The sequence below is a fragment of the Callithrix jacchus genome, chromosome X (assembly GCF_049354715.1).
Source record: "Callithrix jacchus isolate 240 chromosome X, calJac240_pri, whole genome shotgun sequence".
NCBI classification, from domain to species: domain Eukaryota; kingdom Metazoa; phylum Chordata; class Mammalia; order Primates; family Cebidae; genus Callithrix; species Callithrix jacchus.
The window spans coordinates 52598509-52661700 of NC_133524.1; the positions used below are offsets into that span (position 1 = coordinate 52598509).

Genomic DNA, 63192 nt, shown 5'->3' on the forward strand with positions numbered 1-63192 from the left:
CTCATGTTGCAACATCCCCACCAACACTTGATGACAATCCTATTTAGAATATCCCACCTAAAGAGGGAACAGTCAGGAGTAGGATGAGAATATTGAGGGATGGGGGCGGGATGTGGGTACCTCACCACATAGACTCTGTTTGAAAAAAGAGGAGCGCCATCATGCTGTGGGCTCCCTATACTTCCTGATCTTTCCACTTCGTAGTTGCTATGTGATTTTTTTTCCCCCTTTATTTACAAAGGTGGTGATGAGCCCATGTGTAATTAATCCTGAAGGAATGAATTCCTCACACAGTACGCTAACAGAGTGTAATTGCAATGACCACATTTTAAGGTCTTTTTTCATAGTACCCTACTATCAGCAATCACAAATGAAACCTGTTGGCGTATATGATATTGACAAGGTCTTATTTTCATGTAGATTAACAACTAGGCTTTTAAGGATTAGGCCTAAAAGTATAAAAGCTGATACTATCCTAGAATCCAAAGAACTGTCCCTGAGGACATACAAAATTTGGGGATATCAATTATTAAGAGGCTACATTAAACTAGAAGTGCTCCCAGAAATTTTCATCGTGTAGGCAGAAAAATTCAACAGATCATCCCCAGAGAGTAAAGATACCTCCCTGACTGCTGTGGGTGATGAGCTTTCCATTCAAAGCAGAGACATGAAGCCTGAGGTGTTTCAAAGGCACCTCAAGTGCTCCACACCTTGAAAATGACTGTCACAAAGCTGGAACACCATCTGTATCTGAAGGATCAGGTCACGACCATGTCTTTGAGATACTAGGGAGTCAGGCCTCAGATGAGATGAGGACAATGATTTCAAGTGTAAAATGCCTAAAACATCATCTTTAGGTAGCTATTTAGAGGCCTGTCCACTAAATGGGTTGGTGAAAATGGCCCACCAGACAGACACATATCTGAGAAATGGGGTTTTGTCCTCTGCTCTTAGCATCTCCTGGGTAAACCAGTAATTTCCCTCCCTCACTCCTCAACGTTCACGTCCCTTAAAAAGGTGATGGTGAGGGTGACCCTTCCAGGAAACCAGAGCCCATGTCAACCCTGTAAATCTTGGAAGTTGTGCGTGTGCCCAGCTGGCAGATTTCTCCTGAAAGCGGCTGAATAAGGACTCTGGCCGAAGTGAGCAGTGGGCTGCAGCACAGTGGACAGACCCTGGGGCCTCTGGCCAGCTCCACAGCAGCTTAAGAAAGCAGCTGCGTCCCTAGGCTGGAGTAGGTGCAAGGTTCTGGAAAGACCCAGGGAGTGGTGGAGAGGAAACCGAGCTCAGCCATGAGAGGTGGGGTGAGCACCACATTGTCCAGTTTGGGCAAATGCAAGTTGTGCTTCACAGTGTCACTTCCTCCTCACTGTCAAGCCCAGACCCGCCTCTCATGGCCCTCTCCTGACTCACTTCCCATAGTCAGGAGGTGGCATGTGTTCAGTAGCCAGCATCATTCTTCTGTACAGTTAAATTCTTATTGACTATTGTCACCCAGTTGTGCTATCAAATAGTACGTCTTATTCATTCTTTCTAAGTATGTTTTTGGTAACCATCAACCATGCCCACATCTCCCAAGACCCCCACTACCATTCCCAGCCTTTGGTAACCATCCTTCTACTCTCTATGTCCATTAGTTAAATTGTTTGAATTTTTAGATCCACAAATAAGTGAGAACATTTGATGTTTGTCTTTCTGTGCTGGGATTATTTCACTTAACATATTGATCTCCATTTCCATTCATGGTTGTGCAAATGACTGGCTCTCATTCTTTTTCATGGCTGAATAGTACTCCATTGTATATATGTACCACATTTTCTTCATCCATTCATCTGTTGCTGGATGCTTAGGTTGCTTTGAGATCTTAGCTATTGTGAACAGTGCTGCAACAGACATGGGAGTGCAGATATCTCTTCAATATACTGATTTCCTTTTGGGGGGTATATACCCAGCAATAGGATTGCTTGATCATATGGAAGCTCTATTTTTAGCATTTAGAGGAACCTCCAAATTGTTCTCCATAGCAGTTGTATGTTACATTCCCACTGACAGTGTATGAGGGTGCCTTTTACTCCACATTGTCGCCAGCTTTTGTTATTTCCTGACTGTTGGTTAAAAGCCATTTTAACTGGGGTGAGATGATATCTCATTGTGGTTTTGATTTGCATTTCTCCAAAGATCAGCAATGCTGAACGCCTTTTCATATGCCTGTTTTCCACGTGTATGTCTCCCTTTGAGAAATGTCCACTCAAATCTTTGGGCCATTTCTTGATCAGATATTAGAGTATTTCCTATAGAATTGTTTGAGCTTCTTGTATGTACTCGTGATTCATCCTTTGTGAGATGGGTAGTTTGCCAATATTTTGTCCCGTTCTGCGTGTTGTCTCAATGTGTTGATTGTATCCTCTGCTGTGCAGAAGCTCTTTAACTTGTGATCTCATTTGCCTGTGTTTGCTTTGGATGTCTGTGCTTGTGGGGCATTGCTCAAGAAATTTTTGCCCAGGGAAATGTAAAATCTAAATGTTTCGTACATTTTCCTTAACACTTGATTGTAGTAGTTTCATAGTTTGAAATGTTAGGTTTCACTAATCCAATCTTATTTGATTTTTGTGTATGGTGAGAGATAGGGGCGTAGATTCATTCTGCATATGGATATCCAGGTTTCTCAGCACCATTTATTAAAGAGACTGTCTTTCTTCAGTGTATGTTCTTGGCACCTTTGTGGAAAGTGACTTCATTGTTGGTGTGTGGGTTTCTTTCTGGTTTCTCTATTCTGTTCAGTGGATCTATATGTCTATTTAAATGCCAGTAACATGTTGTTTGCATTCCTATCTCACTGTAGTGTGATTTGAAATCAGGTAAAGGGATTCCTTCAGATTTGCTCTTTTTGTTTAGAATAGCTTGGCTATTCTGGGTCGTTTGTGGTTTCATGTGAATTTTGTGATTGCTTTTTCTATTTCTGTGAGAAATGTAACTGACACTTTTTTTAGGGATTACGTTGAATCTGTAGATTGCTTCCATGTTTATATTTTAGAGTGAGTTTTGCTAGCGTCCTTCAAATAATTTTTCATTCAATATAAATATAAGTTTTAGGATATTTCTTATAAAGTAACATCTGAAGGATCTGTATTGAAGTACTGAACCTCTGGGTTTACTTCTAATAGTTTGTAGAAGATAATTTGTAGTCTCTGTGTCACCCTTTCTCTCATCAGTCTGGATAAAGTTTTATTAATTTGACTTCTCAAAGAAACAATTTCTGGTTTCACTGATGTTTTCTATAGATTTTGTCAATTCTCTTTAATTCATTTTCCCTCATGTCTTTTAAATGTTCTCCTTCTTTCCCTCTCCCCGCCACCACTTTTTTTTAACAGAATCTTGCTCTGTCACCCAGGCTGGAGAGCAAATGGCATGATCTCGGCTCACTGCAACCTCTGTCTCCCAGGTTCAAGCAGTTCTTCTGCCTTAGCCTCCCGAGTAGCTGGGACTATAGGCATGCACCACCATGCCCAGCTAAATTTTCATATTTTTAGTAGAGATGGGGTTTCACCATGTTGGCCATGCTGGTCTCCAACTCCAGACTTCAGGGAAATGCCCGCCTCAGCCTCCCAGAGTGCTGGGATTACAGGCGTCAGCCACTGCGCCTGGCCTATAATTTTTCCTTCTTGCTTTGCAGATAATTGGATTTTATTTTTCTAGTTCCTTAATGTTGAATCTCAGATAACTGATTTAAGACTTTTTCTTCCTCTCTGACATAAGTATTGAAGGGTATATATTTCCCTCTGTGCTTTAGTTTCATCATGTGAAGTTTGATAAGTTGTATTTTCGTTTTAAAATTTCTCCTGTAGTTTCTTCTTTGATCTTTGATCTTTGATTTACTTAAATGTGATGTTTAATTTCCAAGATTTCATGAATTGCAGACATCTTTCTACAACTAACTTTCATTTCAATAATTTTTGGTCATAGAATATGTTTTGTAACATTTCATTCCTTTTGAATTTGTTGAGATCTGTTTTTTGACCCACGATATAGTCTATCTTGGTGAACATTCCATGAGCACTAGAGAAGAATGTGCATGCTGCTGTTGGTCTAAGAATATCAAGTAGGCCATGTTGTTTGATAGTGTTGTTCAAGCCTTCTGCATTTATACGTCCTGATTGTTTTGTACACTTTTTCTACCACTTGCTGGGAGTAGTCTTCTCCTAAATGCACCTATGCTTATTTCTTCTTTGTGGTGTATCAGTTTTCCCTCCTGTATTTTGAAGGTGCATACATATTCATGTTGTTTCTCTTTCCTGAATCAATGCACCTGTCTGTGATTCTTATGTAATATCCCACTTTGTCTCCACTACAAAGTGTGCTTTGTGAAGTATTAATTTGACACGTTGAGTTTATGTGATTCACATATGTAGGATATAGCTTCTTTCATCATTTACTTGCAACTTATTTATTTTTACAATGAGGTTCTTTTTTTTCTAGGTATAGATTACTGATAAACATATTGTGAAAATCACGTTGAGCTCAGGAGTTTGAGACCAGATGGGGCAACAGAGTAACACTGTCTCTCTACAAAAATAAAATAGTGAATGCATGAATGTATGCACGTATGTATACAGCTGTAGTCCCAGCTACTCTAGAGCCTAAGATTGGAGGATGCCTTGAGCCTAGGAGGTCCAGGATGAGGTAAAATTTTTTTTTAGATAGAGACTCTATTAAAAAAGTTAAGTATCATTTTTGAAATTCTCTATTGTGATTGAGCTGGTATGCACAAATGTGATATTGTGAAGTACATATTTGGTCCTAGACCCTGCTTCCTGTCATGCAACTCCTACAATTGTTAGAATCTCCACAACGTGGTGTCTTCTTGTACTCTAGTGAGTTGACTGATGCCTGGCAGCACCTAGGTAGGTCTATGTTGGTGAATATGAGTGTTGGGACTTTCGCTCTGACCCCCACCTTCAGGAAGGGAGAGGGGTGGAAGGTTAAGTTGATTCCAAATGGCAGGACAAGAGTTCTTTTTTGTTTTGTTTTGTTTTGTTTTGTTTTGTTTTGTTTTGTTGAGACCGAGTCTCACTCTGTCACCCAGACTGGAGTGCAATGGTGGGATCTTGGCTCACTGCAACCTCCGCCTCCTGAGTTGAAGCAATTCTCCTGCCTCAGCCTCCTGAATAGCTGGGACTACTGGCACATGCCACCACACTCAGCTAATTTTCTGTATTTTTAGTAGAAACAGGGTTTCACTGTATTAGCCAGGATGGTCTCGATCTCCTGACCTCGTGATCCATCCGCCTTGGCCACTGAAAGTGCTAGGATTACAGGCGTAAGCCACTGTGCCGGCCAGATAACAGTTTAATCAGTCAAGCCAACGTAATGAAATCCTCCTTCAAACCACAAAAGGACAGGATTCACAGAGCTTCTGGCTAGCTGAACATATGGAGGGCAGCATGCTTATAGTGGGCACAGAAGCTCTCTGCCACTTCCCCCATACCTTGCCCTATCTGTCTTCTAATCTGCTTTCTTTCTTCGAGTATCCCCTTTGCCACAAACATGTGAGAAGTTTCTGGGATATAGAACTGGATGAAAGAGTTAGGGCCTAGGAAGAAGAAAGGTGCAGGCAACCAGGGCAACTTGCGGAAGCAAGATGAGTAAGGCCCTGCCTACCTACACTGTCTCTTTACAGGGCATGGCACGAAATAGCCATGGGTTTCCATCCTGCCTCTCCAACACTGCCCATGATATGGTGGGCAAGATACTTATATCCATTGGGACCGCTTTTCCATTTCTAAAGTAGAAATTACAATATTTACACTAAATACTTGCTATGAATAAAGGAAATAATATAAGTAGGCTTTACATTGCAAATAAATTTAGTTTACTACTTAGATTTCCCTTTTTCCTTCTGAGTTCAAATTTTTTCATTTTTCCTTACCACTTCATTTCTAGTGTGTGATAACCTGCTTTTGAATTTCAAGTAGGAATGTCAAGTTAACTTTTAAAATACATTTGAATTCAGAAAATTATTTGATTTAAATCTGTTAATTTAATAGCAGTGTAGCTGGTGTCACATATGGCATAGATTCTGAAGCTGATTTGTAAATAAGTGAAGTGTGACAAGGCCAACCCCATGTCAGCAGTATGTGCTGAAAACTTATTTGCTGTGCGTGATGCCATGAAGAATAAACCAGTATTCTGGGGATGCAACACCACGAAACTCAATACAGCAGTGTGTCAATTGCTCAAGCAGTCCCTAAGCAGCCCTGTGGTAGCTAACAGGGCCATGAGGATCACCAGCATAGTCGTAACTTTTCCTTTTCACATATTCATAAATTTGGCCAATATGGAGACAAGGAGCCCAAACGGCTCCGAGTGGTTGACTGCTTGCAGACACAGCAAAAGCAATATCAGCATTGTGTAGGCCCCGTGTCCCTAGTCCCATAGAGTGACAGTGAATCGGAGGTACTCAGTGATGGACAGCACCGATGGTGTGTCTTTCTGCCCGTGAGGAGCCCACACCTGTGCCCTAAGGCAGTGAGCAATGTCATACTCCACAACTGTACCCTAAGATGAAGAAAGGCGGTGCTTACCTGCAACTAGGGAGGTGGATGAAGAATGGTTTTGCGTCAGCCTCCAGGCAGCTAGGGAGCTGGTATGAAAATTCCTGTGGCAGCTCCCACCATGCTGCCTATCTTTCCTTGTTTCAAGGGCATTCAAGATATCCTTCTCAGACTCAGGTTAGCCTGCATTCTAGCTTTGCCTACTTGCCCTGTGTGGTGACCTGTAAGAGCTGCAGAGCACCGTGGCAGAGCCATTACCCTAGAGTGTCCAGCACAGAACCAAAGAACATATGTAAGATGCCTAGAAACCTAACATCGCCAATAATTACTCCTAAACACAGGAGATGCTTTTCTGGTATGATCATCACAAAAGGTGAATTCATCAATTCAGTAGATATGCATTAATGGCCTGCCACATTACAAGTACTTGTGATGCTGGAAATTGGAAGAACAACCAGCAACACGTGGTACTTGCTGTTGGGCTGTCACACTGTGGTGGGGCAGAGAGACCCTTAAACAGAAGAGCAGCTGAACTGCAAAGGGGAAACACAGTGAAGGGACCCAGGGGAATAAAAAGCAATCAGTGTAGTGGCCCAGGGGCAGAAGGAAAACAACACTGTTTCACAAAAAGACAGTCTTTCTCCATTGTCTTTACACCTTTTTGAAGATCAGTATATTACATCTGTGAGTCTATTGCTGGACTCCACTCTGATTTGTTGATCTTTCCAAATGACCACATTCTCTTGATTACTATAGAATCAACCTCACTCTTAATATTAGGTAGTGTGAGTTCCCCACAGTTGTAGTTCAGCATTGTTTTAACTGTTCTGGTTCATTTTCCTTTCCAGATAATTTTGGAAAATGACTCCAATGAAGTGGGTTGTATATGTCAAGGCAGTTTTGCTTTGAAGGGCAGCAGATAAATGTATTAGTAGCTACAGAAGGACATGGGGAAGAAAGTGAGTTCCCCCTCAGCTTCTGGAGTGAGGAATGATCATTGCAGCAGCAATGCCCCTGGGGAAGTGGGAGTTATGGGACCCTGAGCTGAGGTGAGCGGCTGGCTTCCCTTAGGAGCACTGTATGCAGAAGGGTGGTAGAGAATGCCAGGACTGGCAGGGGTAGATTGGGTTTGGGACACTCAGAATTCTTAGCAGATCACTCCTGTCTTCTGAATGAATGATTAGGGGAGGTCATTCAAATGGAGGAGGGTTCCTAGAGATTTGTGAGAGTGTTGTAGTAGTGAAAGTAGGATGAGCGTGAAAGGGTGAAGCAATTTTCTCGTGGTCATGGACTTAAGGTAAAATAATTCCCAAGGTTTTGAAGTTTTCTCATCACTGCTCAGTAGCTCAGATACAGGCATCATGATGTGGTCATTCTATTAGCAGGGGGAGCAGGAGTGCTAGCTCATAAAGCAGACATGATAATGCTCACCTCCTGAGGGGCACTGAAACGATTTCTACTCATTTCTTTAAGACTGCCATCAAAAACTACCACTGACTGGGTAGTTTAAGCAACAGAAATGTATTCTCACAATTTTGGAGGCTACACGTTTGAGATCAAGGTGTCAGCAGAGTTGGTTTTCCTAAGGCCTCCCTCCTTGCCTCATAGTCGGCTGTTTTCTCCCTATGTCTGCCTCAGTCCTCCCTCTGTACACGTCTGTGTCCCCATTTCCTCTTCTTATAAGGACACCAGGCACATTGCCTTAGGCCCCACTCTAATGATACCATTTCACTTAATTACCTCTTTAAAGACCCCACCTATGTCACGTACAGTTTCATTCTGAAGCGCTAGGGGTTAAGACTTGACCATAGGAATGCTGAGCAGACACGACTCAGCCCATAACAGTATGACTATTAGTTTTATATTAATACTATTTCTGATTCCAGGTCTCATTGGGTGACCCTGGCTGGAGTGCACTGACTTTAGCATGGCTTACTACTGCCTGGACCTCCTTGCTCAAGGGATCCTGCCATGTCATCTAACTAGTAGCTGGCAGTACAAACGTGTGACACGACACTGGACTCAATTTTTTAAACCTGTTTGTAGACAGGTGCGGGGGGTTGCACCATATTCCTCACGCTGGTTTGGAACTCCTGCGCTCAAGGCCCCCTCCTGCCTCAGCCTTCCAAAGTGCTGGCATTAAAAGGGTGAGCCTCTGAGCCTAGCCGTCTTTTAATACTATTTTTACTAGTATTATCACTATCATTTATTTCATTCTCGCAAGTACTCTGCAAAGTAGGATGTAGTCACTGAAGCTTAGAAAGCTAATCTCTTGCTGAGCCTTACCAGGAATGGAATTACTAGTCAAACACACAAAACTCACGTGTTTTTGAGTGGAGTATAACTGTGTTTTTGAGTGGAGTATAACTGAGAAAGTCAGATTAGTTATATTTCTTATCATGAATTCACGTGTTATTAAACAATATGCATTCAGCATCAGTAAAGAAAATAGTAATGAAGAATTACTATTTTCTCACAAAACCTGCAGACATAATGGAAATCATGCTAGATTTGGAGTCCACTGAAATATACCTGGTAGTCAGGCAACTGGAGTAAACCTCTAACAAATGTCTCTGCCTCCTGAAATCCTGAGGCAGTTGATTAGTAGGGGAATCCTGTGGCCATAACACTCACTCACACACTCATCATTCACACCTGCAGGAACATTCGCACCTTCACCATTCACACCTGCCAGAACATTCAGCGTCCGCCATTCACACCTGCCCAAACACTCCACAGTCACAATTCATACCAGCCCAAACATTCCACAATCACCATGCACACCTGACTAAACATTCCACATTCACCATGCTCACCTGCAACTATTTTTGGTAGAACTAAAAAATAACTTCTACTTCCCAAATCTCATAATAGGGCATATTATTAGCAACACCTGGTAAACTGTGGCACACAACCCTCTGCAAGGTTTTCCAGGACGACAGTTATCAACATTTCATCAGTAGCAATACAGAGAAGAGCAGAGGAGATGGGAGTGGCTGTTGTTCAAATGCTTCTGGAGACTAAAGCTGTCAAGAGCTTTCTATAATCTTTGTTGTGAAAGAAGCTTCTTGGGCAGTGAGGTTCACGTGGAGATGTTTCCAGAGGTGCCCTTGAAGTAATTTACTGCACAGGAAACAGTTAAGCATTTTTTACTGTGGCAAAATATACAGTTTATTTTGCGTTTCCTGAAAAAATCGTATGTTGATGTCCTAACCCCGTGTACCTCAAAATGTGACCTTATTTAGAAATAGGGTTATTGCAAATATAATTAATTTCAGATGAGGTCATAATGAGGCTGGGTGGGCCCCTAATCTATCATGACTGTCGTTGTTATAAGAGCGGGAAATTTGTACACAGACATTGTTGTGGCTTAGGTATGGTTGGTTTGTCTCCAAGAGGACTCATGTTGAAATTTGACCCCCATTGCCCAGGTGCAGTGGCTCACACCTGTAATCCCAGCATTTTGGGAGGCCAAAGCAGTAAGGCGGATCACCTGAAGTCAGAAGTTCAAAATCAGTTTGGCCAGCATGGTGAAACCCTGTCTCTAATTTAAAAAGACAAAAATTAGCCAGAAGTGGTTGCATGCACGTGTAGTCCCAGCTACTTGGGAGGCTGAGGCAGGAGAATCACTTGAACCCGGGATGCACAGGACGCATTGAGCCAAGATTGCATCATTGCACTCTAGACTGGGCAACAGAGTGAGACTGTCTCAAAAAAAAAAAAAAAAAGAGAGAGAGAGAGAAAGAAAAGATATTTGATACTCACTTTGGCAGTGTTGGGAGGCGGGGCCTAGTAGGATGAGTTTGGGTTATGGGTGTGGGTCCCTCATGAATGGCTTATGCTCTTCTCTTGGTGAAATAGAAAGTGAGTACTCACTTTCACAAGGCTGGAGTACCTCTTGAGGAAATGGATTCATTTCTTTTAAAGTGAGTTGTTGTAAAGCCAGGACACCCCTCAGGTTTTCCCCTCTTCACAAATTTCCTTCCCCTTTGGCCTTCTCCACCATGTTGTGATGTGGAACAAAATCCCCCACCAAAAGCCAGAGGCCATGCATTCCCTTGAATTTCTGAGTTTGCAGAACTGTGAGCTAAATAAATGTCTTTTCTTTATAAATTACCCAGCCCTAGGGATTCTTTTATAGCAACACACGATGGATGGACTCAAATGTGTACACAGGGAAAACACCATGTGAGCATGAAGGCAGAGATGGGGGTGATGCATCTACTGGTCAAGGAATGTCAAGGACTGCCAGCACACCAACAGAAACTATGAGAAAAGCATGGGACAGATTCTTCCTCCCAGCCCTCAGAAGGAGTCAACTCTGCCCACACCTTGATTTCACACTTGTAGCCTCCAGAACTGTGATACAATAAAAGTCTGTTGTTGAAGCCAGTGAGTTTGCAGTAATTTGTAACTTCAGCCCTAGAGAACTCTCAGAGACTATGGCACCAGGAAACAAAGTGCTGTGCTGCTGTAACAAATACCTAACAATGTGAAAGTAGCTTTGGAATTGGGTCATGGAGAGATGTTGGAAGAATTTTGAGGTGCATGACAGAAAAAGCCTATACTTCCTTGAAGGGGCAGACATATGGACATTAAGAGAAATTCTGGCAAGTGCTCAGAAAGAAACAGCAGAGCTATAGGAAAGTTTCTGTCATCTAAGAGAATATGTCCATCATCAAGAACAGGATGTTGCTAGAAAAATGAATGTTAACAGTACTTCTGGTGAGGTCTCAGACAGGGGACTCTGAACACCTCTGCTCCTTCCATGAGGGCAAGGAAATGTTGTGCACCCAGATTCCCACCTCAAAGTGGTTCCCACAGCACTCAATCATTGGGACAACAGTGCACAGGAGACCCCCAGGCAAGGGACCCTGCTGCCCACAGTGCCTGGCTTTGCCACCACAGGATTCTATCTCCTCCAGAAGGATCCAGCTTCCCTCCTCTGCACAGGAGGCAGGGCACGTCCCTGCAGGGCACAGAAACCATGCCCTGCCTGAGAGGGAACATCCCACGGGAGGGGCTGGGGCTCAGGGTCAGCATCCTGTGCATGCTGGGCCAGGACTCATCTTGGGAGAGCTCTTTTCTTCTATTATGAAATCTCATTTTATTTTATTTTATTGGGTTTTTTTTGAGTCAGAGTCTCACTCTGCTGTCGAGGCTGGAGTACTGTGGCACAATTAGTGAATAGTGTAAGTCCAACTTCTCAGGCTCAACAGAACCTCCTGTCTCAGCCTCCAAAGTAGCTGAGCCTACAGGTGCATGCCACTGCCAAGGCTAATTTTTTTTTTTCCTTTATTTTTTGGTTGGTTGGTTGGTTGAGTTTTTTTTTTTTTTTTTTTTTTGCTTGTTTGTTTTTTGCATGTGTTTTGTTGCTGTTGTTGTTGTTGTTTTGTTTTTGGTTGAGACAAGATTTCTCAATGTTGCCCAGGCTGGTCTTCAACTCAAGGGATTTGCCCCACTCAGCCTCCCAAAATTTTGAGATTAGTCATGAGCAACCACTCCTGGCCCAATGTCTTACTTTAAATTACGACCTAAGGAGAAATCACACTACACCTAAATTTCCAGTACTTTACCATTGTGCATTATGAAGAGAAAGTATGGACTATCTATGAAATCTGAACACAGCTGCATGAATACCATTTCAATCATAAATAAAATGTAATTTTCTGAAGAATTAGATCAATATATTGGCAGGCCTGTGACAAAGCTCACAGTTATGGCACCCATCCAACTTGGAAATTTCTTGGATAGTTATGCCATGACTAGGTCCGAGAATGCTATATGTAACTTTACATAAATGAACCCCATTTAGAAAAATGTACCAGAAATAACAGGAAAATCACTGTCTTGCGGTGAGAGTATGAAAAGTGATTGCAAAGAAATCAATGGGCACTGTTGACAGTCATATCTGGAAACATCTTAACGGTGAATTGCTAAAATAATCGATGGCCCAAATTCTGTCAATATTCAGCGTGAAAATGCTAACTGTTGAGGATACATTTTCTGTTTTGGGATAATCTTATCCTACTTTGAGTTTTTTTAATTATGAAAGTATTTAAACAACTGCTAAATCCCCTTTAAATATCATACTAATATAGCTCCCTGTGTGCCAGTGTCCTGGATTATCCAACTTTTATCAAACATACTGCCAAAAAGGTCGATCAAATGAAATAGTGGCTGCCATTCATTGGACTCTTTTCTGGAGTTACCATCCTGCTTCACTGAACTGTTTTGTCCTGAGCCAATACTGAAGTACTTTACAGTAGTACAGACACAAACACGTGTTATACATCTTAAGCAAACCACTCACTTTCTATTATTACAACATGGATTGTAGGAAGAACACAAACCTTGGAACGCAATATGAATTCCTTCTCCATGAGTCAAGTGTTCTTTGTAAGCCTCAATCTCTGAGCCTCGGTTTTCTTATTTATAAAATGGGGCTAACATCCCTTTGCAATTCAGGGTATTATAAGGTCAGTGACTTGGCACTCTACACGCTGTTAAATGGTACTTACAACACTGTGGACACCACGGCTGAGAAGATCATACAGCAACATTCTAAGAAGATCAAATTAAACTAGTGCAATAATATACATTTTTATTAACCAAATTAAATGGTTTCATGTGATTTAGTAAGGACTGTATTTTCAAGCATACAAAATCCATCTTGAAAAAACAGAGAAGATTCATTATATCCAGAAAATGCATGAACCTGCAAACTATACTCTCCCCTTTCCAGCCAACTTTTAGCAAATGTTTGCTATCTTTTCCTAATGTTTTCTTTCCTCCTGTTACTGTTCATGGTATAAGGTGTGATACACACATAGACCTCCTCCCCCATAGACATTCTTCCTTTCCCTTCCCAGCACCCTGAATCTCAGCTGCACCCCGATCTTCTTCTCTCTCCTGGTCAGGCGTAGGATCCCAGCTTTCAGCTAGTGGCTCTCCTTCTTGAGGCTCTTCATTACTGGACTCCTGGTACCGGGTGTATGTCTGTGTGCAGGTAAAAAGTTTTGTTATTAATACATGTCAATATTATAAATACACAGAATACATAGATACTTCTTATAAGTATGTCTAGAGACATTTCTCCAACACTACCCCATATCCTTATTCTTCATAACGTTATTCCTTCCTCAGAGAGGTTGCTCTAAGGCAGTTATCCTCAAGGACTTTGGAAGACAGTTTAATCTTTATGGGGATAAACGTGTGTAATCTAATATGAATGAGGAGGAAATTGTGGACAAAATCTGGGAACACATGATCATCTATCCACACAAAACCCAAATATAATCCTCTGGACCAGTCTTTCCTTAATGAGATGCCATGCTCATTTTTATCAGTATGAGAGACCATTATCAGTGTATCTATACTAGTCCAACAACACTGTCAGAAAAATTACTTTCTGCTAACAGACAACATTGAATGGTAAGACATTCACAAGCAGAGGCACAATGAGCTCAGGAGGTTGCAAATTTCTTCTTGGTATAGGCCTATATCTTGATCTTCTTACTAAGACACATTTCACTCTGCAAACAGAATACGGTGATTGGGAAAATACAGTTGGCAGGACAACTAAATTTGACCACTTTCATGATCATATGTTAACTTGGTCATTTTTTTAAAACTTAGAAATACTCTGAAAGTCCCTGGGCAAGTACAAATGTGTGTGACTTTTGAATTGGATGTTTGCAAAGCCATTGAAGTTGATCCAGCTAGATGATCAATGTCTTAAGGTTCCTGGCAAAAGACACAGGGTATTTCCCATGAGATTGGTTTCACAACTGGACACTCCATTGGGGAGACAAGTAGGAAAACACAGCTAGAGAATTAAAACTGAAGGGACCACGGATTTTGTCACACACTCATTTGCTAGGCCCATTTCCCCCAGAAACCATGTTTTTAGGAACTCAGGGTATCACCCATTCAAATCTCCACAGTGGAGTTGACAAGCTGCCACACAGCAGTGGGCACTCCTCACACGACACCTATGCCAGGCACTCTACAGACCTCGGGGCTGTGTTCACCAGCCCGCAGCATTCCCCTTCTCCAGGTCCCTTCCATAACACTCACTCCGGTCCCCTCTGGGCAGTCTAGCATCTGTCTTCTGTCAGGGTTCCAGGTACTTCTCGGACTCAGATACCTCCAAGAGCACCCTAGCATCGCCCCAGCTTCACCTGGGCCCCTTCACTCCTCGACCCTTCTTCCTCCCTAGTTATGGCCCAGACAAGACAGTAAAGTCCATGGCCATGGGGCCGCATGAGAAGGACGACAACTTCCAGACTCTTCTCACTTGGAGTCATCGATCACACTGCCCAACCCTCCAGAAGCCCACTGGCTCCTCCTTACCCTCACTCACACTTTAACCCCCAGTTGGATGGGCCTGTGGACCTACCGGCTGCATCTCAGTAGGGGAAAAAGAATTCGGACCTCAGGGACAGCTGACAGCTCTGTAGCTTTCACCATGTGAGCAAAGGGACTGAGGACATCTAAACATGCACATTGTGGCAGGCACCCCAGGAGCATGCACACTGAGATCCTTGCCTGCCTTGTGGGCTGCAGTTTCCTCCTTCTCCCACCCCACCCTGTCCTGTGCACCTCCCCAGGTCCCCAGTAACGACTTTGGAATCCTTCCTTTCTGTGTTTGGGTTTTTCTTTTTTGCCCCCAGGATTCAAGTACTTCAAATAATGTCACCCTGCCTGCAAAACTCACTCCATGTTAACCTCACCCTCCTCCTGTGTATGGGGTCCTCCTTCCTCCCATGCCCAGGACCCCACAACAGCAAGGCCATGGCAGTATCACTGACTTTTAGTAGGATGACAACCTCAGAGGCCGTGGACCAAGTGGCCCAACCCACAGGAAGCCCGCCCTCTCCCCCTCACACGCATTCACGCTTCAGCTTCTTTGAGGACTGATCTAAAGACCTACTGGCTACATTGTAGTCAGCAAGAAAGAAGGAAGTCACGACATCTCCTTTTATAGCTGTGCAGGGACAGAAGGCAGACAGCAAGGCGCATGGGCAGCAAGGACCATGCACAGAAAGCGACATGCACAGTGAGCCAGGGACTTCGCACATCAGGGTGGGGTTTTCCACTGACCCCAGACCAGCATACACAGGGCGTTTGTAGCAGAAAAAAAAAAGACACTTGAGAGCTATTGTTTCTCTTTGTCCCGTCTCATGCATTCAGACACGTTGGGAACAGACAGTCCCTTAGTGGAGGATGTGTCTCAGAAAGACCTTTTGTGGAAGAAATAAATTCTTTTCATGTCTTTATTTATAAATCTCTTTTTTTTTTCAGACAGGGTGTCACTCTGTTGCTCAGGCTGGAGGGCAGTGGCGTGACCATACCTCACTGAAGGCTCCATCTCCTGGGCTCAAACAATCCTCCCGATGAAGCCTCCCCAGTCCCCCCCACTACTACAGGTGCAGACACCACATCTGGGTAACTGGTTTATTTATTTTTAGATAGTGGTCTCATTACGTTGCCCATGCTGGTCTCAATTTTCTGGGCTGAAGGGATCCTCCTACCTTGGCCAATTTTATAAATGCTTTCATTAATCCCTTTGTTCTCTGGTTCTGGGTTTTCTGCCATGCTTCTAATGAATGTAATTGAATAATTTCTTCTGCAGACTAAATGCATTCAAACCAGTTTTTTTTTTTTTTTTTTTTTTTTTTAGGTTGTGTTACTTCACATATAAGTCTCTGGACTGGTAACCAATTTGCCTGAATATACCTGTATGTCATTCAGACAGTGTGTGTTTCAGAAACGCCCGTAGATCCTGATCGTAGGCTGTAGGCTCAGTTATGACCAGAAAACAAGTCCTGCCAGTCTACTACCTCAAATATATGTTTGCATATTCACCTGATCTCTGGGACAAGTTTCCCAGACTGAAACCATGGTATCATAAAGCTGGACGCTTTCCTGAGGGGGTAGAGTAACATCCATATTTTCAATCCATGAATAATTCAATTAATTAATAAATAAAAATGTATGCAATGACGCAAAGCAGAATAATAGGCATTAGATTAATATGGAGTCACCAAATTTTGTTTTAACGGGCCTGATCATAAATATTTCAGTCTGTATGAGTCACATAGTTTCTGTGGCATATTGCTGTGGTGTTTAGAAATAATACTTTTAAATGGGAAAAAAAAAATACCTTCTCTCATTGGCTATGCCAAACAAGCCATGGGCTATATTTAGATCTCAAGCTATAGTCATCTAGCCCCTGGATTATCATTTACTTCAAATATTTGAATTCTGTATTTTGTACCATTAGTCAAAGTAGTAACAAAGGAGAGTTCTACCACCAGGTGAGACTTAGAAAGCCTCAAGCAAAGTCACTTTAGCCCTGAAAATGAGAAAAAGCTTAATAATCTATAAAGTTATCTTTTGTTTTGTTTAGTTTTGTTTTTAGATCATGAGAGACTTGAGGTAACAAGGCAGCCTTGGAGACTGATACAGAAGGGTGACTAGTCCCTCTGAGGTGAGATGAGACACACAAACTGCATCACCTCTGGCAGAGCATGTGTGGAAGAAGTGACAGTTATAAGAGGAGGTTAGAAGGAAACCACTGAAAATGTTGCAAATTTAGAAAGTTTAAATACAGGGAATTGAGAGAGCTGGAAGCTCAGGAAGTCTCAGACACAAGTGGATTTACATTTGCAGACAGAAGGGGATACTGTCTCAAAAACCATAGTGTCTATAAGACTGGATAAAAAGCAAGAACAAAAATAGCAGATGCTGGTGAGTTTGTGTAGAAGAGGCAACACTTGCACCTTGTTGGTTGGAATATAAATTGGTTCAACCATAGTGGAAAGGGTGTGGTGATTCCTCAGAGACCTAAGAACAGAAATACCATTTGACCCAGCAATCCCATTGCTGGGACTATACACAAAGGTATATAAATCTTTCTATTATAAAGACACATGCACAGGTATGGTCATTGCAGCTCTATTCACAATAGCAAAGACGTGTAATCAACCTAAATGCCCATCAATAGTAGACTGGATTTTTAAAAATGCGGTACATACACCCCATGGAATACCACGCAGCCATAAAAAAGAGGGAGATCATGTGCTTCACAGGAACATGGATGGAGCTGGAGGCCATTATCCTTAGCAAACTAATGCAGCAACAGAAAACCAAATACCACATGAAATCCCTTATCAGTGGGAGCTAATTGAGAACACACGGACCCCTAGAGAGGGCCAACACACTGGGGGCCATCAGAGGGTGGAGGCTGAGAGGAGGGAGTGGATCAGGAAAAGTAACTAATGGGTACTGGCCTTAATACCAGGGTGGTGAAATAATATATACAAGAAACTCTGTGACATGAGTTTACCTTTTTTTTTTTGAGACAAAGTCTCACTCTGTCTCCCAGGCCAGAGTGCAGTGGTGCAGTTTCAGCTCACTGCAACCTCCGACTCTTGGGTTCAAGGGATTCTCCTGCCTCAGCCTCCTGAGTAGCTGGAATTACAGGAGCCTGCCACCACGCCTGGCTAATTTTTTTGTATTTTTAGTAGAGACGGGGTTTCACCATGTTGGCCATGCTGGTCTCGAACTCCTGACCTCGTAATCTGCCCGCCTCGGCCTCCCAAAGCGTTGGGATTACAGGCATGAGCCACTGCACCCCAGCCAAGTTTAAGTATATTACAAACGTGCACATGCACCCCTGAACCCAAAATAAAAGGGAAACTCACAAAAAAACTTGCGAATTATTCAGATCTTTCAACTTAAAATATATCAGTTCATTTCATCTTATAAAAATAAGGAAAAAAAGAAGGGAGGAAAGGAGAGACCGAGAGAGGGAGGGAGGAGAGAAGGAAAAGAAGGAGGGAGGGAGGGAGGGAGGCAGGGAGGCAGGCAGGCAAGAAAATAGGGCTGAACAAATGTTTCTGTCTCTAGCCAAACAGCTCTTGATGGGAAGGCACTTTTAGAAACTTGAGTGAGAAGTAACATAAATCAGAGGATTTTAATCATGTCCACTTACAGCCTTTCAAAAATTATTCTGGCTGTTGTTTCTGAGTGATTCAAACCTGCCTTGGGCTCTGTTGAAACCACGTATTCTCCAGAAGGACAACTCTTACCTGGATTAACAGTCCAGCTGAGGACCAACACAGACTGGTTAGTTTAGGAAGAAAAAGAAAAGGAAAATGCAGCAGACCAACATTTCCTCCCCTATGAAACTGTTTTTACTTTTCCTCCACAGTGTACAAAAGGATGTCTGAATCCCCAAATTTCAAAGATGCGAGGGCTCTGAGAGATTATCCTATATAGTTGTTTTTCAAGGAAGTTTTAGAAACAGAACACTTTTGTGAAATGAATTGTATCCACCCCCTAGTGTTGAAAATGGAGAGATAAAAACATAATTTTCATATAAATATATCACTTTAGTGTCAAGATATCTTTCTATGAAGGTTGTCAAAGAGTTTGATTGTGGTTCTTTTGAAAAACCTAGCAAGTTATTCTGTGGATTTCTGCATAACACTTTAGTTCTATATTAACTTGTGCATCTAATTTTTTGATATTTTTATTGCTGTTGTTGCACAGTTGAAAGAATATCTTGATCTTCACAATATGTTTATCAGTAATCTGTATCTTGAAAGAAAAAGAACCACGCTTAAAAATAAATAAGTTACAAGTAAATGATGGAAGAAGATATATCCTGCAAATATGAATCACGTAAACTCATGGTCTCGAATTAATACTTCACAAAGCACACCTTCTACAGGAGATCATTACAAGGGACAAAGTGGGATATTGCATAACAATCATAGTGAGGTGTATTGATTCAGAAGACAGAAACATCATAAATATGTATACACATTCAAAACCCATGAGGGAAAACTGATACATCACAAAGAAGCAATAAACACATGTGCACTTATACTAGAAGACTTCAACATTCCTCCCAGCAATTACTAGAAAAAGTGTAAAAAAGATCAAGACACATAAATGCAGAAGGCTTGAGCAACTCTATCAAACAACTTGGACTAATAGATATTTATAGAACAACAGCAGAATGTACATTCTTCTCAAATGCTTGTGGAATGTTCACAGAGATACACCATATTGTGGGCCAAAAACCAAATCTTAACAAATTCAAAAGAATGAAATACTATAAAACATGTTCTATGACCAAAAAAAATTGAAATTGAAATTAGTTTCAAAAAGATGTCTGCAATTCATTAAATATTGGAAATTAAACTTCACATTTAAGTAACTCGCAGATCAAAGAAGAAATTGCATGGAAAGATTTAAAATGAAAACATATTAAACATTGCAAGATGAAACTAAAGTGCAGAGGGAAATTTATACCCTTCAATACTTGTGTCAGAAAGGAAGGAAAATCTCAAATCAATTATCTAAGCTTCCACATTAAGTAACTAGAAAAATGAAATCAAATTATACCCAAAGCACGAAGGACAAAATTTAGGCCAGGCATGATGGCTCAGGCCTGTAATTCCAGAACTCTGGGAGGCCCAGGCAGACGGATCACTTGAGGTCTGGAGTTCGAGGCCAGCCTGGCTGACATGGTGGAGCCCTGTCTCTGTGAAAAATAAAAAAATTAGATGGGCATGGTAGTGCACGCCTATAATCCCAGCTACTTGGAAGTCAGAGGCAGGAGAATCACCTAAACCTGGGAGGCAGAGGCTGCAGTGAGCTGAGATCACACCACTGCACTCCAGCCTGGGTGACGAGGGGAGACTCCATCAAAAAAAAATTTTTAAGACATGAGGAAAAATTAATTAAATAAAAATAATAAAATCTGTAGAACATATCAGTGAAACCAGAAATCATTTCTTTGAGAAAACAAGTGAAATTAATAAACCTCTATCCAGACTGATGAGAGAGAGGGAGACACAGAGACTACACATTATCAATATCAGTATACTCAGAGGTTGATTAACTCAGTACAGATCCTTCAGATATTACATGTACAACAGGGAACATTACATGAAATATTATTCAAAAACTGATATTCGTATTGAATGAAAAAATTATTTGAAGGCCACTCACTAGGAAAACTCATTCTAAAAGGTACATATGCAAGCAATCTACAGGTTGAATGCAATCCCTTTAAAAAATGACAGGATATTTCTCATGGAAGTAGAAAAGACAATCATAAAATTCATATGGAACCACAAACAACCCAGAATGGCCAGGCTATACTAAACAAAAAGAACAAATCTGGAAGAATCACATGACTTGACTTCAAAACATACTACAGAGAGATAGTAACCAAAACAGCATGGTACTGGCATTAAAACAGGCATACAGATCCATTGACTATAACTCCAGACTTGCTGGATGAGTTCAAAGGATCATACTTGCATTGGGATTGGGAAAGTTGTGAAGAAGCAGTTGTGACAAACAGGAAGCAGCAGAAAGTATGAAAGACACTGGAGAGACAAGAAGAGTTACCTGATACATGACCCTAGCAACTCTCTGACTGCTAAGGGAAGAATCGGAGCTGGGTCCAACACAGCCACTCTACCTGTGGGAGTACTCAATTTCCCACATGACCAGAACTTCCCATCTTCCATTCATGGGAATCTGTGACCAAACAAAGATTTCCACAGGATGGTGGATGGGTGGAACAAAGTCTGCAGATTCTGGGCAGCTGGCAAGTTTCAGAGTACCAGAGTAAACACTGTCACCTGGGCTCAGATTGCTTGGTGGTTGAGGCAAAATTATTTAGTACCTACCAGGTTCAGTGCAACTCTCCTACTTGCCTCATAAAAATGGGAGCACACTAGAGGAATGCAGGTCCCTGTGCATTCGCAGGGAGGTCCCAGTGAATGCATGCAATGCATGACATTCACCTATGCTGCAGGCCAAGCAAAGCCTCCAGATGATACCAAGAGGACAAGCAGTCACATGTACTTGCTGTCCCTTGCCTGTGAGTTCCTGCCTATCCAAGTAAGACTTCACCTGTACAAAACAGACACTGATATCTGCAGATGAAACACACATTTCTTCAGTAATTGTATATTTTTGCAGTAGCCTTTGTGGCCCATATCAAAGACGACCTTTTTGTCTAACAACATTGAATTGCTAAGGAGGTGGACAAAATTGGGTTCTCACCTGTATTTGCATATATTCTATAGCAACATTTATGAACCATTGGGGATGTTCTCTGAAAAGACTTTAATGATTTCTAAACTGGGTTTTTAATCCATCGTGGATCACAAGGTTAATGTTGTCAGTCACAAACAGCATTTTAAGGAATGGATATAAAATAAGTTACTAAATAGCATTTACTGCATATAGAATATACAAACACACTGCACATCCCCATACACTTACATATATTTATTTGCCTAGACGATGACATACAAACTACATATTTCTCACACATTGTCATAAAAGAGTTTCAATGTCACTACTTTAGCAGTTATCAGACGAATTGTTTGCAGGCCATTTCTTTAGCCATCTGTGAAGAGGATGGATGAAGTCTTGCTCAGAATAAGTTTGCTGTTGTCTTTAGTTTTCTACATAATGCTTGAAATAGCACTCAGTGATGTCTAAATTGGTCAGTTTTATTGTGGACATTTGACCTGGTTAGTCTTGGGAGTGTGCAAGTGTCCCGGAATTTGTCCATTTCTTCCAGGTTTACTGTTTTTTGTGCATAGAGTTGTTTGTAGTAATCTCTGATGGTAGGTTGTATTCTGAAGAATCAGTGATGATGTCCCCTTTATCATTTTTTGTTGCATCTATTTGATTCTCCTCTCTTTTCTTTTTTATTAATCTGGCTAGTGGCCTATTTTGTTGATCTTTTCAAAAAACCAGCTCCTGGATTTATTGATTTTTTGAAGGGTTTTTTGTGTCTCTATCTCCTTTAGTTCTGCTCTGATCTTAGTTATTTCTTGTCTTCTGCTAGCTTTTGAGGTTTCGTGATCTTGCGCCTCTAGCTCTTTCAATTTTGACGATAGAGTGTCGATTTCAGATCTTTCCTGGCTTCTCATGTGGGCATTTAGTGCTATAAATTTCCCTCTAGACACTGCTTTAAATGTGTCCCAGAGATTCTCGTATGTTGTGTCTTTGCTCTCGTTGGTTTCTGAGAGCATCTTTATTTCTGCCTTCATTTCATTGTTTATCCAGTCAAGATTCAGGAGCCAGATGTTCAGTTTCCAAGAAGTTGCATGGTTCTGAAATAGTTTCCTAATCCTGAGCTCTAATTAGATTGTACTGTGGGTGAGAGACCGTTTGTAACAATTTCCGTTCTTTTGCATTTGCTGAGGAGTGATTTACTTCCAATTATGTGGTCGGTTTTAGAGTAGGTGCAATGTGGTGCTCAGAAGAATGTATAACCTGTGGATTTGGGGTGGAGAGTTCTGTAGATGTCTATTAGGTCTGCTTGTTCCAGATCTGATTTCAAGTCCTGGGTATCCTTGTTAGTTTTCTGTCTCATTGACCTGTCTAATATGGACAGTTGAGTGTTAAAAAGTCTCCCACTATTATTGTGTGGGAATCTATGTCTCTTTGTAGGTCGTTAAGAACTTGCTTTATGTATCTGGGTGCTCCTGTATTGGGTGCATATCTATTTAGAATCGTTAGCTCCTCTTGTTGCACTGATCCTTTTACCATTATGTAATGCCCTTCTTTGTCTCTTTTGATCTTTGTTGGTTTAAAGTCTACTTTATCAGAGACTAGGATTGCAACTCTTGCTTTTTTTTTTCTCTCTATTTGCTTGGTAAATCTTCCTCCGTCCCTTTATTTTTGAGCCTATGTGTGTCCTTGCGCATGAGATGGGTTTCCTGACATTTTATCCAATTTGCCAGTCTGTGTCTTTTGATTGGGCATTTAGCCCATTTACATTTAAGGTTAATATTGTTATGTGTGAATTCGATCCTGCCATTTTGGTGCTAGCTGGTTGTTTTGCCCGTTGGTTGATGCAGTTTCTTCATTGTGTCGATGGTCTTTACCATTTGGTACATTTGTGAGTGGCTGGTACTGGTTGTTCCTTTCCATGTTTAGTGATTCTTTCAGGAGCTCTTATAAGGCAGGCCTTATAAGAAATCTCTCAGCATTTGCTTGTCTGTAAAAGATTTTATTTCTCCTTCGCTTATGAAGCTTAGTTTGGCTGGATATGGCATTCTAGGTTGAAATTTCTTTTCGTTAATGATGTTGAATATTGGTCCTCCCTCTCTTATGGCTTGTAGGGTTTCTGCCGAGAGATCTGCTGTGAGTCTGGTGGGCTTCCCTTTGTGGGTAACCTGACATTTCTCTCTGGCTGCTCCTAGCATTTTTTCCTTTATTTCAGCCCTGGCGAATCTGACAAATTTGTGCCTTGGGGTTGCTCTTCTTGAGTATCTTTGTGGTGTTCTCTGTATTTCCTGGACTTGAATGTTAGCCTGCCTTGCTAGGTTGGGGAAGGTCTCCTGGTTGATATCCTGAAGAGTGTTTTCCAGCTTGGATTTGTTCTCCCTGTCACATTCAGGTACACCTATCAAACGTAGATTAGGTCTTCTGACATAATCCCATATTTCTTGGAGGCTTTGTTCATTTCTTTTCACTCTTTTTTCTCAAATCTTGCCTTCTCATTTTATTTCATTGAGTTGATCTTCAATCTCTGATATCCTTTCTTCTGCTTGGTTGATTCAGCTGTTGAAACTTGGGTATGCTTTGCAAAGTTCTCATGTTGTGTTTTTCAGCTCCATCAAGTCATTTATGTTCTTCTCTAAGCTGGTTATTCTAGTTAGCATTTCATCTAACCTTTTCCCCAGGTTCTTAGTTTCTCTGCATTGGGTTAGAGCATGTTCTTTTACCTCAGAGAAGTTTGTTATTACCCACCTTCTGAAGCCTGCTTCTGTCAGTTCATCAGACTCATTCTCCATCCAGTTTTGTTCCCTTGTTGGTGAGGAGTTGTGATCCCTTGGGGAAGGAGAGGCATTCTGGTTTTTGATGTTTTCATCCTTTTTGCCCTGGTTTCTTTCCATCTTCATGGATTTATCTACCTGTGGTCTTTGTAGTTGGTGGCTTTTGGATGGGGTCTCTGAGTGGATGACCTTTTTGTTGATGGTGAAGCGATTTCTTTGTTTTTTTAGTTTTCCTTCTAACAGTCAGGCCCCTTTGCTGCAGGACTGCTGGAGGTCTGCTTCAGACCCTGCTTGCCTGGGAATCACCAGCAGGGGCTGCAGAACAGCAAGGGTTGCTGCCAGTTTTTTTTTTTTTTTCTGTTACCTTCATCCCAGAAGGGTATCCATCAGATGTCAGCCAGAGCTCTCCTTTATGAGGTGCCTTTTTGCATATACAGGGGTCAGGGAGCTGCTTGAAGAGACAGTTTGTCCCTTATTAGAACCCAGGTGCTGTGGTGGGAGCTCTGTTGTTCCATTCAGAGCTGCTGGGCAGATATGTTTAAGTCTGCTGCAGCAGAGCTCATAAGTGCCTCTTTTCCCAGGTGCTCTGTCCTGGGATGGCGGGGCTTTATTTATAAGTTCCTCACGTGCTGCAGCCCTTTTCAGAGATGCCCTGACAAGCATGGAGGTAGTCTAGTCACAGTCTGCCAGCAGAGGCATTGCTGAGCTGCTGCGGGCCCTTCCCAACTGCTGTGTAAACTTCCTTGCAGTTTTGTTTACAGAGGTACAGTTAGAACTGCCTCGGTAGTGGTGGTGTGTGCCTCAGTAATGGTGGATTGCCGGGGTGATGGCAGATTGCCTCAGTAATGGTGGACTGCCTTGGTAGTGGGGGACTGCCTCATAATGGCAGACGTCCATCCCCCTACAGAGCTCGACCGTCAGGGTCCAGCTGTGTCTGCTGCATAACTCTCAAGTCAGAGCGTTTCAGATTGCTGGTCTTTGTGGGGGTGGGACCCGCTGAGCCAGATCACCTGGCTCCCTGTTTTTGGCCCCCTCTTTTTCAGTTGAATGGGTGGCTCTGTCTCCCAGGCCTTCCAGGCGCCAGTTGTGTGAGTTTTGGCCACCCAGAATTGTGTGAGTTTTTGTGCAAAACCCACGGCACTGGCTGAAACAGCCATGCTGAAAACTCGTGGCGCTTTTCAGCCTGGGAATCTAATGGTCAGTGGGTGGTAAAAACTGTAGGAGAGGAGCAGTATCTAAACTGGAGAGCTGGAGTGGATGGAAAAGCCCCCAACGGCCTCTGTTAGGTAGGGAGGGGGGGTCCTCCAGGGATTGCACTTCCCAGGTGAGGCAGTGCCCCACCCTGCCTCTACTCGCTGTTCCTGGGCTACACCCACTGTGCCACCAGTCCCATTGAGATGCACCTGGTACCTCATTTGGGAATGCAGAAATAACTCACCCTCTGCACCACTTTCATGGGGAACGGCATTCCAGAGCTGTTCCTATTTGGCCCATCTTGCTCCACCCCTTTCTTGTTCTTTTTATCCAGGCTTACAATCTCTAACTTTTTACATTTGAGACAGGGTCTCATTCTGTCACCCAGACTGAAGTGCAGTGGTGTTATCATAGCTCACTACAGCCTCGACCTCCTGGGCTCAAGTGATTCTCCCACCTCAGTCCACAGAGGAGCTGAACTAGAGTTGTGCATCACCACACTTGCCTAGAATTTTTTATATTTCTAGAGACAAGGTCTCACTATTTTGCCCGGGATCTTCTTGAACTCCTGGCCTCAAGGGAGCCACCTGCCTTGGCCTCCCAAAGTGCTGGAATTAGAGGGCTGGGATTAGAGGCATGAGTCACCGGGCCCAGCCAAACTCTGACTTGTAATAGACAAGTGTAAGCAGATTAACATGGAAATAGTTTACCTTAAAATTTCAGAATATTTTGATTTATCATATCTGTTTTTTATTGTTTTCCCTGTTTCTTCCCTTCCTTTAGACCAGTTTAACATTTTGTTCTACACCATTTCCATCTCCACTGTTGGCTTACTAGTTACATACCTTTGTCTTCTAGGGATTGCTCTAAGGATTACTATATATATCTCTAAGTCACAGTAAGCTTTCAAGTAATATTACACCACTACAAGTACAGTGCAATATCTTATTTCCCTTTCCTTCCTTCTGTTCTGTACACTTTCGTTGTCCTACATTTTAATTCTACACATGTGAAAAACCTCATATTACATCATCACTATTTGTGCTGTAAGCTGCCAATGACCTTTTAAAGAGATTAAATGTAAGAAAAGCATTCTGATTTAGCCACAATTTTATCACTTCCTCCTCTATTCAGTCCTTTCTGTGGTTCCAAATTTCGTTCTGATATAATTTTCAGTCTGCCTGAAGAACTTCCTTTAATGCATTTTGTAGGGCAGATCTGTTGACAATGAATAATGTCAGCTTTTTGCTTGTTTGCTTGCATGCTTAAAGCTTTTGTTTTACTTTTATGTATTGGAAATTGCTAGAATTGATTAGTGAATCCTTGGTTGTATAGCTTCTGAGAAGAAGTCTACTGCCCTTCTTAAGTTTGTTTTTCTGTATGTAACTTGTCTCTTGTTTTCCTTTCTCCTGGGCATTAGCATTGGTGTTTGAGCCAATCATGTCAGTAGCTGAGCTTGGTATCAGTTGTATTCTCTCCCCAACACACACACCAGGAGTGTTGAGAAACCATCAGGTGATGGTCGAGCAGCTGTTAATTTTTTCTCTAAAGTAATAAGTGGTCACAGCCGGCACTAGGGAAAGGCAGTCTCCCAGTAGATAGAAACCACCTGATACTGATCAGCAGCTTCCCAGTAAGATCTCAGGAGTGGGGAGAAGTAACCCCCGATTCTGGAAGTATGCCAACGTAGAAAACTCCAAGTCAAGTGCTTATGCCACGCATTTGGCCTTTTGAGTTGCCTACTTTGCCCTCTTTCAACTGTACTTTTCTTCCTTTCTCTTGTTTCCTTCCTCACTGCTCTAAAGCTTTCTAATAACCTTTCACTCCTGCTCTGAAACTTGCCTCAGTCTCTCCTTCTGCCTTTTGCCCCTCAGTAGAACTCTTTCTTGTAAGGAGGAAAGCATTGATGTTGCTACAGATCCATATGGATTTGCCACTGGTAACTCGGATACTTCCACCCCTTACAATCCTACTCCTGATGTGGCACTCAGCATGGCATACACAGCTGGGCCACCACAGACTCTCTCCCAGTGGGTGACTGCTGCTGCTCTTGGTGGAGGCAGGGGCTTCCCAGTTTTCCTGCTCAACCTCAGTCTTAGGCAAGTCCTTAATGCTTAACCCTCAGGGGCAGGACGTTCTCAGCATTCCTGTCAGCCTCCCATTGTGTTGGACGAATTCGTTCCTGTTTCACTGGGGTAACTTGTGTGGGAGTTTTGCTTTTCTTGTCCCAAAATATCAGACTTCTGCTTTATATCAGTGTGAGTTAGTGGGATAATCTGGGTTTCCTTCCCTATCTCCAGACTCAAACATCTTTCCTTCCATTTCTCCTTAGACTTTCGTTAGGGACTTATGTTGAGGGAATTTCCTGTCCCTCTTCAATGACTGGTGACATTGCTTCTGCAAGAGAAGATTTCAGTGGTGTATTTACACAATAGAATGTTATTCAGGAGTAAATAGGGATGAGATCCTGCCATTTTCCATAATATGGATGGATGTGGAGGCCATTCTGCCAAGTGAAATAAGCTAGATACAGAAAGAAAAATATTGCATGATCTCACTTATGTGTGCAATCAGAAAGAAAGTGGGGGAGAAAGAGAATAAGAGAGAGAGGGAAAGAAAGAGAAAGAAAGAATGAAAAGAAGGAAGAAAGAAGAGAGAAGAAGGAGAATGAGAGGGAGAAAAAGGTAGAGTATAGGGAGATAGAGAATAAATTGGTGATGAGCCGGGACAGGGGAAGATGGGGGAGGAAATGGGGAGAGGAAGGTCCAAGGATACAAAATCGCAGATATGTAGGATGAACAAGTCTAGAGATCTAGGATACAACAGGATGACTGTTTTTTTTTTTGTTGTTTGTTTCTTTTTTTATTGCATTTTAGGTTTTGGGGTACATGTGCAGAGCATGCAATATAGTTGCATAGGTACACACATGGCAGTGTGTTTTGTTTGCTTTCTCCCCTTCACCCACATTTGGCATTTCTCCCCAGGCTATCCCTCCCCACCTCCCCCTCCCACTGGCCCTCCCCTTTTCCCCCCAATAGACCCCAGTGTTTAGTACTCCCGTCTCTGTGTCCATGTGTTCTCATTTTTCATCACCCGCCTATGAGTGAGAATATGCGGTGTTTCATTTTCTGTTCTTGTGTCAGTTTGCTGAGAATGATGTTCTCCAGATTCATCCATGTCCCTACAAACGACACAATGACTGCTGTTTATGTATTATATTAGGCACTTTGGTTAAATAAGTAGAGGTTAGCTGTTCTTGTCACATAAAAGTCACTGTGAGATGATGCAGTAGGTTAATTTGCTTCACTACAGTAGCCATGTTACTATCTTTATGTATGCCAGAGCATCAAGTTGTTAACCTCAAATATACACAATGAAAATTATATTTTAGAAAAGGGACGAGATTTGGAAGCAATCAAGGTTTCCTGCCACTGAGGATGCCCGCAGGCCTCTGTGGATTCCCTCAGTCTTCCTCATGAATGCCAGATGGAAGTGTGCAGGAAAAGGTTGGCAAGTGAGTGTGGATTCCACTCGTGGAATGTGGAGACTTTCAGGGATTCCAGCTCACACAATTGCCTGAGTTTGGCCTTTATGAGTTTGTTCCATTTTGTTTCCTTCTTACCCCCTCCTACGACTGTCGCTTCTACCACACATGCTCTACCAGAGGTGACACAGTTTGTCTGTCTCATCTCTCCTTAGAGGGCCTAGTCACCCGTTTGTATCAGCTCCCATGGCTGCCTTCTTAGCTCAGCTAATTTATTTCTATTTTTACTTTTTGTAGAATCAGGGTCTCACTATGTTTCCAGGACTGGTCTCAAACCCCAGGCCTCCCAAAGTGCTGGGATTACAGGCATGGGCCACTGTGCTGGGGTTTTTGCTCAGTTTTTAATCAGGTTATCTGTTTTCTTACGGTTGAGTTCCTTACATATTTTGGACTTTCACCCCTTCTCACATGTATGGTTTGCAAGTATATTCTCTCATTCCATAGGTTGTCTTTGTACTGCTGCTTCTTTTGCTGTGCAGAAGTTTTCGAGTTTGAGATAACCTCGTTCATTTACTCTTGCTTTTGTTCACTGTGTTCTGGGTATCGTATCCAAAAAAATCATTGCCCAGACCAATCCCATGAAGTTATCACCCTATGTTTTCTTCTGGTCGTTTCATGGATTGGGGTCTTACATTATAAGATATTAATTCATTTTAAGTTGACTTTTGTATATGGTGAGAGATGAGGATGGATTCTAATTCCTCCCCATGTGGATACACCATTCTCCAAATGCCATTTATTAAAGGATGCCCTTCCCTCACTGTGTGTTCTTGGAACCTCTGTCAAAAACCACTTGACCATAAGTGCATGGATGTACTTCCGGGTTCTCTATTCTGTTCCATTGGACCATGTGTCTATTTTGGGGATGCCCCAGTACTTCAGTTCTTTTTCTGGATTCATATACTCCGATTTTGTTGTCCTTGCTCATCTCTGTCAGTTTTCATGTATTCCTTGGCTTTGCTCTGAATTCTGTCCTTTGGAGAATTGATCTATCATCATACATTTAGGTGTTAGGAGTCATGAGGAGGTAAAAGGATGCTCAATGCACTCTTTCCTCAAAGGGTATGCAATTTTTTTAAGGACACACATAAATTAATTGAAGCTTTTCTGTTTGGTTTTGAGACCATGTCTAGCTTTGTTGCCCAGGCTGGACTGCAGTGGTGTATTGCTACCTCACTGTAGCCTTGAGCTCCTGGACACAAGTGATCCTCTTATCTTGACCTCCCATGGGACTGGGATTACCAGTGTGAACCATCAAAACAAAACAAAAGAAAAACAAGTATGACCCTTCAAATCCAGCCCAGAGACCTGTATATTTATCACTGTAATCTTTTTAATTGCATAATTAAGTTTAATTTCGTCACAATTCTTTCAAGGGAATTGCGTCCGGAGAAGTTCATCCTTTTTAAAACTAAAATACTTATTAAAAAACGGATGCTGGCTGGGCACAGTGGCTCATGTCTGTAATCCCAGCACTTTGGGAGGCTGAGGCAGGCAGATCACTTGAGGTCAGGAGCTCTAGATCAGCCTGGCCAACGTGGTGACACCTCTTCTCTACTAAAACTACAAAAATTAGCCAGGTGTGGAGGTGGGTGCCTGCAATCCCAGCTATTTAGAAGGCTGAGACAGCTAGAATCACTTGAACCTGGGAGGCAGAGGTTGCAGTGAGCTGACTGCACCACTGAACTCCTGCCCCGGTGACCGAGTGAGACTCTATCTAAAAAAAAAAAGAAAGAAAGAAAGAAGATGGATGCTACAAAAATGAAAAAAAGGTTTAAGGCAGATTTAACAACTTGGATTTTAAAAGCACATGAGGAGATAGAGTCATCGTTTGCTCTGATGTGATTATTGTGCATTATATGCCGGTGTCAAAATATTTCATATGCCCATAAATATATACACCTACTCTATACTTGTAAAAATTAAAAATTAAAAAAGTAGACAATTTCCCCATGTTTGGCCTTTACGAATTTGTTACATTTCAGTTCAGAAAAAAAATCTGAAATAAATCAAAGTGAAGAAGGTAATTTTCACTTTTTGAGGGACAAAGTTTCTCTTAATTGTTAACTGCTTAGAGTTACATAATTTAGCCATTGCTAGTTGTATAATGTTTTTATTCCAATTTTAATTTCTAAAAATTTCATTAATTTTGTTATCCAGGGGGTCTGAGGTAGAAAAACAGAGGAGGGAACTGCTTTCATGTCTTAGGCGAGTGCCCACTAAGAGATGTGCTATAGGCTTTTAGTTCCTTCAAGATCATGTAGTAGCTAAACACAGAGAACCCATTAGCAGAAGAATCAATGTCACTGATGCTGCTTTCACAGAAAAAGGACTGGCTCCAGAGTCATGACCATAGACAGGACTAGGAGTTAATAAAAGAGCCAACCTAAGTAAGTTTTGGACCAAAAATCCCACAAAAATGGCCACTTTCTGAACCCGTAAATGATGTTAGATGAGGAAATATTTGGAAGAGGCAAAGGCAAATTTACAACTGACAGACTGCTAAACTGCTTCTCTGAGAAACCGAGTTATCCTTGGGCATTCACACTGACGGACTTTTGCTTCTTGTCTGATGACCGAACACCATGATTCTTTCCCTTTCCTGTAATGATGAAAGAAATAAAGATAAAGATGGTATTGATGTCAGGAAATACTATTAGAGCAAATATTGTAGCCTTCTTTCTCACACAGAAAGCAACATTCCAGTAATTTTATCCAAGAAAATATGAAAACTAGAGTCCTCTCTATCCACCCCTCCACAAATGATACCTAAAAAGGAAAATTGACATAATCAAATGTGATGTTAATAATGAGTGTCAACTTGATTGGATTGAAGGATGCAAATTATTGATCCTGTGTGTGTCTCTGAGGATGCTGCCCAAGGAGATTAACATTTGAGTAAGTGGGCTGGGAAAGGCAGACCCACCCTTAATCTGGATGGGTACCACCTAATCACTTGCCAGTACCACTGGAATACCTACAGCAGGCAGAAAACTATGAAAAGACTAGACCGACCTAGCCTTCCCACCTACATCTTTCTCCCATACTGGAACCTCCCTGCCCTTGAATATCCGACTCCAAGTTCTTCAGTTTTGGGACTCAAAATGGCTTTCCTTGCTCCTCTGCATGCAGACGGTGTGTTTTGGGACCTTGTGATCCTGTGATCTAATACTTAATAAACTCATATATATATATATATACACACACACACATATATATATATATATATATATATATATATATATATATATATATAATGTCCTATTAGTTCTGACCCTCTAGAAAACCCCAACTACTATGCCAAGGAATTGTATTCAAGATAGTACACTGCTATTTATTCTATCAAAGATTTGCAATTGGATATTCTCTCTAAGGGAATTTAATATTGATTTTCTTGACGTGAAATAATATTTTTTCTGATAAAAAATAGTAGATACCTTTTATAGAAACCTGTAAAATATGGAATAGGAGACTAAACACTAACCACCACAGTTTCTCCAGTCTGAGGTAAACAATGTGCTGCACTTCTATCGAGTACCTTTTATAACTGATGCATCTCTTAAATCGTATCCATATGTCAACACATCACATTGTACTCTGTAAATACATATAATAGTTAGTTAAACAGGTTTTAAAGAAGAAAAAATAATGAGTCAACAACCTTGAAATAACATATACACAGAGAAAATAGTCCTTAAATAATATGTAGAGTTCACATTCTTTGCACAGACAAAAAACACCCTTGAAATGAAAAAACCTTTAAGTGGTATGGAAATAGCAAGATAAATAAATAATACAATAAAGTAAAAAATTCGTACTAAAACAATTCAAAGTACAAAGCTATGTAACAGTTATACACTCTAGTAATTTTAGAATGAAAAATAAGTCAAAATTGAGATTAAAATTTTCCCCATCAAAGTAGACAATACTTAATTTTTTTAAAAAAAGGAAAACAGTGAAGCTGATCCTGGAAAACATCATGTTGGTAGGGAAGTTGGATTCCTGTAATTCTTTCTCCCAGGCATGCACAACTACAAAGTAAAGTGACACTGGACTGTTGCGTGAGAGTGGAGTCCAGGAATCGAATGCCCTGCAATGATGTAATTTTCCAAAGCAGTCAATACGTCTTTAAAAGTTCCCAGATGAAGCAACATACCAGCCTCCCTCAGTTATGATTTGTATGTTGTGAGAAATGAGGGTCAAATTTCATTCATTTGCAGGTGGATGTACAATTTCCCCAATACAGTTTATTGAAGGCTGCCCTCCCCTCACTGTCTGTGCTTGGCACCTTTGTCAAAAACCAATAGAGTATAAGTGTGTGGATTTACCTCTGGGCTTAATGATTCTTCATTACTATTTTCTTTCCTGGTGCTGAGCATGTGGAATTTCACCATAACAAATAAACTCATGATAAGAAATCTAACGAATCTGACTTTCTCAGTTACACTCCACTCAAAAACACAAGAGTTTTGCCTGTTTGACTAGCACTTCCATTCCTGGTGAGGATCAGCAAGAGATGAGCTTCTGAGCTTCAGTGACTACCTCCTACCTTGCAGGGTAATTGGAAGAATGAAACAAATTATAGTGGCAATAGTAGTGAAGATAGAATTTAAATACGGCTGAGCTCAATGGCTCATGCTTGTAATCCCAGCACTTTGGGAGGCAGAGACAGAAGGATCGCTTGAGTACAGGAGTTCCAGATTTCGCCTGGGAAATATAGTGGGATGTCCCATCTCTAAAACAATAAGATAAAATAAACCATTAGCCTGGTGTGCTGTCACAGGCCTATACTGCCAGCTACTGGGGAGTGCGACATGGCAGGATCCTGGAGCGCAGGAGTTGCAGGCTGCAGTGATCCATGTTAACGTCACTGCACTCCAACCTGGGCAACAGAGTGAGACCCTGTCTGATAAATAAAAAACAGTATTGAGATAAAGCTAACAGGAATACGGTTATGGGCCAAATTGCATCTGCTCAAAATTCATAGGGTGAAGGCTTAACCCCTAGCGCCTCAGAATGTAACTGTATGTGACATAGGTGGGGTATTTAAAGAGGTAATTAAGTGAAACGGGATCATTAGAGTGGGGCCTACGGCAGTGTGCCTGGTGCCCTTATAAGAAGAGGAAATGGGGACACAGACATGTACAGAGGGAGGACTAAGGCAGACACAGGGAGAAAACAGCCGACTACAGGCAAGGAGGGAGGCCTTAGAAGAAACCAAATCTACTGACACCTGCATCTCAGAGGTGTAGCCTCCAGAATTGTGAGAAAATACATTTCTGTTGTTTAAGCCACCCAGTCAGTGGTAGTTCTTGATGGCAGCCTTAACAACCGACTAGAAATCGTTTCAGTGCCCCTCAGGAGGCAAGCATTATCATGTCTTTTTTATGAGCTAGCACTCCTGCTCCTCCTACTAATATAATGACCACATCATGATGCCTGTATCTGAGCAGCTGAGCAATGATGAGAAAACTTCAAAACCTTCTGAATTGTTTTACCTTAATTCCATAAACACCAGAGAATTTTCTCCCTTTCATGCTCTTCCTACTTCCACTGCTACAGTACTCACAAAATGCCAGAAAACCCTCCTCCACTTGAATGACTTCCCCTAATCCTAGTGATTCATTCAGAGGACATAAGTAATCTGCTGGAAGTCTCAGAGCTTCCCAAACCCAGTCTACCTGTGCCTGCCCTGGCATTCTCTGCTGCCCTCTGCATGTAGTGCTCCTGACTAAAGCCAGGCCCTCAACTCAGCTCAGGATCCTTTAACTCCTACTTTCCCAGGGGCTTTGACCCTGCAATGATCACTCCTGCCCCTGAACCATCAACGGCTCCCTCTGTACTGAATTATGCCCCAAACTAAGGTGGAATTATTCCCCAAGCTACAGGGGAACTCACCTTCTTCCCACGTGTCCCTCTGTAGCTACTAACACATTTATCTGCTGCCCTTCACATCAAAACTGCATGAAATTTACAATTCCAGTTCCTTGGAGCCCATTTTCCAAAATTTTCTAGAACCAGAACAGCCAAAACTATTCTGAACCATAGCTTTGGGGAACGTGCACTGCCTAATATCAAGAGTCACGTTAATTCTATAGTGATCAGGAGAATGTGGTATTGGGGGAGAATCAACAGATCTGAAGAGAATCCAACAATAGACTCACAGACGCGATATACAGGATTTTCAAAAAAGGTGCAAAGGCAATGGAGAAATGTTGTCTTTCAAGTAACTGCTTTGCTTTTCTCCAGCTTCCTGGCCACTACATCCACTGTCTTTTTATCCCCCGGGTCCTTTCCTGTGTTTGTCCTTTGCACTTCTGCAGCTCTTCTGTTCTTAAGTGTCTCTCTGCCTCACCACAGAGTGACAGCCCCCACAGCAAGTACCATGTGTTGTTGATTGGTCATCTCATTTCCAGGATCCCAGATATTTCCTGTAACATTGCAGGTATCAATTCAAAACAGTGCTCTGTTTGGGACTAATTATAGTTCGTGATGTGTTTCCAGGCACCAAACATATGGTCTTTGATTTTGTGCCAAGCACTCTAGGGTAATGGCTCTTCCACGGTGCCCTAGAGGTCCCACATGTCACCACATAGGGTATGTAGGCAAAGTTAGACTGCAGACTAACCTGAGCCTTGGCAGAATACCTTGAATCCCTTTGAAGCAAGGGCAGATAGGCACCATGGTGAGAGCTGCCACAGGTATATTCGCACCAGCTCCCTATATGATTGGAGGCCGACACGAGGCCATTCTTTATCCATTGTCCAAGTTTCAGAAAACAAAACAACAGGTCTTTCTACATGTTAGGGTACAGCTGTGGGGTAAAAAACTGCTCACTGCCTTAGGCTATGGCTGTGGGCTCCTCACAGGCAGAGAGACCCACCATCTGTGCTGCCACTGAGTACCTGCGATTCAGTGTTGTATTGTGGGACTAGGAACATGGTGCCTACACAATGCTGATCTTGCTTCTGCTGTGTCTGCAAGCAATCAACCACTTGGATCCATTTGGGCTCAGTGTCTCCTTATTGGCCAAATCTAGGAATATGTGACTTGGCAAACTAGCAACTGCAGTGGTGATCCTTGTGGCCCTGTTAGCCGTGACAGGGCGGCTTAGTGACTGCTTGAGCACTTGACACACTACTGTGTTGAGTTGTGCGGCATTGCATGGCCAGAATATCGATTTATTCTTCATGGCAGCACACACAGAAAACAAGTTCTCCGCATAGACTATTGACTTAGGTTTGGCCTTGTCATACCTCGGTTATTTGGAAACCCACAATAGAATCAATGCCAAGTCTGACACCAGCTACACTGTTAATTCGTTAACATATTTATTTAAATCAAATCATTTTATGAAGTCAAATGCATTTTAGACGGTAACTCGACATTCCAACTTGAAATTCAACAGCAGTTACCACATACTAGAGATGTAGTTTTAAAGAAATATGAAATGAAAAAGTCTGAAATTTTAAAGGAAAAAAGGAAATCTAAATAGTAAACCAAATGTATCTGCAGAGCAATGCCGACTTGGTATGTTATTTCATTGATTCTTCTTAGCAAGTATGTAGGGTAAATACTGTAATTTTGACTTTAGACATGAGGAAACAGTCCCAAAGGTTGCCAGTAATTTGCCCACCATCTCAAGGCCAGTGTGTGAGAGGCAGGATGGAAACCCATGGCTATTTCATGCCGTAGCCTATAAAGAGACAGTGTAGGTAGGACCCAAGTCACCTTGCTTCAGCAAGTTGTCCTGGTTTCTTTTCCCTTTCTTCTACCTATGCCCTAATTCCTCCATCCAGTTCTACAGCCTAGGGACTTCTCACATATTTTGTAGCAAATTGAATATCCTAACAAAGGAAGCAGATGAAGAGACACACAAGGTGAGGTATGGGGGAAGGGTCAGGGAGCTTCCATGCCCTCTATGGGCATGCTACCCACCATGTGTTCAACTAGTGGGAAGCTCTCTGAAACCTGTCCTTTTCTGTTTTCATGGAGGTTTTCATTATGTAGGTGTGATTGGTTAAACTGTTGGCCTGCCATTGGTGAACAACTTAACCTTCAGCCCTTCTCCCTTCCCTGAAGGTTGGGGGTGGGGCTGAAAGGCCCAACGCTCTTTTTCTCCAACCTAGAGTCTCCATTTCAAAAACAAATAACCTCCTCCTTGGCCTTGAGCCCAAGAGGAACCACCTTAGCGTCCAGAGTAGCTGGGACTACAGCAACACACATACATGCATACAGTCATGCATTTAATCCTTTTTTTTTTTAAGGGGGTCTCTTTGTGTTGCCCAGGCTGGTTTCAACTCCTATGTTCAAGCAATCCTTCTGCCTCAGCATCCCAAAGTGCTGGGATTAGAGGCTTGGGCTGCCACATCAAGCCACAGTTTTCAATAGTATCAAATACCTGGCAATTACATGAACAAAAGATGTGCAAGACTCTGTTGGGAAGGACAGCAAAGTTTTAGTTTTACACGAGGGACAAAAGCCAGAAGCCTAAGAGTCCCCCTTTTGCTTACATTCAGGTAGGCTTCAGTACAGACTTTGATGATAGACGTCCAAGCGTATGCATTAAAGATATTTCTGAAGCACACCGTGCTTTCTAGAGCTACAAGGAAACCGAAAGATAGTCCAAGGCCCGAACACGTTGTGCATAGTTTTACTCAAAATATCACCACCACACAAAATATCTAAGAAACTAACGGAATTTGCAAACAACGTGTAATTTTTTTTGTAAACTCGCTTTTAATGTTTTGGCTTCAAACTCTGGTCTGGATGCTTAGTAAGCTCCTGGAAATAGCCTGAAAAGCATCTTTGGAGAAATCAGTTAATGTCCCATTAGGAACTTCATGCCATATGATGAAAGCCTTGTTTGAATAAAGGAAGAGTGAAGGGGTAGACATTTTGAAGCTGTCATGCCTGGGAGACCATGGATTTCACCATAATATGAAGAAGCATCCGAAGCTGTTGTCTATTTATGAAAAATATGTGTACTCACAGCCTTTAACACTAATCCCCCCAACTACTACAGAGCTGGATCCCGGGATCCCTTAACAACTGTTCTGCTCTGGATACTTTTTGGGGAAAGGTGCAGGCTCATGCTAACGTTAATTTTTGTTTTCTCCTGCAGGCAGGTAGAGATAGGACTCTGTCACTGCCAAAGAGCTTTGCATAGGCCAGAAATCCTGAATGTTTGAATTGCTGTTTCCTCTAAGTGGGAGGAAACTTATCAGCTTCCTGGGCTGGAGCAAAGCCGCAGACCAACCTTAAGTCTTAGATTTAAAAAGGGGGTAAAAATAGCCACATGCATTGGCTCACACCAGTAATCCCAGCATTTTTGGAGTCTGAGGCAGGAGCAACACTTGAGGCCAGCAGTTCAAGACCAGCCTTGGCAACATAGAGAGACCCTTGCTCTACACAATTTAAAGTCATCTGGGCATGGTGGCACGTGCCTGTAGTCCCATCTACTCAGGAAGGTAGGGCAGGAGGATGGATCACTTTAGCTCAGGATTTGGATGTTATGGTGAGCTGTGAGTCCTCCAGTGTACTCCAGCCTGGGCAACAGAGACAAACCCTATCTGAAAGGGGGGAGGGGCATGTGATAACACATTCCAGCCTCCTCCTCAGCTGGGCTGCCACTGCTGCAGCCCCCTTCCAACATTTGAGCCAGGATCTCTGTTGGACACAGTGCTTTAAATCTTTGCATGCTGAATTTACTGCTAGGAGTTTGATGGAAATTTCAACGAGATAGATGCAATCAGGGAACGTTTTAAACTGGCCTTGCCTTTTGTGGCTGTTAACTGTGGATGTATGATATTGATGGAAGGGGTCAGCAGTTTGACTACTTAATGCGGCAGCTACGAGTAAGGGGTTCATCTTTTCCATGCTTCTCACTGGATAAGTGATAGAGACAAAAGGGATGGAGGTTATGTAACCTGATTTTACAATTTTTCCAAATTCAGGATTTCATCCTGACCATTTCTTAAACATGATGAAACTTTTCACTAAATTTATATTATCAGGTGTTTTTCTGAAAATGCTTTTGTCCCTTCGGCATACCACCCTTCCAGGAAAAAAAAAAAAAAAAAAAAAAAAGGCCTGGAGGAAAAACTCAGGACAATTAAAGAGATAAAAACTTTTCATCACAAAATACTTGATGCTGTTTTCAAACAGTTGGAGGAAACAGAAAACCTGGCACATGAGGAGAGGCAAGGGAGGGAAGGATGACATCGGTTTTTCCTGCTTTTCAAAACTGTTCCTAGAAACTCTTCACTTTTCCTCAAGAAATACACCCCATGCAAGCTTTCCAACCTGTTGTGAGCCAGTGTTGAAATCACACCGACCACTGAGCCCACAGTCACCTTGCAGGTATTCAGGGAAATGAATTACCAGTCGAGAGGTTTAAATGTGCAATAACACAACCTAAAAAATAAAAATAAAAAAGGTAGAGTGTGATACGATTGAGTCTACAGAAGTAGTTAAGTTAATTGTACATACAGTAGAAAACCCAGAACCAGAGAAGGGAGTGTTTAATGAAAGCACGTACAAAAATTGGCCGAGATGGGGAAATGACTGGAGCTCATGTGTTTGAATGCAGCCTGAGCAACACAGTAACACCCCACATCTGGAAAAAGAATTAAATACATTAGGCGTATTAATAATACATAAAGTGATAGGGTGCATTTAATTATATATTATTTCAAAAATACATGAGGGAAACACCCATACATGCGAAAGAAGATACAAACACATCTGCACATACAACAGAAGACTTCAACATTCCTCCCAGCAATTGGTAGAAAAAGTGTACAACAAAATCAGGATGCATGTATGCAGAAGGCTTGAACAACTGTATCAACCAACTTGGCCTAAGGGATATTTACAGAACAGCAGAATATACATTCTCCACAAGTACACATGGACTGTGCGCCAAGATAGACCATATTCTGGGCCAAATAAACAAATCTCAACAAGCTCTACAGGAACGAAATGTTATAAAACATATTTGGTGACCACAAAGAATTGAAACAGAAATCAGCTGTAGAAAGATATCTGGAATCCATTAAATATTGGAAATTTAAACAGCGCTTTTAAGTAATGCAGGGATGAAAGAAGAAATTGTAGGGAAAACTTTAAAATGAAAACAGCATGTCAAGAAATTCAAGATGACACCCTAAAGCAGTACAAAGAGGATAATGTATAGCATTCAGTACTTACATCAGAAAGGAAGAAATGTCTCAAGTCTTTTTTCCTCTCCTTCTCTTAATTTTTTCTAAAAAAAAAAAAAGAAGCTCAGCTTTGCCAACGTGCCCTCTGTGCCCAGTGTATAGGATTAGAAACCTATACACTGAATCCGGTACCACCACCATTTTATACTACAATGCTTTATAACTTAAAAGGAAAAAAAGAACTTTCAATAACCCACCTCACTTGAGTATCATAAATAAGTCTGTGTGTCACAGTAGGTTTCTGATTACTTTCAATTTACAAATGATCAGAAATAATTTTTTTCAGTGAAACTATGTCAGAGTTGTGGTTTGAAACCCAATCTAGATTTTGTATCCTTTCCACTACCTATGCTTTAGGGAAACCCTATAAGAAAAAAAAAAAAAAAAGACAAAAGAAATTATATGCACTAAAACCCACAAAGAAATGAAACAAAATGTTTTTACTCAGATAAATCTCACATTTATGGAGATTTCACTGGATAATTCCGTGAAACATTTGTGGAAGAAGTAACATCCATTCTACACAAATTCTTTACGATAATTGAAAAGAGATCACACTTTCAAAGCATTTCACAGAGCCCGCATCGGCCTGGTATCAAAACCAGACAAACATTATAAGAAAATAACATGACAGACTAATATAACTCATGTTCATAAAAGCATAGGTGTATGTTTATGCTATAATTATAGCAGTTTAAAGCTAGGAATATATTAAAACTTTGCAACATCACAGCCAAGTGAGATTTACCCCATGACTTGAACATATATATGTCAGTTTACCAGAGTGATATGGTACAAAATAAGTATGGAAAACTCAATGCAATCCTTATATATCAGCAACAAACAATTGAAAATTGAAAATCAATACCACTCACTATAACAGCAAAAAAAAAAAAAACCCATGAAATATTTAGTGGTAAAATTTAACCAAATACGTGCACGACATTTACTCAGAAACCTAAAAAACACTGCTGTGAAATATTAAAGCTGGCTGAAATTGATGGAGATATATACCACGTTTATGGATTGCAACACTCAAGATTGTGAATATGTCAGTTTCTCCCAAATGAACTATACACTCAGTGTAAACACAATCAAATCCATGCAGCCTTTTGTTCCTATAAATTGGCAAGCTGACCTCAAAATCTATAAGGAAAAGCAAAGGGACTAGAACAGTCTAACAACTTTACAAAGAACAAAGAATGTTGGAGGACTCATTACCTGTTTCCAATACATATTTTATAACTGTGGTAATCAGGACACTGTGATATTGGCATAAGAAAAGAAATAAGCATCCAAAACTAAACCCATGTAGTCATGTTAAATTGATTTTTTCCGTAAAGTCCCAAGATAATTTAGTGAGAAAGGATGTGGTATTCAGAGAGTGATGGTGGAACAATTAGACATTGACATGCAAACAAATGAAACTCAGCCTTTATCTCACACCATATATAAAAGTTAACTCAAAATGCATCTCAGAACTTAAAGTAAAGGCTAATGTTATGACACCTCTAGAAGGCAATGTAGGAGAATCCATGTCATCGTGTCAACAAAGGCAGATAGGTACAAAAAGCAGAAATTATGAAACAGAAAATTCATAAACTTTTAAATTGTTATATACTTATGTTCTATCCTTATCCAGTCATTAGTTACTTTTCCAAGCATTATACAAATCACATGAAGAGGTCATCAGAGTTCTGATTTCCTAGAGAAATTTCCGTTCAAATTTTTCATACCAGCTCACGATGATGAAACACCAGCATTACATTTAGGCTCCACAATACCCTGTAAGGAGAGCTGAATATTCATTATGCTAATAAAATAAGTCCTCCACCTGCCCCACACACTCAGTCCTTGAGTCCCTGAAGAAATGAAGTGAGAATCCAAAGATCATCCAATGGGTCAAAGGTAGTCGTGACATTGTATCTCTACAATGTGCTCCAGGGAAATGTGGGAGCAGTAACAATATTAACGGCAAAACGGTAACAGCTGGAATTGATTCGAAACTGACCATATGCCAGGGACTGTCCTGACAACTGTGCATGTCTTCACACAGTCAGTGCTCTAAACTGCCCCAAGAAGTAGATGAATTTGCTAGCAGTATTTCCATGGGACTAATGGAGAAGGGCGTCACAGAGATGTCAAGTAACTTTCTCAGTGTCGCCCAGCAGTGGGTGGTGGAGCCACAGGTCAGAGGCATCATGAAAAACTCTACTGTGCTGCATAATTGTGTAATCAAGGGTAAGAGCCAAATGCTATTGCAAAATATTTGGAATTTTGCAGCATGAGACTGCACAGGCAAGAGACACTTGATTTCTTCAGTAATATTTAAGAGATGAAGACTTGAAAGGATTGGCCTGGGTATTGTTTGGAGACGGTGCCCTGAGTGCATCATTATTATAACAGGCAGCATGTCAGTGTCAGTCTCCTCACCTGAAGGTCTTGGGTCCGTACATCACAGAACACACCAAACCTGTCCCTTCTACAGCTTCACAAAGGAGAAAGAAACTGTGTAGCAGGGAAAGGAGACTATTCCCCTCCTCTACTAGTTCTCAGACATGTTTCCATGAAAGTTGGAACCCAGGATCCTTTAAAAGTGAAGATTCCACGATTCACACCCTGTGAATCTCATGTAGCATGGGAAGAATGGTGCCCTAGGATCTGGGAACTTACTGGCCAGCCCACGGAACTTTCAGAAGCCTTATTGAATCCCTTAGGTAGCAGGACTGTCTGCAGTATACCCACTCTTCCCAGGACAGACATGAGGTTGACAAGAGTGATATCAGACCACACAAGAACACAGGTAATGACGAACTAGTGTGAGACTCACCGTAAGTGTAGGGCAGAGGGACTTTTGAGAAGGCCTCACAACTCCATCTGGCCTTTCTCCCTGAAGGCGTCAATGTATCTCAAGTCCCTTCTCTTCATGGGTGGTGAATGGAGGGAATGTCAGAAAATAACCTTTTAGATCCCAAAATAGCATGGGCTCCTCTCAGAGACCATTGAACACACAGGATGAGAGGTGATACCAGCTATTCTGCTCCTCCCACAAGCCCTGGATTCTTCCTGACACCATCATGTCCTTCCACAGGAGCTTAGAGCAATGCCGGGACATAGAGCCAATGTCTTGCCTTCACTGACAGACACCTGCCCCTTGCCTACGAAGGTGATCTCCTGTCTCCTCCTTTCAGCTGCCCTTCTTCTGATGGCGTCGGTGATCCCACAGCAGACAGCTGTCCCTGGTAGCCTGAGGACCTAGCCTGGCCCCTTCCTCCTGTGTCCTATCCTGGAGAGGGCTGTCTTCGCTGAGAAAGGCACCAGTCCCAGGATCTCAGAGCCATGAGTACCATAGAAACATCCTGACCATCAATGTCCCATGGCAGTGACTGGCCTTTGAAATGAAGCTTCACCACACACCCGAGCTGGCTCTGAAAGACTTTCTTTTATTTTTGTTTTATTTGGGATGGGGTCTCACTCTGTTGCTCGGCCTGGAGAGCAGCGGACAATTTGTGGCTCACTCCCAAGCTGGAGCAATGCTTCCATCTCAGACTCCCAAGTAGCTGAGAGTACAGGCATGCTCCACCATGCACGGTTGTTTTTAAAATTTTTTGTTGAGACGGGATCTCCCTATGTATCCCAGGCTGGCTTAAGCCCCCATGCCTATCCCTGAACCACTTTTTTTTTTTATCACAGAAAGGAGAACAAGACAGAGGAGGAAGGTGCCTGTAACTGCTCCCGGGAAACATTGTGTCCTCCTCCTTGGTGCCACGTTATTTCCTTTGTAGCGAACGCAATATTCCTATTCTTTTAAGGTAAATAAGAAGTTCGAGGATACTTCTTTTCCATCCTAAACTCGTGGTTTATCACGACAATGTCATAACCTACTTTGGGATATTTTGGGCTTTCCCAAGTGCAGTAGTGTTTGCTGGAATGATTGGTAGGAGCTACTGGCATTTGGGGACTGTTACAGGGAGGCAAACATCTTTTTCCAGTCTTTAATAAACTGGATTTTCCACACATGTCACTTCTCTATAAACCGAGGGAGGCTGGAATGTTGCTTCATCTGGGAAGTCATGAAAGATTTGTTGACTGCTTTGGAAAATCACATGACTGCAGCCCATCCCATTCTTGGATCCCACTCTGACACAACATTCCAGTATCAGTTTTCGCTGTAGCTCTGCATGCCTGGGGGAAACAATGAGGGGAATCCAACTCACCCAGAAACAGCATCTTTTCTGGAATAAGCTTTACCGCACACCCCAGCTGGCCCCAAAGCACTCGCTGTTGTTGCTGTTTCAGACGGGGTCTGTTGCTCAGCCTGGAGTACAGTGGAGAAATCATGGCTGACTGCAGCCCTGACCTCCCAGGCTGAAGGGATCCGTCCATCTCAGCCTCGCAAGTACCTGGGACAACATGCAGGCTCCACCACCCCTGGCCAATTTTCTTTTAGAGGTGGGGTGTCCTTATGTTTCCCAGGCTGATCTGAAACTCTGGGTTCAAGCAATACTCACACCTCGAACTCTCAATGTGCTGGGATTAGAGGCAGGAGCCACCTCGCCAATCCCTGAACCACTTTCTTATCACAGAAAGCCGGACAGAGGAGGAAGGTGCCTGCAAGCCCTCCTGGGGAACACTGTGTCCTTCTCCATGCCACCCTGCTATTTCCTCTGTACCAACTGCAACATTCTTATTCTTTTGATGTAAATAAGAAGTTTGAGGATACTTCTCTTCAATCCTAAACTGTGGTTTATGGCCATAATATCTTCGCCCACTTTGGGGTGTTTTGGAAATTTCTACATTGATGGAATGCAAGTAGCAGGAGCTACTTCCATTTGGGGACTGAGTGCTATAGGCAGGCAAATGTCTTTTTCCAGAGTCTTCAATAAACTGGAGTTTCTATACATGTCACTCCCTGTAAACGGAGGGAGGCCCGTATGTTGCTTCATCTGGGAAATTATAAAGCCTTATTGACTACTTTGGAAATCACACCAATTCAGGGCATTCCATTCGTGGATTCCCCTCCATCACAACATTCCACCATCAGTTTGCTTTGTATCTGTGAATTCCTGGGGAAAACAGAATAAGGGGAATCCAAGTGATCCACAAATGTGCTCACTTCCAGGATAAGCTGTTAGTTGACGGGGAAACTTAAGTGGGAGGTGTTGGTAATGTGATCTCTCATAAGTTGGTGAACACACTGGCTGTGCCCATAGTTATTATTGCTGTTACAGATGTATCTCCCTCATCAGGCTCCCAGGTCCTTCCTGGAAGTTTGGAAAAAATACCCAGTGGATCTCTGTGTCCTCGGGTTGGAACAGAAAACCTCACATACAGAAGGAGGGCAGGGAACACTTGTGGAACTGTAGTGGTCTCTACATTGTTCGATGGCAAAACCCTGAGTTACAGTGATGAGCAACATGGATGTCAGTGGATGTGAGGGGAATGCCACAATCCTCTGCATCACGAGCTGTGCAGCAGAGTGAGAACAACCGGCAATACTGATCTCAGTTATGCACTTTAAGGTCCCAGATATAAGTAGTCTACTGGTTAGGGATCCACTGTGTGTGTGTGTGTGTGTGTGTGTGTGTGTGTGTGTGTGTGTGTGTGGAGAGAGAGAGAGTGATAGATTGAGTTTGAAGTCCTAGATCATGGAAGTGTTGTGACTAGCAAGTCAACATCTCAGAGAGCAGGATGTCAGGCTGGAGACCCAGGAAACAGGTGACATGAGAGCTGAAATTCAAGGGCAGTGTACAGGAAGAACTTCTTCATCTTGAGGAGGACCCCAGTCTTCTTCTCTGAAGGCCTTCAAGGGATGGGATGAGGCCCACCCACATTGGGGAGGGTAATTATGTTTACCCAAAGTCTGCTGATTTCAGTGCTAGTTCACACGGAAAGAAAACCCTTCACGGAGACATTTACCCTGGTCTAGTGAACATTTCTCATGTGTTGTCACCTACCAAAGTTGACACATCAGCTATCTCAACATAGCCATTTTATACAAATTTTATTAATGATGAAGGCCTATCCAACAAAGATAGGCGACTTCCTAAGATTCTTTGTTGTCTATTTTTGTCCTGCCCAAGTGACCATTTCACACGCAGCACAAGTCTGGTTAGGAAGCTGAAGCTGATGTGGATGCCTTCCAGGGATGAGGCATAGCGGTATAGTTAGGATGTTTGTGTAAGAACAGTCCCAGAGGGCACAGGTGATGCCCCTGGACACGAAGACTTTACCCTTGTTAGGGCACCCCCAGCAGGACATACGGTCGTCAGGCAGGAGCTGGCCAATGATCCCAGTGTGGCCTCCTACTGAGGGACCTTTCCCTCTAGGGATCCTTGTCCAGTCCAAACAAGTGATTTGCACCTTTGGTTTAGGAAAACTGTCAGAAGGCCGTCATTTCAGAATAGTCATTGACATGGGTTCCTCCTCTTCACAAGCATGGATGGCATTACTGGGTGTTCTGTGTGGGATGCTTAGAAGCTGGGTCACCCCTCCTGTCCCATAGTCCCAGCTCTGTCAGGTGTGATCTTGGGTTCAGGATTCAGTGTGGTTTCAAAATGGGCCTTAGGGTGAGACTGCAGACTCCTCACGGACGGAGAAACCCACCATCTGTACTATCACTGAGTATCTCCGATTCACTGTGGTCCTATGGGACTAAGACACTGTGCTGACACAATGCTGATCTTGCCTTTGCTGTGTCTGCAAGTAGTCAACCACCTCGTTCCATTTGGGCTCACTCTTCCTACCCGCCGAATTTAAGAATATAAGACAAGCCCAAATAACAACTGCCCTGGCCATCCTTGTGGCCATGTTAGCTACCACAGGGTTGCTCAGGGACTGCGTGAGCCCTTGACACACTATGATACTGAGTTGTGTGGTGTCGCCTTGCCGGAATATACTTATTATTCATAGCATCACACACACCAAACAACTTTTGGTACATACTGCTGACATAGGGTTGGCCTTGTCACAGCTCGGTTACTTACAAATCAACTTCAGAATCCATGCCCTGTCTGACACCAGCTACACTACTATTTAATTTACATATTTGAATCAAATAAGTTTCTGAAGTCAAAGGCATTTAAAAAGGTAGCTGGATATTCCTACTTGAAATTCCAAAGCAGTTACGACATACTAGAGATATAGTTGTAAAAATATTCAATGAAAATATTTGAAATGTTAAAGAGATTAAGGAAACATGACTCGTAAATTTATCTGCAATGTAATGCCTGCTTCCTATGTTATTTCATTTATTATTCACGGCAAGTAGTGTAAATACTCTAATTTCTACTTTAGAAACGGGGAAACAGTCTGACAGGATGTAAGTGTCTTGCCCATCGTCTCAAAGCCAGTGTGTGAGAGGCACGATGGAATCCCATGGCTGTGTCATGCCATAGCCTGTAAGGAGACAGCGTAGGTAGGATCCAAGTAATTTTGCTTCAGCAAGTTTCCCTGGTTGCTTTCCCCTTTCTTCTACCTAAGCCCTAGTTCCTTCATCCAGGTCTATAACCTAGATAATCTCACATATTTTGTGGCAAATGGCGTTATCTTAACAAAGGATGCAGATAAAGACATACATAGCGGAAGGAATGAAGGAAGAGGCATGGGCGCTTCCATGGCCTCTATGGGCATGTTATCCTCCAGGTGTTTGGCTAGGCAGAAGCTCTCGGAACCCTGTTTTTGGGGGTTTTGATGGAGGTTTTCATTCTACAGGTGTGATTGGTTAACCTGTTCGCCTGCCATTAGAAATCAACTTAACCCCAGCCCCTCTACCTGTTCTGAAGTTTGAGGATGGGAATGAAAGTCCCAATCCTCTAACCCCCCATCCTAGAGCTACCTAGGAGGTCACAGCCATCTGTCAACTCACTAGCATACAAAAAGACATCACTATGCAAACATACTAAAAATTGTAGGAGTTGTGTGATGGTAAGCAGGTTCCAGGACCAAGTATTTATTTCACAATATCACACATGTGTATACCAGCTCAATCAGAATGCAAAGTTGTAAAAATGATACTATTTTTTTATTCAGACAAAGTCTCATCCACCCAGGCTGGAGTTGCGGTAATGGGAACCTGACTACCTGCATCCTCGACTCCCTAGGCTCAAGGAATCCTCCCACCTCAACTACTAGAGTAGCTGGAACTACACCTACATACATACATGCATAACATGCATGCATTCATTCATTTATTTTCGTTGAGAGGGGGTTTTTCCATGTCGCCCAGGCACATCTCAATCTCCCAGGCGTAAACCATCCTCCTGCCTCCACATCCCAATAAGCTTGGACTACAGGCGTGAGCCACTGCATCTGGCCAAAAATTCCAATAGTGTCTAATATATGAGAATAAATGAACAAAAGATGTGCAATACTTCTTTGACGAAAACTGGAAAGATTTATGGAGATTTTTTTAAAGTAAAATATCTCGGATGAATTCAGTTTGCATTCTTTCAGCTTGTCTTCGTTTAGTCCTGTGGTTTCCCCTCCCCTACAACAGAAACACAACAGGAGGGAACATTACTAGCTTAACTGTATTCAGATGAAATTAAAGGTATGCAACGGACACCAAAGTTTTAGTTTTATAGAATGGACTAAAACCAGAAGCCTAAGAGTCACCCTACGGCTAACATTCGACTAGACCTCCATAGAGAGCTTGAAGATGCACTTCCAAGCAGATAAATTAGAAACAGTTTTAAAACACACCCTGCTTTTAGTGCTAGAATGAAACCAAAAGACAGTTCAAGTCAGAGCACATTAAATCAAGTGAACCTATTAAAAGGGGCTTAAAGTAGATAGCAAACATTGTGTGGAATTATACTCAGAATACAACCAGAACACAAAGAAAACATAAGAAACAGAAGGAATTTCTGAAAGAACTCCTTCAGAAGAAATGTATAATTTAAGGTTTTGGCTTGAAACTATGGTCTGGATGTCCAATAGGCTCCTGCAAATAGTCTGAAAACTATCTTTTGAGAAAACAGTTCATGTCACATTAGGAAATAAATAAGTGAAGTGAACAGAAAGGACAGTATCGTGTTTGTTTTTTCTCTATGGTGCAGAAGTGCATAATATTGCCTTGAACCAGTTTCCCCTTTTTTGTTCTTTTTTAATGTACACTAACCATTTGCAACCGGTTTTCACCTATAGTCCTCATGTCAATATGAATAATGACACACTTGTCACCGAAAAGTATTCCAGTTTGTATAATTAATAAAATGATCATACAAGTTTTAAGGTATCACTATTGTGACTGATATTAAAATGTGAATGAGTTATCATAACCAGTGTGGAAAGAACAGTAATGGAGACCGAAACAAAAAAGAAGAGTTAGGCGTCTGGAAAAGCTAAATATTTCCTTCTGAAAGTAACTGCTTTTGAGGGACAACTGGCAAATTTCACAAGCTCTTCCACAGTCTTTGCGATGCTCAGAAATTCGGGCATTACATGAATATATTAAATAATGTATGTGTTCCTAGCATATCAACCATTTCATCCACACACTCTGAAAATATTAGTGTTCAAGAATGTATTCCCTTTCAATGACGCCCTACATTCAACACCTGTGTCTTGTTCATATTCCATGTTGTGCCTTTTCCATTTTCTTCAAGATTGTTTAATCTACTGGATGCTCTCTTCCTAGCTATTTCTAAAAAATATCTATTAAATTTATGACTTTCAGATTAGTTTTCCTTTTGTTAATGGTTCAAACCTTTCATTTATTGTCTGTTTCCTTTTCCCTTAAGTTTATTCTGTGACTCATTTATTATTTTTTCTTTCTTAATATTATGCTGTTGTATCATGTAATTTGCTATCTATTTTAATAAGACATATAATTAATGCTATGACTGTCCTAAGAATCCAACTGAGGCTTGTCCAGTGGGCTCCCGGAAATTGTCTGAAACCAATCTTTTAATGCAAATAGTCTAATGGAGTTGTTCAGCAGTGTGGAATACAAACGTTTAGGTAACTTCTCCCCTAAACATGCAGTGCTCCCTTTAAATTCAGAAGTTCTTCTAATTAAGTCAGCAATTTGGAAAAGATGTGTAAAGATACCTATGTTGACTTCTCAGGACTTAGTACATCATAGTCTTTGAAGTTTAAATCGTATCATTTGAAGACTCAAGGCAGAAATCTGTAATATATTACCTCTGATACGGTTCGAGGTTACCATATGTGTCTTCGATCTAATTACACACAACACAATAGCTCATGAAGACTGACAGGAGGGCAGCGAGCATGCCTAGCACAGGCATCTCACAACCAGCTTGAACATCACTGATTTACATGCATGATCCTTACTTCATGGGCCACAAAACGTGACTGTCTCTTCCATTTCATTATTCAGTCATTCCAGGCTTCACTGCAAGAAGACTTTAAAATGCAATCATTGGGTCCTGCAAGGGAAGTGGCTCACGCCTATAATCCCAGCACTTTGGGAGGCCAAGGCGGGTGGATCACTTGAGATCAGGAGTTTGATGCCAATCTGGCCAACATGGTGAAACCCCGTCTCCACTAAATATACAGAAATTAGTCGGCCGTGGTAGCACACACCTGTATTCCCAGCTACACAGGAGGCTAAGGCAGGAGAACCGCTTGAACTCGGGAGGTGGAGGTCACAGTGAACAAATATTGGACCACTGCATTCCACCCTGGGTGACAGACTGAGACTCCATGTGAAAAACAATGCAATCATTGTTTAAGAGCCTGAGAGAATTCAGGATTTGACAAAATCCAAGAAAACTCATGAAGGTCTCCATGCAGGTAAACAACATCAAGCAGAGTTTCTGCTCATTATCTTAGGAGCAATGAAATCTCAACTTGGATATTAAAATTGGACTGAAGCTGACTGTTATGATAAACAAATCATGAACATCAGAATATCTTTGTGTTCTCTCCAAGAGAATCAGAGCATACAGAAACCAGCAATGAAGTGGATTTTAATCTACCTGATGTGCATTCAGTACTTTCAATAAAAGTAAAAACGGGTGTAGGATTTATGTGATTTGTCCAGAGCTGGTACTAGAATCTCCTTCAGGGTCAGCATATTTCATACAAGGTGATATTACAAATGTATTATGCATTTGAGAAAAGCAGAGCTTAGAAAATATTCTGAAAACTGTTAGCTGTTGGTTATACTCAGAAGAAAATACTTTTCTATTTGATGATTCAATATGACTTTGACCCAATTTCTGCTGTAGCTGATGATGTTTCCGTTTTGCAGTCAGGCTTCTGGGGTCTGAACTACCTTCCAGAGAAAGTCTGTATTTGAACTCTGTTTTTCAAGGGACAGTAATGTTCTCTCTTTCTGTTATCAAAAGTGTAGTACTGTGTAATACAGACAGCATGTAAGTTTGAATCTTAATGGATAACATACCTCCTTCTGGCATTTTAAACTGCTCTGATTTTGGCATACCGTTTCCCTGGACCACAGGACCATCTTCATATTCATCCCCAGTCTCTGACTCAGACAGCTCCTGGAGATCAGCTTCCAGGTCAGGCACTAAAAAATTCAAAGGATATAGACTAGAGCAGCCAAACAAGAATGATAAAGAAAGAAATGATCATATTCTTTTCCTCAGCGTTATGCCATAAAAGCCTGTAGGCTACTGTGGTAATAAATGTGATGCAAAGATGTCCCACCTTTGCTTTCCTGTATTATATCTTATCTTAAATGACAATCTGAGACAAATCACACCACACCTACATTTCCCATAGTTTAACATTGTATATTATAAACACACAGCTACCTAGGAAATCTGAGGACTGCCCCACGGATTGCATTGAACACATTACTCTGTGATAGAGCTGGTACCACTGAACACATTAAGTGAGGTGAACCCACTAAAAAGGGGTTTAAAGTAGAAAGCAAACACCGGGCATACCTCTACTCAAAATATCAGCACCACACAAAAAAACCTAAGAAACAAAAAAGGAAACGTACAAAGACATGTACAATATTTTGCAAATGTTTTTTTTAATGTTCTGGCTTGAAACTATGGTCTGGATGCCAAATGGGCTCCTGGAAATAATCTGAAAACTATCTCCAAAGAAAATGGTTAATATCACCTTAGGAACTGCAGATATGAAGTGAATAGAAGGGCCAGTATTGCCTTAGTTTTACTCTACTGTGCAGAAAGGCAAATATATTTATCTGGGAGAGTTTACCCTTCTGTACTTTTTAAGGTATGGGCACCATTTGTACTAAGTTTTCTACCATGCTGTCAACATGAATAATGCTTCTTTTTACACGTGAAAGTATTCCCGTTTGTATAATTACATACATGGTCACATTACTCGTAAGCTATCACTATCAGTTTTGTCATCTATATGTGATAGCATTGTGAACTGTGTCACGCACGACCAAATGGAGGGATATGCAAATGGGAAACAAGAGTGAGATATCTGAAAAAGCCAAAATTTGTTTCTAAAAGTAAATGTTTTTGAGGGACACCTGGCAAATTTCACAGTTTCTTCCAGAGGCTTTGTGATGCTTAATCAGGTATTACAGAAATATATTAAATGATGTACGCCTTCCTAGCTTATCAACCATTTCATCCACACTCTGGTGAATTCAAGATTGCATTCACTTTCAATAATGCCCTTCATTAGATCACTCTGTCTTCTTCATATTCCATGTTTTGCTTTTTCCATTTTCTTCAAGATTATATAGAACTATTGAATACTCTATTCATAGCTACTTTTTCAAAAGACCAATCTTTTAAATTTATTACATTTGAATTACTTTTCCTTTTACTAATGATTCATACCTGTCTTTTATTCACTACCTCTTTCGTATAATCTTAAGTTTACTCTGTGGCTCTTTCATTATTATTTCGTAGTATTATTTTCTTGATCATGTAATGTGCATTTTATTTTGCATTTAAAGCTATGATCTCCCAAGACTACGACTGAGGCTTGTTCAATAGGCTCTGGGAAATTGTCTGAGAACTGCCTTTTAATGTAAATAGTCTAATGGAATGGTTCAGCAGAGTACCGTAAAAACATTTAGGTATTTTCTCCTTTAAACATAGAGTGTTTCCTTTAACTTCAACAGGTATCTTAATTAACAGTCTCCCATTTGGGAAATATGTGTAAAACAGACTTATGTCAACTATTCAGGAACTCGCACATTACTGTTGTTGAACTTTAAACCCTATCATCTAATGTCTCAAGGCAGAAACCTCCAATATGTAACCTATGGTGTGGTTAGAGGTGACTCTACTGGATGAGTCTTCAATCTAGTTACACGCAGTAGCTCATGAAGACTGACAGGAGGGCAGGGAGCGTGCTTAGCAGAAGCATCTTACAGCCACCTTGAGCATCACTGACCTACATGCATTCTGTCTACTTCATTGGCCACAGAAACCTGAGGATCTCTTGCCATTTTCTTATTCAGTCATTCAAGACTTCACTGTGGGATGCCTTTAAAGTGCAATTATTCTTTAAGAGTCTGAGAATTCAGAATTTGACAAAATTCAAGATCACTCGTACAGGGCTCCATACAGGAAAACAAACATCAAGCAGAGTGCCCGCTCATTTTCCATGGCCCCTAAGGGCCATGAAATCTCAAGTCACATACTAGAATTGGACTGAAGTTGCTTGTTATGATAAACAAATCATGAAAATCAGAATATCTTTGTCATGTGTCTAACAGAACCAGAGCATGCAGAAATCAGCACTGAAATGGATTTTAATCTAGCTGATGTGCATTCACTCTTTTCAATAAGACCAAGGATGTGTGTGGAATTGATACGATTCATCCAGGGTCTCACAAGTTATATTAGAGCTGGTGTTAGAATCTGCTTCAGGGCTCAGCGTATCTCACACAAACTGGTATTGCAAATGCGTTATGCATTTGTTAAAAGCAGAAATTAGAAAAGTATCTGAAAATTATTAGCTGTTGGTTATACACAAACTAAGAAAATGTAGTCACATTTGATGATTGAATATGGCTTTGACCCAGTTTGTTTCTGTATCTGACAGTGTTTAAGTCTTGCAATCTGGCCTTTGGGTCTGAAAGACGTTTCAAAGTAAGTTTGCATTCGAAGTGTGTTTTTAAAATGACAGCAATGTTATGCCTCTATTATCAAAAGTATAATATTTTGTAAATGAGAAAGCACATAACCTTGCATCTTGATGAATAACATACCTGTGTCTGGCATTTCACAGGGTTCTGCTTTTGATAGAATCTTCAACTTGATGCCAGGACCAAACCTCAGATTCATCCCAGGTGTTTGACTGCCACAGCCCTTGCAGATCACCTTCCATTTCACGCACTTCAAAACACAAAGGTTATCGATTTAAGCAGTCCAACATGAAATACAAATAAGGAAATGATAATATTGTTTTCCATAGCATTATGAAACAAAGCATAGGCTGGGCATGGCGGCTCATGCCTGTAATCTCGTCACTTTGGGAGGCCAAGGTCACTTGAACCCAAGAGGTGGAGGTTGCAGTGAGCCAAGATCATGCCATAGCAATCTAGGCTGGCTGACAGATGAGATTCTGTTTCACAACAAGAAAAAAATGAAAAGAAAAAATAACTCTGTCGGTTAGCATTGTAATGAATGTCGTGCAAAGCTGTTACACCTTTTTCTTTCTGTTTTATAATACCTGATTTTATTTTAATTGTTTTTTCAGTCAGGGACTCACTGTCATCCAGGCTGGAGTGCTGTGGCACAATCAAGGCCCACTGTGAGCCCAACGTCTCAGGCTAAACAGAACCTCCTGTCTCAGCGTCCCAGGTAGCTGAGCCTACAGGTGTCCCCCACTGCCAAGGCTAATGTATGTTTGTTTGGTTGGTTGGTCGGTTGGTTGGTTGATTCAAGACAGGACTTCTCAGTGTTGTCCAGGCTGTTGCTGGACTCCTGGGATCAAGGGATTTGCCCCACTCAGCCTCCCAAAATTTTTGGATTACATTCATGAGCAACCGCTCCTGGTCTAATGCCTTATTTTAAATAACAATCTAAATGTAAATCACGCTACACCTAAATTTCCCGTACTTTACCATTGTGTATTATGAACAGCGTGTATCAACTATGAAATCTGAAAGTCAGCCACGTGAATACCATTTTAGTCGTAAATGAGATGTAATTTTCCAAAGAATTAGATCAATGTATTGGTGTGCCTAGACAAATCTTACACTTGTGAGACCCATCCATTGTTGAGGTAACCTGGAATTATTTGGATACTTAATAATTAACTTTATGCTATGCTTAGGTCCAAGAACCATATATGTAAGTCTATATAAATGAATCTCATTCACAAAAATGTACCAGAAATACAAGCAAAACCACTGTCTTGCAGTGAGAGTACGGAAACTTGAGTGCAAAGAAATTCATGGGCATTGTTGACAGTCCTATCGGGAAACATCTTAACGGTGAATTGCTAAAATGATCGATGGCCCAAATTCTGTCAATGTTTAGCTTGAAAATGCTATCTGTTGAGGATACATTTTCCGGTTCAGGATAATCTTATCTTCTAAATATAAAAGTATTTAAACAACTGTGGGAACCCCCTTGAAAATCATGCTAATATAAGTCCTTGTATGCCAGTGTCTTGAATTATCCAACTTTTATCAAACATACTGTCAAAGGACGGATCAAAGGAAACAGTGGCTGTCATTCATTGAGCTCTTTTCTAGAGTTACTATTGTGGGAATTATGGAAAAAAATATTAGAGAAAGTAATAGAACATAGTCTCATTCCCTTTTGGAAGGCCTAAGGGTTTTTTCTATACTTCTTGGCTGAAGGCAGCCTAAATCCCCTTCACAGTTGGTTAATAAGTAAAGCAAATAGCTAGGGTATGTGCGGGAGTTAACTAACTTGTTTGCCCATGTGGTCTTAAAACTAACCTTCGAGCCGGATGGCCCTCTCAGGAGAGGTCAACCAGGGATTTTACCCTCTGATGGTGTTTGGTTTGTGCGTCCAAATCTGTCCTTTAATCTCTTCACTCAAGAGATTGGTGTTGACTCAAGTCTTTGTCAATTAAACTTTACTAACTAAATGCAAGTCTCTCTCCCTGGTAGGGGCCGGTGGCTGCTATCTCTTTACAGCACACTCCAGGGTGCCTGTAGGCGGCCAGGGTCCCTCAGCTGAACTGGCAAAGCATAATATCTGTGTGTCAGTGTACTTTACTCATACTATCCTGCTTCACTGAACTGTTTTGCCCTAAGCCAATACTGAAGTACTGACAGCACAGACACAATAAAGTATTATGCATCTTAAGCAAACCACTCACTTTCAATTATTACAGCATGGATTGTAGGAAGAACAGAAGAAACCTTTCAACAAAATATGAATTCCTTCTCCATGAGTCAAGTGTTCTGTGTAAGCCTCAATCTCTGAGCCTCCATTTTCTTATTTGTAAAATTAGGCTAACATCCCTTTGCAAATGGGACACATTCACAGTGTTACAACGTTGGGTGACTTGGCACTCCACGGGCTATTAAAGGGTACTCACAACACTGTGGATACTATGGCTGAGAAGATCATACGGTGACATTCCAAGGAGATCAAATTAAACTAGTGAAATAATGTACATTCTTATACACCATTTTAAATGATTTTAAGCGATAACTATCTTGCATGTTCTGCACATGTACCCTGAAACCTAAAATGCAATAAAAAAAAGAACTCTATTTTCAAGCATACAAAATCCACCTTGAAGAAAAAGAGAAGATTCATTATATCCAGAAACTGCACGAAGCTGCAAACTAATAATCTCCCCTTTCCAGCCAACTTTGAGCAAATGTTTGCTATCTTTTCCTAATGTTTTATTTCCTCCTGTTACTGCTCATGGCATAAGGCATGAGGCACACATCCACTGTCTCCTGCCCCATAGACATTCTTTCTTTCCCTTCACAGCACCTTGGGAAGGGAAATCCTGATCGTTTTATCTCTCCTGATCAGGCGTAGGATACCAACTTTCCGTTGGTGGTTCCTCTTCTTGGGGGTCTCCATTACTGGGCTTCTGGGATTTGGTGTCTCTGTGTGTGCTGATAAAAAAGTTTTGTTACTAAAACATGTCAATAATATAAATATACAGAATACATAGATATTGCTTATTATAAGTACATCTACAGACATTTCTCCAACACTACCCCATATACTTGTTCTTCATAATGTTATTCTTTCCTCAGAGAGGTTACACCAAGGCAGTTATCCTCAAGGACTTTGGAAGCTGTTTTAATCTATGTTGGGATGAATGTGTGTAACCTGTTATGAATAAGCATGAGGAAGAAGTTATGGACAAAATCTGGGAACACAAGATCATCCATCCATACAAAACTCAAATATAATCCTCTGGACTAGTCTTTCCTTCATGACATGCCATGATCATTTTTTATCAGCATGAAAGACCATTATCAGTGTATCTGTACTAATCTAACAACAGATCAGAAAAATCACTTCCTGCTAAGAAAAACACCAAAGGTTAAGACATTCACAAGTAGAGGTACAGTGAGATCAGGTGGCTGTGGACTTCTTCTGAGTATAGGCCTATATGTTGATCTTCCTCACCAACACATATTTCACTCTGCAAGCAGAACAGTGTCAATGGGAAAATGCACATGACAGGACAACTGTATTTGACAAATTTCATGGTCAAATGTTAACCTGGTCATTTTTTAAAAAAATTTAGAAACACTCTGAAAGTCCAAGTGTGTGTGACTTTCAAATCCAATGCGTGCAAAGTCACTGAAGTTGGTCCAGCTAGATGAGTAACGTCTTAAGGCTCCTGGCAAAAGACACAGGGTGTTTCCCACGAGGTTGGTTTCACAACTGGACACTTCCTCAGGGAAACAAGTAGGAAATCAGAGTTAGAGAATTAAAACTGCAGTGACCGGGCGTGTGACTGAAATCCCAGCCACTGGGGAGGCTGAGGCAGGAGAATTGCTTGAACCCGGGAGGCGGAGGTTGCAGTGAGCCGAGATCGCGCCACTGCACTCCAGCCTGGCCACAGAGCGAGACTCCGTCTCAAAAAAAAAAAAAAAACCTGCAGTGACCACGAATTTTGTCACACACTCATTTTCTAGGCCTACTTCCCCACAAAAATCACATTTTCAGGAACTCAGAGTCCCACCCACTAGAATCTCCACAGCGGAGTTGACAAGCTGCCACACAGCATACCTACGCCAGGCACTCTACAGACCTCGGGGCTGCAGTCACTAGCCCCAGCATTACCCATCTCCAGGTCCGTTCCATACCACTCACCCTCCCCGGTCACCTCTGAGAAGTCTAGAATCTTCTGTGACGGTTCCAGGAGCTTCCGGGATTCAGATACCTCCAGCAGCACCCCAACAGCACCCCAGCTTCACCTGAACCCCTCCACTCCTCGGCCCTCCTTCCTCCTTAGTTACGGCCCAGACAAGACAACACAAGCCCATGGCCATGGCGCCGCAACAGAAGGACGACGACTTTGAGGCCCTTCTCATTCGGAGTCACCAACCACCCTGCTCGACCCTCCTCCCGAAGCCTGCTGGCTCCTCCTCACTCTCACTCACACTTCAACTCTCAGTTGGATCAGTTTGTGGACCTACCAGCTGCGTCGCAGTAAGAGAGAAAGAATCCACACCTCAGGGACCGGAGCTGCAGTCTTACGCGGTCTTCACCAAATGGGCAAAGGGGCCTATGGGAAGACGCTCAGTGAGCATGCGCACTGAGTCGGGAGTCCCAGGAGCATGCGCAGTGAGGTCCCCTCTTGCCTTAAGGGCTATGGTGCCCCCTCCTTGTCCTGCCTCACTCTGTCCTGTGCTCCTTCCCAGGTCCTCTCTAATGACTTTGGAATCCCTCCTCTCTGTGTGTGAGGTTTTTTTTGGTTTGCTTTGTTTCTTTGCCTCCAGGACTCAAATACTTGATATAATGTCACCCTTCAAAACTCACTCCATGTTAACCTGACCCTCCTCCTATCTGTGGCCCTCCTTCTTACCATGCCTGGGACCCCACAACGGCAAGGCCATGGCGGTATCACTGACTTTTAGCAGAAAGATGATGACCTCAGAGGCCATGGACCCACAGGAAGCCCTCCCACTCCCCCTTACACTCACTCACAGTTCAACTTCTGATAGGACTAATCTGTAGACATAATGGCTACGTCGTAGTCAGCAAGAAAGAAGGAAGTCATGACATCTCCTTTCACAGCTGTGCAGGGACAGAAGGCACACAGCAAGGTGCATGGGCAGCAAGGAATGTGAACAGAAAGGGACATGCAAATTGAGCCAGGGACTTTGCAGGTCAGGGTAGGGTGTTCCGCTGCTCCCAGACCCACATCCACAAGACATTTGTAGTAGAAGAGACTTGAGAGCTATTGTTTCCCTTTGTCTTGTATTCAGAAACGTTGGGAACAGACAGTCCTTAGTGGAGGATGTGTCTCAGAAAGACCTTTTGTGGAAGAAAGAAATTATTTTCATGTCTTCATTTATAAATCCTGTTTTTTTCTTTCAGACAGGGTGTCAGTCTCTCACTCAGGCTGGAGGGCAGTGGCATGACCATACCTCACTGAAGCCTCTATCTCCTGGCTCAAACAATCCTCCCAATGTAGCCTCCGCAGTCCCTGCTACTACAGGTGCAGACACCACATCTGGGTAATTGCTTTATTTATTGTTTACGTAGTGGTCTCACTACCTTGCCTATGCTGGTCTCAATATCCCGGGTTCAAGTGATCCTTGGCCAGTTTTATAAATGCTTTTATTAATCACTTTGTTCTCTGGTTCTGGGTTTTCTGCCATGCTTCCAATGGATGTAATCGAATACATTTTCTGCAGACTAAATACATTCACACCTGTTTCCTCTTTTTCTTTTCTTTTTTTTTTTTTTTTAGGTTGTGTTACTTCACATATAAATCTCTGGACTGGTAACCGATTTGCCTGAATATACCTGTAGGTCCTTCAGACAGTGTATGTTTCAGCAATACCCAGAGATTCTGATTGTAGGCTCTAGGCTCAGTTATGACCAGAAACCAAGTCCTGCCAGTCTCCTACCTCAAATATGTGTTTGTGTATTGACCTGATCCCTAGGACAAGTTTCCCAGACTGAAACCATGGTATCGTAAAGCCAGATGCTTTCTTGAGGGGATGGAGTAACATCCATATTTTCAAACGCTGCACAAATAATTAATGGATGAAAAAAATGTATGCAATAATGTAAAGCAGAACAGTAGGAATTTAATTAATACAGGGTCACCAAATTTTGCTTTCACAGGTCTGGTCGTAAATATTTCATTCCTTGTAGGTCCTGTAGTTTTTGTGACATGTTGTTAGAAATAATACTTTTAAATAGAAAAAAAATGTGTTTATCTCAATGACTATGCAAAACAACACATGGGATGTATTTAGAGCTCAAGCTGTACTCAAGCCCCTGGATTATGTTTTACTTCAAATATTTGAATGCTGTATTTTTGTACCAGTAGTCAAAAGAGCAACAAAGGAGAGATCTACCACCAGATGAGACTTAGAAAACCTCGAGAGAAAGTCACTGTAGCCCTGAGGATGAGAAAAAGCCTAATAATCTATAAGTTTATCTTTTGCTTTGATTTGTTTTTAGATCATGAGCGACCTAGGTAACCAGGCAGCCTTGGAAACTGATACAAAAGGGTGACCAGTCCCTCTGAGGAGACATGAGACACACAAACCGCATTACCTCTGGCAGAGCATGTGTGGAGGTGACAGTCTTAAGAAGGGCTAAGAAGGAAATCACTGAATATGTTACACATTCATAAAGTTCAAACACAGGGAATTGAGAGAGCTGGAATCCTGGGAGGTCTCAGACACACGTGGAATTCACGTTCACAGACAGAAAAAGATTCTCTCTGAAAACATCATCGGAGTCTTTAAGAAATAAAAAGCAAGAACGAAAATAACAGATGCTGCTGAGTTTGTGTAGAAAAGGCAACTCTTGCACCCTGTTGGTTGGAGTATAAATATAAATAAGTTCAACAGTTTTGGACAGGAGTGTGGCAATTCCTCACAGACCTAAGAACAAAACTACCATTTGACCCAGCAATCCGATTGCTGTGACTGTACACAAAGCAACATAAACCTTTCTATTAAAAAGACACGTGCACGCATATGGTCATTACAGCGCTTTTCACGATAGCAAAGTCACGGAACCCACCTAAATGTCAATCAGTTATCGGCTCAACTTTTTAAAATGTGGTACATATACAGCGTGGAATACTATGCAGCCATAAAAAGAGTGAGATCATGTGCTTTGCGGGAACATGGAAGGAGTTTGAAGACATTATCCTTAGCAAACTAATGCAGGAACAGAAAACCCAATACCACATAAACTCACTTATAAGTGGGAGCTAACAGATGAGTACACACGGACACCCAGAGAGGGCCACCACACCAAGGCCTATAAGAGGGTGGATGCTGGGAGGAGGGAGAGGATCAGGAAAAATAAGTAATTGGTACTGACCTTAATACCTGGGTGACAAAATAATCTGTACAGCCCCGTGACATGAGTTTACCTATATTACAAACCTGCACATGCACCCTCGAACCTAAAATAAAAGTTAAAAGAAAAGTCACAAAAAAATGTGAACTATTCTGACCTTTCTACTTAAAAATTATCAATTCATTTCTTTTTATAAAAATGAGGAAAGTAGGAAGGGAGAGAGGGAGGAAGGGAGTGAGGGAGGGAGAAAGAAAGAAGGACAAAGGGAGTGAGGGAGAGAGGGAGGAAAGAAGGAAGGCAGGGATGGAGGCAGAGGAAGGGAGGACAGAAGAAAGGGAAGGGGGATGAGAGGGAGGGAAGGAGGAAAAATTAAGGAAGGAATGAAGAGAAGGAAGGAAGCGAGGGAGGGAGGGAGGGAGGGAGGGAGGAAGGAAGGAAGGAAGGAAGGAAGGAAGGAAGGAAGGAAGGAAGGAAGGAAGGAAGAGAAAAGTAGGACTGAACAAACGTTTCCGTTTCTAGCCAAACAACTTTTGATGGGAAGGCACTTTTAGCAACTTAAGTGACAAATAACATAAATCAGAAGATTTTAATCATCTCCACATACAGCCTTTCAAAATTTATTCTAGCCTTTGTTTCTAAGCGACTAAAACCTGCCTTGGGCTCCATTGAATCCATGTATTCTCTGGAAGGGCAAGTCTCCCCTGGATTAACAGCCCAGCTGAGGACCAACACAGACTGGTTAGTTTGGGAAGAAAAAGCAAAGAAAAATGCAGGAGACCAACATTTCCTCCCCCATGATATTGTTTTCTTTACTTTTCCTCCTTAATCCACAGAGGGATATTGGAATACCCAAATTTCAAAGACACGAGAGCTCTGAGAGATCATCCTACATAGGTGTTTTTCAAAGAATTTTTAGCAATAGAATACTTTTGTGTAATGAAACTTTATCCAAACCCCTAGTGTAGAAAGTGGGGGGATAAAATAATATTTTTCATATAAATGTACCACTTTAGTTTCAAGATATGTTCTGTGAAAGCTGTCAAAGAGTCTGATTGAGGTCCTTTTGAAGAACCTGGCAAATTATTCTGTGGATTTCTGCATAACACTTTAGTTCTATATTAACTTCTGCATCTAATTTTTTGGCGTTTTTATTGTTGTGGCACAGTTGCAAGAAGATGTTGATTTTTCCAATATGTTTAACAGTAATCTATATCTAGAAAAAAAGAACCGCACTGTAAAAATAAATAAGTTGTAAGGAAATGATGGAAGAAGATTTATCCTGCAAATATGAATCACATAAACAAAAAGTACCAGATTAACACCTCACAAAGCATACTTTATAGTGGAGATTATTACAAGGGACAAAGTGGGACATTACATAAGAATCGAAGAGAAGTGCTACGATACAGATGACAGAAGCACCATGAATATGTGTGCACCTTCAAAATGCAT

The 63192-nt window shown here is 41.7% G+C and overlaps 1 protein-coding gene and 1 long non-coding RNA gene across 2 annotated transcripts; both read right to left on the bottom strand.

Annotated features, from left to right (window-relative positions):
- Positions 1 to 28631: 28631 nt before the first annotated feature.
- Positions 28632 to 40424, bottom strand: LOC144581017 (uncharacterized). Its single transcript, XR_013531504.1, has 3 exons — positions 40335 to 40424; positions 32662 to 32720; positions 28632 to 31725 (listed from the first exon to the last, which is right to left on the bottom strand). It is a non-coding gene; the product is annotated as an uncharacterized LOC144581017 (long non-coding RNA).
- Positions 40425 to 48457: 8033 nt separating this feature from the next.
- On the bottom strand, positions 48458 to 58964 carry LOC118150527 (X antigen family member 1-like). Its single transcript, XM_035288640.3, has 5 exons — positions 58884 to 58964; positions 57214 to 57341; positions 54495 to 54621; positions 51720 to 51845; positions 48458 to 48833 (listed from the first exon to the last, which is right to left on the bottom strand). Exons 2-5 carry the CDS (start codon positions 57304 to 57306, stop codon positions 48811 to 48813), a joined length of 369 nt encoding a protein of 122 aa, XP_035144531.1. The 5' UTR covers positions 57307 to 57341; positions 58884 to 58964; the 3' UTR covers positions 48458 to 48810.
- Positions 58965 to 63192: the final 4228 nt, after the last annotated feature.

Coding starts and splice junctions, on each gene's coding strand:
- LOC118150527 (XM_035288640.3), bottom strand. CDS start 57,306: ATGGAGACCCCCAAGAAGAGGAACCACCAACGGAAAGTTGGTATCCTA. Junction 54,622..57,213: donor TCAGGATTTCCCTTCCCAAG/GTGCTGTGAAGG, acceptor TGTGTTTTGAAG/TGCGTGAAATGGAAGGTGAT. Junction 51,846..54,494: donor CTGTGAAATGCCAGACACAG/GTATGTTATTCA, acceptor TGAATTTTTTAG/TGCCTGACCTGGAAGCTGAT.